Source organism: Mobula birostris, chromosome 22, assembly GCF_030028105.1.
Source record: "Mobula birostris isolate sMobBir1 chromosome 22, sMobBir1.hap1, whole genome shotgun sequence".
Classification (NCBI taxonomy): domain Eukaryota; kingdom Metazoa; phylum Chordata; class Chondrichthyes; order Myliobatiformes; family Myliobatidae; genus Mobula; species Mobula birostris.
This window is the reverse complement of record NC_092391.1, coordinates 29,097,999-29,170,087: the sequence shown is the minus strand read 5'-3', so window position 1 is coordinate 29,170,087 and position 72,089 is coordinate 29,097,999. Positions and strand designations below refer to the sequence as shown.

Here is a 72,089-nt window from a genome sequence, read left to right as displayed (position 1 = left end):
TTGTCAATTCACGTAACAATAGTTCTTGAGTCTGAGAAATGATCGATTGGTATTTTTTTGGCAAATAAGCATATTAAAATGTTAGGTCCTTTTCTTCTTGAAAAGTGGGCTTGGTAAAACAAATCATCTCTTGGCAACAATTAGAAATGGAAACAATTTTGTGATCTACATGCAAAGACTCGTAATATTTTTTTCTCTGCTTAATATGCTTCTATTAATCACTGTCATTGGGACCAGCAGACCGGAGACTACTGACAGAGGAAGCAACAACCAGTTTGCTAATATTAAAATGTGTTCTACATTTTGATTCAACTAATTACTCGAAGTGGAAATTAAATAAAACATTCAACTTAAATATGTTAACCTCAATATACCAAAATATCTATTTCAATGAAAGCATAAATTGTTACCATTTTTTGTGAATAAAGTAGAGTTTATCTCATTTCCTTAGCTCAGGTATCCAACAACAGTAATAATAGTCATATCAATACACACAAAACTCAGCATCTATGGAAATGAATAAATAATCAATGTTTCGGGCCAAGACCATTCATCAAGATTGATAATTATAATATTCATCAGTGATTCTTTAACATGATTGTGAACAAAACAATGTAAAATAGCTTTGAGTCAGGTATTTTCCACAAATGCTCAATAAAATAGGTTTTATTCAATTGTTTCTATTGTTATCAATATTGATCTTAGGGATCCTATAATTTATAATGCAGAGCCATTACCCTGAAAGGTGCATTCTGTTCCTCTCTCCACGGATGCTAACTGACACGCTGAATACTTCCAGATTATTTTCTTAAGTATTTTGATGTTATAACATCCAAAGGAATTTTGAAGTCACCAACATGGTGGTATTTGGTAAATTAAAATGTCTTAAAGTTAACACTTTCTATAGATTATTGGTAAACATCCCAAGTTTTTGAAGAGGCCATGGTAAATTTGTGGAGGATTGCTAGGATAATGAAGAAATGTTTTACAAGGATGAGAACAGACAAATGCAGGATGTACTTGGAAACAGGTCACCAAATCTAACCCAGACAAGTACAGGCTTATCAACACCATATTGGTCCTAAACAAAATCAAACAGGGCAGCACAATAGCATAGTAGTTAGCACAACGCTTTACAGTACCAGTGACTCGAGTTCAATTCCTGCCACTGTCTGTGAGCTGTAAGGAGTGTGTACGTTCACATTGTGACCGTGTGAGTTTCTTCCGGGTGCTCAAGTTTCCTCCCACAGTCCACAGACAAACTGGTTGGTAGGTTATTTTGTCATTGTAAAGTGTTCCATGGTTAGGCTAGAGTTAAATCGGGGGTTGCTAGGCGACGTGGCTCGAAGGGCTAGAGGGGCCTAATCTGTGCTGTATCTCAATAAATAAAAAGTGAGCACCTATCCAGCAAAAGCTTCACCGTGCAGAGATGTTTACAACAAATTGTTTCTGATCAACATTGATCATCTGATCAGTAGATATAATGACAGCAGCAAATCGGAGAAGGAATCAATTGCAGACAGAAACATAGAAACATAGAAAATCTACAGCATGTTACAGGCCCTCCAGCCCACAATGTTGTGCCAACTGTGTAACCTACTCTAGAAGCTGCCTAGAATTTCTCTACTGCAGAGCCCTCTGTTTTTCCAAGCTATTTAAGAGGCTCTTAAAAGACCCTATTGTATCCGCCTCTACCACCTTCACTGGCAGTGCATTGCACGCACCCACCACTCTTTGTGAGGAGTGATTGCTGTAGTGTTTTCTTTTATTACACTAAAATGGGGACTAGTCTACCAAGACAACTAGTGTAAATATAGAGAAATATGACAGCAAACCATCATGGATACTAGAAAGCCACCATTTTAAAACAAAACATAAAATACTCAACAGGCCTGGCAGTGTCTCTAGAGAAAGAGCAAATGCTGACCCCTCTAGGGACCAGGAGTGAAATTAATTTAAATTTCTTACTGTTACATCCATATTCTTAAAATAATATTTGCCACTTCCTTACCAGTTCACTGTCCCAGATCACTCCAGAATTTTTTACTCGTGACAGTGGCCTGTCATCAATATGAGATGAAATTGTAACAAGTTTCGTGCAAAAGAAGAAAAAGGGGGAAAGGAAGGAAGGAACAAAGAGATCTTGGATCAGATGGAAAACAGAAACGGTTAAGTGGTAAAAGAATGTGTATGGAAAAGATAAATTCTACTGGGACCGGAGACAAAAAGGAGGAGGTCTAAATTCGAACAGCAGAAGAATGATCTGAAATTGTTTCTTTACATCAACAACTTAGATTGAAAGAACACCTTTGTATATTAAAACATCTCAAATTACTTCAGAGGGCTGTATTCAGAGAAACAGACTCTACTTTCCATATAAATTCTACTGAGACCAGAGACAAAAAGGAGGAGGTCTAAATTCGAACAGCAGAAGGATGATCTGAAATTGTTTCTTTACATCAACAACTTAGATTGAAAGAACACCTTTGTATATTAAAAACAACTCAAATTACTTCAGAGGGCTGTATTCAGAGAAACAAACTGATGCTGAATCACCAGATTTGTTCACCAGATTGATTCCTGGGATGGCAGGACTTTCATATGAAGAAAGACTGGATGAACTGGGCTTGTACTCGTTGGAATTTAGAAGATTGAGGGGGGATCTGATTGAAACGTATAAAATCCTAAAGGGATTGGACAGGCTAGATGCAGGAAGGTTGTTCCCGATGTTGGGGAAGTCCAGAATGAGGGGCCACAGTTTGAGGATAAAGGGGAAGCCTTTTAGAACCGAGATTAGGAAAAACTTTTTCACACAGAGAGTGATGAATCTGTGGAATTCTCTGCCACAGGAAACAGTTGAGGCCAGTTCATTGGCTATATTTAAGAGGGAGTTAGATATGGCCCTTGTGGCTACAGGGATCAGGGGGTATGGAGGGAAGGCTGGGGCGGGGTTCTGAGTTGGATGATCAGCCATGATCATAATAAATGGTGGTGCAGGCTCGAAGGGCCGAATGGCCTACTCCTGCACCTATTTTCTATGTTTCTATGTTTCTATGTTAAATAAAGAGGAATTTATAGCATCAAATCATTAAAAAAAAGTGTTACTCGTTAGTAAATATTGATTTTGTTGCTGTCTATATCATCTATCCAATACATCTAATTAATATTTGGAAAAAGTTCAACCATCATTAAGAAGTTAAAAATGCATAACAGTTTTTTATTGCATACTGGTTATGAACAGCACATTATTTGGTTGAACTTAAATCAGAAATAACACCATGTAAGAAAATAATAATTGTTTTATTTCCATTTGGATATTCCACTGAAACATTAAACTAAGTGCTGAAAGTTAAGACTGACTTGTTTTATTTTCACCTTTCATCTTTAATATTATTCTAGTGTCCACATAGTAATAACAAGCATATTAATTATCCATTGGCAGCTGAGAATGGAATTGGCAGAATTCCATTCACCATTGTGTCTCCTGGAAATTTTCCCCTTTAGTGCAGTCTTTAATAGATAATTTATCCTTCTAAAATGTTGCCTTTTCTCACATCATGAAACTGTTTCAGGTTAAATCAAAGTATAATTGTATAATTCACTTAATATACTAAACCTCATCAGAGGCTTTCATTGAGGAGGAACTATTGTCTGCTTGAAGAGCATTTGCTGAAAACCTGAAATAAAGTAGAATGCTTAAGATGAAAGGTGAAAAGTTTAAGGGGAACACAAGGGAAACTTCTTCTCTCAGAGGGTCTTGAGAGTGTGGAACGAGCTGCCAGGGCAAGTGGTGCAGGCGAGCTCAGTTTCAAAGTTTAAGAGAAGTTTGGGTGGAGGTATGAAGGACTATAAGTGCAGGTCGATGGGAGTAGGCAATTTAAATGGTTCGGCACTGACCAGATGGGCCAAAGGGCCTGTCCTTGTGCTGTACTTTTCTATGACTATGTACTTAGTAGGTCAGGTAGCATTTCTGGAGAAGAAAAAAATTGATTTAATTTACAAATGGTTAACAAATGGACAAGTGGCTTGTTCTGACGCAAACAGGAAAGGCTGGTTATCTGAAATTGTTCAAATCAATTCAATGTGCCAGGATGAGAAATGAGATGCTGCTCCTAAGGTTTATCCTGGGCTTGACCAGAATGGAGTTGGAGACCAAACACAGAGATGATAGAGTGGGAATTGCTTGGAGAATTGGAGTTCAGAAGAAAGAAAATCCAGGTTAACCCTGCAACAATGGTGTTCTACAAAGAGGTCACTGCATTTGTATCTGGTTAAAGTGGCCACCTCATCTGCATGCGGCTTATCCAATGAACACACCATGAACACTGAATGCCTTCTATTAAATTGGAAGATGTGCTCATCCGTGGTAGCTTCACCTGGAAGGACAGCTTGAGCCCCTGTAACATGCAGGAAGAGAAGAGGTAGAAGGGCAGATGTTGCCTCTCCTGCAGCTGAATAGAGAAAAGGGGAGTGGTTGGTGGGAATGGAAGCAGGGATTGCAGTCCCTTCAGAATGGTAAACTTCTTTTTACCAGCTTCCCACCGTAGACTCCCTACACTTCTCATTGCCTCAGTGAAGCAGCCGAAGCAATCAAGGATTCCACCCATCCTAGATATTCTCTCTTCTCCCACCCCAGGCAGAGGACACAAAAGCCTGAAAGCACTCACTAACAGCTCAAGGACAGCTTCTATCCTACTGTTGTAAGACTATTGAACAGCCCCCTTGTAAGATAAATTGGACCCTTGACTTCATTATGGCCTTGCACCTTATTGCGTGCCTGCACTACACTTTCTCTGCAACTACGGCACTTTATTCTGCCTTGTACCACCTAATGCACTGATGTGATGAAAGGAGTTGTATTAGATGGCAAGCAAAACAAAGTTTTTCACTGTACGTGCTACTTGGGACAATAATAAAACAACTTACCAACTTTGAGAAATGATCAAGCACATAATGTGAAAGGTACCTTTCAGAAGTATTTTTAAAGGCATAATGAAAATTAACAGGTAATTGTATCATGAAAAATTAAAATAATAATACAGATAAAATAATACACAGCATGATTAAAAAATTACCATCAGGATAAAGATGAGAGAATAGGAAACACACAATAACAATTCCAAAAGCTGCTCTGAATTTTAGACGATAAGACTATAAGACATAGGAGCAGAATTAGACAATTCAGCCCAATTTAAGATGGTCTAAAAGCATCAAAAATTGACTTTCTTTTTCACTCAAATGGAAACCAGGAAACGGTTTGTTCCAACTGTTACGTTCCCATTAATATACCTTTTTTGTCATGGAACGAGAAACTGTGTTTGTTATTTTCTTTCCTATTTGCAAACCAATTCAAAAGTAACAATTTAAATCAATTGAGAAGCAAACTGCCATAGGAAATTAGTACGTATTCACTGTGCATTTAGGGTCATTGTCTTTATACGTTACTCTTTTCCACATCATTTCCTGCCTTTTCAGATACTGGAGGAAGAAAAGTATCTATCTCCAATAGCCAACACTTCCAAAAATGAAACAAGTATGAAAAAAAAATGTAGTATCATTGATATCCAGGCAGAGTCACTGCCCCGTTATGCCTGGATAGGAAAAGATTCCAGACTAGGGGAGGAGGAGACATTGTTGGGACACGCAGATGTGCAGGATGCCTCAAATGACAAGGGATTTTAACTGCGTGGTTTGCAGCAGATTTCCTATTGGAAGCCTGCCCAAGTGTCAAATAGGGAAGCTCTTCAGAAAATCAGGAACCCAAGGATCAGATGGGTAAATGATCATAGTGCGATGGGTAAAAATTGTTTTGTGAAAGATCATGGGTGATTGAGAGGGTGTGAGGCATGGGTCGAGGAGAACTGGAAGATTGAGAGGAAGGTTGGGAGGTATATTTTAGAAAAGGGATGTTGAAGATCAGGGTAAGGACAACAATGTCAAGGAAGATCACGTGGGGGTAAAGTGATTGGATTAGTCTAGAGATCAGAAGAGTTAGAGAAGATTCATGCTCTGGAGATGGGAAGGAAATATGATACTGGTGAGGGCTAGTTATAGGGTAATATTCTGCACTGAGAAGAAGTGTACCTCTTTCTCCAATTCTATGCCCACTATGAGAGAGAACTGAATGCATCCTTATTTTACTCTTTCTCTTCCTCAATTCTTCACCTTTTCACATCCTCCAAATTGATCTCTTCTTGAATAAGCCTTCAACAGCATCTCCCTGTAAGAATTTACATCATTCAGTTTTTCCTTGTGTCCACTCTATCACAAACATCTCCTTTGTTCTCTTCACTCCTCCTCATTCTCTGCAACTTAAAACATGTTAATTGGCTACTGTAAGTTGCCTTTCATGTGTAGGTGAGTGAGAGAACACAGGGGAGTTAATGGAAAAATGGAGAGAATAAGATGGGTGGCATGGAGGAAACACATCTCTGCCAAAGGAGGTGTAAGGCACTCCTTCCCTCTGCTGGACTGCACATCACCCTTGGGCAAGGTATAACACCTGCTTAGCACCCCCCCCCCCCACCGATCAGGGTCATGTGAAGCATGAGCAGCCGGAGCATATCACAAGTCCTGGTTATGCGATCACTGACACCAGGCAGACAATCTCTGAAGAGTATTGATATTGGCTGGGGTCACCCATCTTGTAAAGACACTGGCCAGAAGAAGGCAATCCACACCATATGGCACGTCACATAATGTACGAACAAACAATAAGATTAGTATAAAAATGGGTACCTAATGATTAATGAAAACCCAGAGGGCTACCTCACTATGACTGTATGATGCTTTGACCCTAATTTTAAGTTTTCTCAATTCTGATGTGATACTCCCACAATCTGCTTCAATGAAATGAATTCTAAAGGTGTACGAAAGCTATTGCACAAGTCTTTCTTTTTGCTGCTGACCTGAAAGTATTCCTAGAACGGCCCTAAATAAATAAACTAGGATTTTTTTTTTGTTGGCAAATACTTTTCCAAACAGAAATGCACTGACCAAAAGAAAATTCACAAATTGAGTTGTGTAAAATATTGGACCGACTACTCTTAGAATATTGCGTACAGATCTTGTTACCACACTGCAAGAAGGAGGTGGTAAAAATATAGAGAGTGCAGAAGAGATTCACCAGGCTGCTGCCTGGACCTGAGGGCTGTAGTCATAAGGAGAGATTATTTGGGCTAAGTTTATGCTCACCTCACTGAACAAAAGATGCTGAGGGGCGACCTTATAGAGGTTTACAAAATTATGAGAGGCATATATATAAGATAACAAGAATTTCATTTCACAGGGCAGGATTAAGGTGAGAGGGGAGGAATTTAAAGGAAATTAATGGTAATATTTTCTCACAGAGGTTGGTGACTATCTGGAACTAGTTTATAGAGAACAGAATGAAGGTATGTAATGTACAATGTTTAAAACTCATCTGGACACATACTTGAATAGGAAGGGACTACAGGAAGAGGGCCTAATGTGATCAGCAAAGATAGTCAGCATGAATGGGTTGGGCTGTGAGGACCCTTTTCAGTGTTATATGTTTTTATGATCCTACTTAAGCAATTAATCTTCAATTATTTTCTTAAAGGACAAGGAAGAAATTGACCTTTGAGTACATGTCCTAGAACAGTGCATGAGTGTCAGCCACCATTTTGAGTAATTGTCTTTCACAGAACTGAATGTACAGGGAAGAGTACAGCTGGCCGTGAACAATGTGTTTGACAACACTTCTCCCGTGATGTTAGAAGGTGTTCAGCGGTACTTTGTGGTTAGACATATAGCACAGAATATTTGTAACCAAATTCAAAATTACTGCTGTTGTACAGTTAACATGGTACATCTTATGCTGAAGATACTAGATTAGATAAATTGTGTTGTCGAACTCCCTAGCGAATGTGATAGAAAATTTCAGAGGCTGATGTGTGAACATATTAATGTGCTACCACATGCCACAAATATTTCATTACCTCACAGAAGTAGTCAGCTGTATATTTACTTAACTTGAGACAGTGACCTCGGCTGATTTAGGAGGAAGAGGTCAAATTAAACACTGCACCCAAGGCAGCTCCCAACTTCCTGTCAATATTTGCAACTCTCAGTTGGCTTTGCAATGTTCCAACTTCCAAATATGCACAGAACAACTGACCCTTTGCACACAGTGGGAATCAATCTGTTAAGTAGAGCAGTGGCTTCTCGAGATTTAATGTAATTTTAAAGTGTTACTTAGAACATTTGTCAAATGTATAATTATCTCTCAAAGAAGATATGCTGAAATCTCAGGAACGTCTGTGCAAACTGTCATGCAGTAATGCACAGTTACATATCATTCTAATGTGGAAATCAGGACATATTTAAATTATTTTGAAACAACAAGGTATTAAAAAGATGAGGGTTTTTCCATTTTGTCAGTCAGTCATCTTACTGTCCTCAGTAAAAATAGAGTTAGGCAAGTATAAGATGCCTTGTGTTTGATCATCAGATTTATTTTTTGAGATACAGAGCGGAATAGGCTCTTACAGCCTCTCAGGCCACGCCATCCAGCAATCCCTCAATTTAATCCTTGCCTAATCACAGGACAATTTACAATGCCCCATTAACCTACCAACCGGTACATCTTTGGGCTGTGGGAGGAAACCAGAGCACCCAGAGGAAACCCACACGGTCAAGGCGAATACATATTGGCAGCGGCGGGAATTGAACCTGGGTCACAGGTACTGTAAAGCGTTGTGCTAACCACTACGCTACCATGCCACCCTATTATGCTGAACTTCTTTTGGGAAAGTGATTAGACCCTGTAATATGCTTCAGAACTTTGGGACAGGCAACTCAAGTTGAACTATTCCCAGCTGGCACAGATATGACAGATGCTGGAATCTGCAGAAACTCACAACCTATCGAAGGAACCAGTGGGTCAAGCAGCATCTGTAGGACGGAATAGAAATGTTGATGGTTTGGGTCAAAAAGGTTTTGACCTGAAGCATCAACAGTCCTGATGCAGGGTTTTGATCCAAACCATCAACAATTCCTCTCCCCTCACAAACACTACTCGATCGGCTGTTGAAAGATTAGAGCGACTGGGCTTATATACTCTGGAATTTAGAAGGCTGACAGGGGATCTAATTGGAACATATAAGATTATTAAGGGATTGGACATGCCGGAGGCAGGAAGCATGTTCCCGCTGATGGGTGAGTCCAGAACCAGAGGCCACAGTTTAAGAATAAGGGGTAGGCCATTTAGAACAGAGTTGAAGAAAAACTTTTTCACCCAGAGAGTGGTGGATATATGGAATGCTCTGCCCCAGAAGGCTGTGGAGGCCAAGTCTCTGGATGCTTTCAAGAAAGAGATGGATAGAGCTCTTAAAGATAGTGGAATCTAAGGTTATGGGGATAAGGCAGGAACTGGATACTGATTGTGGATGATCAGCCATGATCACAGTGAATGGTGGTGCTGGCTCGAAGGGCCGAATGGCCTACTCCTGTCCTATTGTCTATTGTCTATTGGCTGAGTTCCTCCAGCAGATTGTTTGTTGACAGGTTCCCACAGGGGTATCGATTAGAATCACATTGTACCCAGATTATCCCATTGGTTGGAAGTTTACTGTTGTTCTCCATGTTGGTTAAAGCATGAAACATGACTCCTTTGCCTATAAAGGAAATTGACTGATTGCCTGACAGCAATAAGCCATCCAACAAAATGTGGGACATTCTAATCACCAGAGATTCTGCAGATGCTGGAAATCCAAAGCAACACACACAAAGTGCTGGAACACAGGCAGTATCTATGGAGAGGAATAAAGAGTTTCCTGATGAAGGGACTCAGCACGAGCCGCTGATTCTTTATTCCCCTCCATAGACGCTGCTTCATCTGCTGAGCTCCTCCAGCATTTTGTGTATGTGAGATTCTAAATTAGTACATATTGCATGTGTTATTCAATTCCAACTGTTCCAAAAATCTATGCCATTAAACCCCATTAAGTTTAATAAGATCAGTGTAAACTTAGATGTCAGTTGCAGCCTGAGACTGTGAATTGAGCTGTTCCTGGAGGTATCAGTTGAGTCCCAGTTTAACTGAGTATCCCACTTATGGCTGCCACCCTCTGCAAACTAAAGTAGGGCATTACAGAGGGTGGCAGCCATAAGTGGGATACTGTGACTTTCCTGATGGTCACAATTGATAAGGTTTCCACAGTATTATCTTTCATTACCTCTTTGAAATTACCCTAATAACTGTGTTGTCTTTTTCAGTTTTATCGCAGGGTCACCGTTGGACAAATACTAAGTCGTAATCCCAAACCACACAATGAGTCCTGATGAAGGGTCTCCATCTGAAACGTCAAATGTTCCTCCAGCATTTTGTGTGAGCTGCTTTGGATTCCCAGCGTCTGCAGATTCGCTCGTGTTTGTGACAATGACATAATGGCACGAACAGGACGAAAATCTGCCGATGCTGGAAGTCCAAAGCAACACACATAAAATGCTGGAGGAACTCAGCAGGTAAGGCAGCATCCATGAAAACAAGTAAACAGTTGACATTTCAGGCTGAGACCCTTCTTCAGGACCTGATGAAGATTCTTGGCCCAAAACAACAAACGTTTATTCCTTTCCATAGATACTGCCTGACCTGTTGAGTTTCTCCAGCATTTTGTGTGTACTACCTTGGATTTCTAGCATCAGCAGATTTTCTCATGTTTGTGAATTTCTGTGGCCTTTTCGGTTCCTGGGCATTGGTCTTTCTATAACTGGATGCCATGATGCATCCAGTTAGGATACTCACCACTGTGCATCTTTAGAAGTTTATCAAAGATGCTGGTGAATGCCATTCTATGCAAACTTCTAAGAAAGTAAAGGCATCGCTGTGCCCTTTTTGTGATGACACTTAAATGCTGGCCCCAGGAAAGATCTGATATATTGATGTCAAAGAATTTAAAGCTATAGACCCTTCCACTTCCATTCCACTGATGAGGTCTTGCTCACGGATCTCCAGCTTCTTCCTCCTGTCATCAATAATCAGCTCTTTGGTATTGCAAATGATGAGTGACAGGTTGTTGTTGTAGCACTATTTTTCCACAACTCCACTATGTTTCCCTGCTCACACACTTACCCAATTCTCTGCTGAAAGTCATGATGAAATCCTTTTCCACCATTCTTTTGGGAAATGAACGTCAGACCATGGCAACTTAGTTTATTAAAGAAACTCGTCATCTCGATTCTGATTACTTCCTACCAGTTAGCTTAACTCTGTGTTCTCTGCCTAGTGACTCCAGATGTGTCTACTTGCCTGTTATGATTTGTAACTTCAAAACATTAAACTAATTCAAAGGAAGGCACAAGAGTCCAAAGTAGTCTGACTTTGTGTTTTAAGTGAGCTGTACACGTATCACGTGGTAGCGTGATGATGAATGCAATTCACATATTTATACCTATAACTCGTAATGAATTATTTAAACAAACAAGAATGCTTAATCAACCAATATATATACACAAGATTACTCAAATAGTACGGAAATATTAAATACGCAACATTGCCCTTACTAAAAGCTCCATGACTTTTAATGATACCATTAAATACCCTTTAACCCTTTTGTTCTGAACGCCAGTCTCTGTTCATGCAGCTCTCAACCCTGGTATTATCGATCCTTTGTAAGGTTCAATGTCATTCTCAAAATGTGGTGTCAGAATTTATCGCCACCAGTGATATATATAGTCATAGCTTTTTGTACTTACCTTTAGCTTGAAAGTTAAAGAGTACTTTTGTTAATAACCATCTCAGTTTGACTTGGCATTTTATGTGCTGTGTGTGGAAACCTATGGGACTGTCTGTACCTGCATCCTCATTAAAATCAAATCCTTATTGTTTCTCCTTATTCTTCCTTTTACTTCACTTAATACCTGACTCACTTCAATCTGTTTCCTCATTTAGTAAATGTTGAATTGGATTAAATTGACTTTATTTCTTACATCCTTCATACACATATCAATGCATCCGTGCCTTCTTTATAATTGCATCAATATGTTGAGTCCAGGGTATATCTTAGAGAGACACTGACACCCAGGAACTTGAAACTGCTCACCCTTTCCACTGCTGATTCCTCGATGAGGACTGGTGCATGTTCCAAACTACCATTGGTTAAGTGTTTCACACTTGCGTGGCCCGCCACTGTGTCCGAAGGTTGTTACTGAGGTTTCCTGAACATTGGATATGAATTTCAACAATAGACTGTAGACTTTTTCCAATCTTATAGTTTATCATATTCTGCATTTTTCACCCATTCTTTCTCTTTTTTTGAGCATGGGAGGGGGATTTCGGGTTTGCTGTTCCTGTGGTGTTGTGTGCAGGGGGAAAAGGGGGGTCGATGTTCTTGTTGCATTTTATTGTTAGTTTCTTTGTACAGGGAGAGGGAGATTTGGAGGCCAGCGTCCTTTTTACATTTCATGCAGGGGGAGGGAGTTTGAGGGTTGATATTGCTTTTTTGTCAATATTTTTATGTGGGGAGAGGTATCTGGGGCTGATGTTCTTGTTGCGTTTCGTGTGGGCGAGAGGGGTGTGGAAGTTGATGATCATGTTGCCATTCTTTTTTTCTTAGTTTTGTGGCTATCCCGAGAAGAAAAATCTCGGAGTTGTATATTTTGATAACAAATGAACCTTTGAATCCTTTCAAAGGGGCTCTTTAGATGTAGGAAGAATCTTTTGTTATTTCTGCCAAGCTACCACTTTGAGTGTTTTGATTCCAATTTGCAGAGAAATGAGAAGGGAGGGAGAATGAAAAGGAAGGTCTCTGATTGGATGGAAGGTAGGAACGATTATAAAACAAAAAGGAGTCAAGTTACCGAAATCCGGTTAAAGATGAAAGTGTAGATTGGTTTTATGAAATTACCAAGGGAGTTTTGAAAAACTGTGTGAAATCTGGAATTAAATTTGTGGAAATGCTCATTATTTGACGTTGTTGAAAACATTGTTTTGAGTCAGGAAAGCCCACAACATGCCTGGTCAGAAGGTGAAGTTATGGTTTTTGTACTTAAATTGAACCATTAGAATAGTGTGGAAAGTATGGTTACTCCCTATTGACTACTTTGATCAGGCAATGTGAGGACACAAGAGATCTGAAACATATGGTCTATTCTAGGTTCTACTATAGTATGAGATTACCAGGTGAACAGAAGAAAGGAATTCAAGATGTGTTGTAATCTTCCTTGAAGAATAACATCCCTACAGACTACTGGAAATGTTCAGCACCTGACCAGTCAAACTGCGGAAGAAACAATCGAGACAGTATTGACAGTATTGCAATTAATCAGAAGCACTATATAAGGAGTGGAATGGGTGCTCTATCTCACAAACTATCCACTTGCTCATCCTGTCAACATCCTCCTGCCCTTCTTTGGAAAAGTATACATTTCCCACATTTGCCTACAAAAGCAAAATGGAAGCACGTCACAGTCAACCTCAGGAAACTGCCTTGAGAGGAACAGGAAGCTGAGGACAGATTGAGTGTGAGACAGAAATTTAAATTCAGACAACTGAAACTCAAGATCACCTTGCAATTCATGATGGACTGACACATTCTGCAAAGCAGTCACAAAATCTTCACATAGTCTCAATCTAATGAAACCAACTCATTAGCAAACAATGGAATCAATTAAAATTTAAGTACAAATAAGTCATTGCTTCACATGGGATAAAGGCTCTTAAACAGCCCCTTGGGGCCATGTTCTCTAGATCCATAGAGAGATAGAGCATAGAAGCCAGCCCTCTGGCCCACTAAGTCCACACTGACAATCCGCCAACAGTTAACACTAATCCTAATTAATACTATTTTCCATTCTCGCAACATTGCAACTCCCAGATTCTACCACTTGTTGACACGTTTCACAGTGGTCAATCAACATACAAACCCAACCATTTTTGGAGAGCAGGAGGAAACCAAAGCATCCAGCATAAACCCATGTGGTCATGGGGAGAATATCTGCGCAGATTCTACACAGACGGCATTTGAGATCAGGATCGATCCAGGGTCAGTGACTCTACTATTTGTGCCACTGTGCCACACACATAGTGACAAATTGGCATGTAGGAGGGAGATTAAAAATCTGGTTGAATGGTGCCTCAACTACAACCTTTCACTCAATGTCGGCAAAACCAAAGAGTTGATTGTCATTGACAGGAGGAAGAAGCTAGAGGTCCATGAGATAGTTGTCATTAAGGAATCAGAGGTGAAAAGAGCCAGTAACTTTAAATTCCTTAACAGAGGATCTGTCCGAGGACCGCATGTAAATGCCATCACAAAGATTGCACAACAGTGCCTCTACTTTCTTAGATGTCTAGATATTCCATGTCGTCTAAAACTTCGACAAAGTTCTAAAGATACAGTGGAGAGTATCCTGATTGGTGGCGTCACGGCCCGTAATGAAAACACTAATGCCCAAGAGCAGAAACGTCAACAGTATGTGGTGGATACTTCCCAGCCCATCACAGGCAAAGCCCTCCCCACCATTGAACACATTTACAAGGGATGCCGCCACAAGAAAGCAGCATCCATCATCAAAGACCCCAACAGTCCAGGCCATGCTCTCTTCCCGCAACTACCATCGGGCAGAAAGTACAGAAGCCTTACCATCAGTTTCAGTTAATTACCCTATAACCATCAGGCTCCTGAACTAGTCTGGATAGCTTCACTAACCTCAACTCTGAACTGATTCCATGACTTACAGAACCTCTTTCAAGGACTCTACAACTTGTGTTTTCAGCATTATTTTTTATAATTTTCACAATTTGTCTTCTTTCGCACATTGATTGTGTGTCAGTCTATATTAATGTATAGTTTTTCATAAATTCTATTTTACTTCTTTTCTGTAAATGCCTGCAAAAAAATGGGTCTCAAGGTAGTATATAGTGACATATATGTACTGGATAATAAATTTACTTCAACTTTGACAAGTTCTCAGGTCCAATGCATCAACGAGTCAGTCATTGACAACGCCAGCTCTTGCCCTGAACTAGAAAATCTTATCACTTTTGCTGCCAATTTTCACCCTGCTCTTACTTTCACCTGGTAATTTTATTAAATAAGGTATGGAGCAATAACTAGGTTATGGGAAAGATGACTAACAGAACATTAATAACCTGACAGGTTTTTTTTTGGAATATATGCTGTGAGATACTTTAAAAGACAAAGATTATAAATGACTTTAACATGTTCTATTTATCTATGCTTGCTGAAAGGAGTCAGTAATATTTAAAAAATATAAGTTTTGATATGCCCTGTGGACTAACATGATGTGATAATATTCTGTAATGCATAATTTGACCATTGTAGGGCACTGTTGGATTACAGTGATGTCATGATGTGTGGTACTCTTGCTGGGAAGAAGGCATGTGTTTGACAACGCCTCTCCCGTGATGTTAGTAGGTGTTCAGCAGTACTTTGTGATTAGACGTATAGCACAGGATATTTGTAAGCAAGTTCAAAATTAATGTTGGCCACATTTACTGCTGTTGTACAGCTAATGTGGTACATCTTGTGCTGTAGGTACTAGATTAGATAAATTGTGTTGTCAAACTCCCTAGCGAATGTGATAGAAAATTTCAGTTATCCATTCTGGTTCAGGGTAATAACTGTTCCTGAACCTGGTGATGTGAGACCCAAGGCTCTTGTACCTCCTTCCTGATGGCAGCAGTGAGAAGAGACCGTGGCCTGGATGGTGGGGGTCTCTAATGATGGATGCTGCGTTCCTGTGACAGCGCTCCTTGTAGATGTTCTCAGTGGAGACTTTCCTTCAATCCTTCTACTAATTGTCTAAAACCTGTTAACACTTATTGATCTCTCTACTCAGAGAAATAATCCTTTCCTTATCACTTTGGCTAGATCTGCTAAAAGTTTATGTACCTTGATTTAAAGTTCCCTCCACAATTTTTGTTCCAAAGAAAGAAACCTAGCCACAGCTCTCATAATAATATTTCTCCAGCCCTGACAGCACAGAGGCTTTTTACCATCTAGTCAAGTCACAAGTGTGATGGAATATGCCCTGTATGCCTGGGTGACCACTGTTTCAACACAATTCCAGGTGGTGACACTATCCAAGCATCACCATAAGCATCCATGCCTCCACCACTGGTGCACCAACGCTTCTAGCTGTAACCATTGAGAAATGAGCAACAAATCGCATCATTAATGAGGCATGTATGGTTTAAATATTGGGCGTCAATGAATGTTAGTAGGTAGGGTGATGTGGAACAAGCTATGGACTAATGGCCTTTTGATTGTACATTCAGTCCTGTTTTAGACCATTAATTTAGATGTTCACTCTAAGATATTGTACATATTTATATTCCTTCTTCTTTTAACTTGGAAAATACCTCCAGATAATTTAGTCTTTGTTAAAAACTCGATGTAAAGGCAGGTTGTTATAGAGATATTTTAAATCCAGCTTCTTGAACATACAAAGTTGCTTTGGAAAATAGGAAGTATTTGGAAGAGAATTTAAAACACCGGGACAAAAGATCAGGGAGCAGCAATGGAGTTACTTAATATTGATCTGCATCATCACACCCCTCAAATACCTACCATTCATCCATTCTCCAAACACACACCTCACAGCTTCCACTGCCAGTTATCCAACCATGGCAGGCACATTACCCAGAGGAAACAGGAGACTATTAGCAATATTGCACACACCAGGGGAACTGCATAGGAACAGTAAGAGAGAAGATAGCACTAAGGTTATAAGCTAATTATTTCCTTTGCCTATATAGTTTGGTTTGGCCTTGTATTTGACAATTCTAATCATACAAATACCAAACTGATGAACAGTGAAACAAATAAACCTCCAAGTTTCTGGTTTCATTGCCCATTACAAAGATGTGCAGGTCAGAAGGATAATTAATTGTATTATTATTTATATGGAGATAAAATGCAGAACGGGTCCTTCCAACCCAACGAGCCACACCACCCAGCAACCCACCGATTTAACCCTCACCTAATCACAGGACAATTTACAAGGACCAATTAACCTACTAACCAGTACATCTTTGAAATGGGGGAAGAAACCCATGCATTCACAGGGAGGACTTCTTACAGATGGCACCGGAATTGAACTCCGAACTAGAACATTAGAACGTTTTTGACAAGAACATGCCTTTTGGCCCAACAAGACTTGCCAAATCCCTACTCACATAGTGTGTTGAAATAGATTTGAAAGTCTCTGAGGTACTACTCTCAACTAGACAACTAGTTATTGCTATTACATGCACTTGCGTATAATTCCAGCTCATTTATTTCATTCTTAATACTTCTTGCATGTATACAGGCCATCCTTAGTCTATTACTGATGTTCTTCATCCTATTCCAACCCATTTTTGTATTTTTGAAGCCTATAATCAGTTTATGTCTGAATATGTCACTCTCCATTAATGTGCTTAAACAGCTGAGCCTGGCCTGTTCTAAGTTCCCTTCACCCCCATCCCGAGCTTAAACAGTCCTCAACTAACTGAATCACATGCCTGACCCGTACATTAGTGCCCCTCCAGTTCAGCTTGCAACCCATCCTATCTGCCCTAAAAGCTGCCCCAATGTCCCATACACCTATGTCCCTCTAACGTACACCATGGTTTGAGCCACACATTAAATCTTCTAATCTCTTCCATCTTACCTGAACTGATATGTGGCATAGGCAGAAATTGCAAGACCACCTTGTCAGCTCGGTCCCTCAGTTTCCCACCTAACTCTTTAAATTTGTCTTGCAGAGCTGACAGTCTGCCCTGACTTATGTCATTCCTTCCGATGTGGAAAATGACTACTGGATCCACCCCAGCTCCATTGCCCCGAGCTGTAATAGCGCCGTGCTAACTGCAATGTTACCGTGATGCCCAGATTGGTCAGTGAGTAGGAGGGGCTGTAGCATCAGGGGAGAGTTGATAGAATGTAGTGAGAAATGGGTTAATATATGATGAGTGTAAATAGGCGTGAATGGCATGAATTTGACGGGCTGAAGGGCCTGTTTCCATGTTGTACAGTCCTGTGCAAAAGTCTTAGAGACATTTATATGTACAGCTAGGGTGCCCAAGACTTTTGCACGGCACAGCATCTCTCCATGAGAATTTGGACAGACTGCTGCCAAGGTGATCTGCATTTTCAAGGGTGATGTTGTCAACTTAAATGGCTAGTTGGGTGGTGGCTGATTTAGGACTTGTGTCTTTTTTTACATTCAAAACAAGACCCAGGGATCTATACGCCATGGCAAAGTCATTCAGGATACACTGTATCCTGACCTCCTATGTATCCATCTGTCCTATATCACTCACAGGGGACCTCTGTCGATCTGTGACAACTCTAGGGTATCAAAGTCCAGTATTTGACACACCTTATGAGAGGGTTGGCTTAAGGAAAGGCTTTGTCACTGCAAATCGCACAATTCTGTAGACGTACCATGAAGTGTATTGCATCACCATTTGATATGGAGGCTCCAATGCACAGGATCAGAAAAAAAACTGCAGAGGATTGAAACCTCACTCAACTCCATCGTGAGCAATAGCCCCCCCACCATTGAGGACATCTACAATAGGCAATGCCTCAAGAAGGCAGCATTCATTATTAAGGACCCTCATCATCCAGAACACGTCCTCTTCTCATTGCTACCATAAGGGAGGAAGTACAAAAGCCAGAAGACACACATGCAATGTCTTAGGAACAGTTTCTACACTTCCACCATCAGATTTCTGAATGGACCATGAACCCATGAACACTACCTCACTTTTGCTCTGTTTCTCTCTCTATTATACATATAAAATATATGTTTTATGTATTGCACTGAACTGCTGTCACAAAACAACAAATTTCATGACATGTCAGTGATAATAAACTTGATTCTGATTCTGATCTGATTCATAATATGTTGAAGACATCTCTGTTGGAGGGATCTCCTTGGATGAAGCATAACAACCTAGTTATGCTTCATCTGAGTCCTGATGAAAGGTCTTGGCCCAAAACATCAACTGTTTATTTCTCTCCATAGATGCTGCCTGACCTGCTGAGTTCCTACACGTACTTTGTGTGTGTTCCTGGTTAATAAATATTCCATTCTGCTGTTACAATTCCAACATGAGCCAAAATATGCTGAATGTTTAAAACACCTTAAGAGTGCCGAAAACTAAAACAAAAAGATAAAGTAAACCAAAGAAAAATAAGCAAATTGCTTAACTTGGTACGTAGAGTCAATGCCCCTTCAATCACTGGAGCTGTCTCAGTTATGCCAACCATTTCCTTACGTAAAAAGGGGTTTTGAGCCCCTCAGCTCATTTTTTACTAAATGGAGAATCCGCCATGGAGTGGAAAGTTTGATGCACCAACATCCAAGCTCCAGTTTATCTCTCACTACTGTATTATAATGCATAGGCACAGAAGTTACCAATGAGGAAGATAACCAACAGCTCTCCAAATAAACAGTCACCAGATGGAAGTATGCTTCAGCCCAAAGATAATTATTTTGGATGTTTTTAGAATTTATCGGCCTCATGGATAAATACTATAGTTAAAATATCCTCAGAAAATCCTGTTTTTTAACTTGGTTTAATAAGGAACTCATTTCATTGCCTTATCCGTTGACGGGGAAAACTACATTTTATATTCAGTTGGAGCAATTGAAATACTGGTCATAATGTTGCATATTTTTGAGCATAAGAATGTAAGAGATTGGAGATGGAGTAGACCATTCAGCCTCTCAAAGCTGTACCATCATAACTGATCTAATTATACAAACTACTTTCCTATTGGTTTCTGAAATCCCTGACCATTCCTAGCCCCACCAGCCAATAATCAAAGTTCAAAAGTTCAAAGCAAAATTTATTATCTGGTTACAGACAGGCCACTATATACAACCCTGAGATTCTTTTCCTGAAGGCATCCTCAGCAAATCTCTAGAATAGTAATTACAAACAGAATCAATGAAAGGGCAAGTAGAGCATAGAAAACAACAAACTGTAACTGCATATATAAGTAAATAGCAATAAATAACGAGAGCATGAAATAACAAGATCAAGAAACCTTAAAGTGAGAACATCAGTTTTGGGAACATCTCAATAGCTGAGAGTAATAATCCTCTTTTGTTCAAGAGCCTGATGGTTAAGGGGTAGTAACTGCTCTTGAACCTGGTGGTGCAAATCCTGAGGCACATCTGCCTTCTGCCTGATGGTAGCAGCGAGAAAAGAGCTTGGCCTGGGTGGTGAGGATCTTTCACTATAAATGCTGCTTTCCTACAACAGTGTTTCATGTAGATGTGCTCAATGGTTGCGAGGGCTTTACATTTATGTACCGGGCAGAATCCACTACCTTTTATAGGACTTCCCATTCAAAGGCATTGGCGTTCCCATACCAGAGTGTAATGCAGCCAGTCAGTATACTTTCCACCACACATTTATAGAAGTTTGTCAGGATTTTTGATGTCATGTTGAATCACTGCAGACATTTGAGGAAGTGGAGGCGCTGTTGTGCTTTCTTTGCAATGACACTTACATGATGGGTCCAGGACCGGTCCTCTGAGATAGTGACACCCTGAAATTTAAAGTGACTGACCCTCTTCACCACTGATCCCCTGATAGGGAATGGCTCAAGGACCTCTGGTTTCCCTCTCCTGAAGTCTACAATTAGTTCCTTGGACCTGCTGACACTGAGTGGGAGGTTGTTGTTATGACACCACTAAGCCAAATCTGCCCATATGGCCAATAACTCAGCCTTTAAAACTTTAAGACAAAGAATTGTCTTAAAAAGTGCTGAGGAGATTATCAAGGAGGTTGCCTGGATTGGAGAGAATGCCTTATGAGGATAGGTTGAGTGAACTTGGCCTTTTCTCCTTGGAGGGACAGAAGATGAGAGGTGACCTGATAGAAGTGTATAAGATGATGAGAGGCATTGGTCGTGTGGATAGTCAGAGAATTTTCCCAGGGCTGAAATGGCTAACACCAGGGGCATAGTTTTAAGGTGCTTGGAAGTAGGTACAAGGGGGATGTCAGAGTTAAGTTTTTCACACTGGGAATACACTGCCAGCCACAGTGGTGGAGGCAGATACAACAGGATCTTTTAAGAGACTCTTAGATAGGTACATGGAGCTTAGAAAAATAGAGGACTATGCGGCAGGGAATTTCTAGGCAGCTTCTAGAGTAGGTTACATGGTCAGCACAATATTGTGAGCCGAAGGGCCTGTAATGTGCTTAGATTTTCTATGTTTCAAATTCCAAACACCAAAAGAAACAATTCCTTCCCATTTCTGAAACTATGACCTCTCCTGCAAAATTTTCCCACATGGAAAAAATATTTTCACAACACCTACACGGTCAAACCCCTCAGACTCTCAAGTATCTCAATAAAATTACCCTTTCTTCTACTAGACTCTTTCATTATAGGACTAACTGCTTGACTTCACTTCAAACAAGAATCATCCCAGTGACTTTTTTTATAATGCCTTCAAATACAACTGTACCTTCCTTATAAAAGGATATCATGTAATTACAGCTTTCTTAAAGTGAGCACCAAATCAAGCAGTTGAAAATAGGTCTCTATATTTGTTTTTCTCCCTTACTCATTAAGAGATTCTGGAAGCCACAAACTTTTCATATGCAGCTCTTCTGTCAGTTGGGGGTAAGGGAATATGACCAATTTTATTCATAGTTCAGAGCTTAGGGCTATTTCAGAACTAGAGTCTTTGAGCAAGTACTAGAAGTGTCCAAGAAGCCCTTTGGTGGCTGGCATTTGACCACAGGATAGAGAAGAAAGTACTAAGAGTTCACTAGACTGACATAGAATAGTACAGCACAGTACAGGCCCTTGGCCCACAATGTTGTGCCGACCCTCAAACCCTGCCTCCCATATAAGCCCCCACCTTAGATTCCTCCATATACCTGTCTAGTAGTCTCTTAAACTTCACTAGTGTATCTGCCTCCACCACTGACTCAGGCAGTGCATTCTACGCACCAACCATTCTCTGAGTAAAAAACCTTCCTCTAATATCCCCCTTGAACTTCCCACCCCTTACCTTAAAGCCATGTCCTCTTATGTTGAGCAGTGGTGCCCTGGGGAAGAGGCGCTGGCTATCCACTATATCTATTCCTCTTATTTATCTTGTACACCTCTATCATGTCTCCTCTCATCCTCCTTCTCTCCAAAGAGTAAAGCCCTAGCTCCCTTAATATCTGATCATAATGCATACTTTCAAAACCAGGCAGCATCCTGGTAAATCTCCTCTGTACCCTTTCCAATGCTTCCACATCCTTCCTATAGTGAGGTGACCAGAACTGGACACAGTACTCCAAGTCAGCCCTTCTACCTTACTGTCTTTACACCGTTTATTCTGCTTTTCTTTCCTCAAAGCCTCTCTATATGTTAGATCTGGCTTTACTCCATGCACTTCTTTCACTGCTCTATCGTTCTGGGTCCCATCCCCCTCGCAAATTAGTTTTAACCCTCCCAAACCATGCTAGCAAACCTACCTGCAAGGATATTGCTCCCCCTCGAGTTCAGGTGCAACCCATCCAACCTGTACAGATCCCACCTTCCCCAGAAGAGATCCCAATGATCTAAAAATCTAAAACCCTGTTCCCTGCACCAACTCCTCAGCCACGCATTCAACTGCCATCTCCTCTAATTCTTACCATCTCTGTCACGTAGCACTGGCAGCAATCCTGAGAACGTCACCCTTGAGGTCCTGTTCTTCAGCCTTCTGCCTAATTCCCGAAACTCACACTTCAGGACCTCATCCCTCTTCCTGCCTATGTCGTTGGTCCCAACATGTATCACGACTTCTGGTTGCTTTCCCTCTCGTACCAGGATGTCGTGCACCCGGTCAGAGACATCCCGGACCCTGGCACCCGGGAGGCAACAAACCATGCGGGTGTCCTTCTCACGTCCACAAAATCTCCTGTCTGCTCCCCTGACTATAGAGTCTCCAATGACGACAGCTCTTCTCTTCTCCGTCCCACCCTTCTGCACTGCAGGGTCAGACTCAGTGCCAGATAATAGATTAATCAAGCCTCCCACATTTACTGAGATGCTAACTAATGCAACGTCAACAAGCAAGAAGGGTCAGGGTCATTGTTGTGTTTAAATGGAGCATCAGTCAATGTGGCGTGCAAACTCAGCTTTATAGACATTTTTCTTTGTTCTAAACAGAATAGAGTTAAGTCTTACAATGAGATGAACCACTGCTCTTACTCCAATCCTGCTCTTCACATGAAGAGAAGTGGTTTACAATCAATCTTTAAACAGATTCATTTCTTCACACATTGAATCTGAGTTTTGCAGATTGCTTCTCTCTGTGTTCCAAGAGCTTTTAAAAAAGATAAAGTACTCCATATCAGAATTACTTTGAACTAAACGATCTTGCAAAGAGAGAAAACATTCCACCAACTCCAGTATTACTCTTCACGTGAAGAATATTCTCCAATTCATCATAAAACACATTGATTCAATTAACTCAAAATATGTCACAAGAGTTAGGCCACACTTGGAGTACTATGTCCAGTTCTGGTCACCTCACTATAGGAAGGATGTGGAAGCATTGGAAAGGGTACAGAGGAGATTTACCAGGATGCTGCCTGGTTTAGAAAGTATGCATTATGATCAGAGATTAAGGGAGCCAGGGCTTTACTCTTTGGAGAGAAGGAGGAGGAGAGGAGACATGATAGAGGTGTACAAGATAATGAGGAATAGATAGAGTGGATAGCCAGCGCCTCTTCCCCAGGGCACCGCTGCTCAATACAAGAGGACATGGCTTTAAGGTAAAGGGTGGGAAATTCAAGGGGGATATTAGAGGAAGGTGTTTTACTCAGAGAGTGGTTCGTGCGTGGAATGCACTGCCTGAGTCAGTGGTGGAGGCAGATACACTAGTGAAATTTAAGAGACTACTATACAGGTATATGGAGGAATTTAAGGTGGGGGCTTATATGGGAGGCAAGGTTTGAGGGTTGGCACAACATTGTGGGCCGAAGGGCCTGTACTGTGCTGTACTATTCTATGTTCTATATACAATTCAATTGAGCTTTTCGGATAATAGCACACCCATTGTTACATGCCTCTGCATTAGAGAGAGTACTTCAGACTTGCACTGCTATAGATCATTGAATTGAATATCACAAAAACATAAGCTATTACTTCTCCAGTTCTGATACTCAGATAAAGAGTAGCTTGCAACAGTCATACAACTATTGAATTCTTAATTCACACATTGCAAATGGGCTTTGCAGACATACAAGACTTTGCCATGAGCTATCTTAAATAAGATAGCGTACATTGCACTTTGATGTCTATTAATTACAAAGCCTTACAATGAGATAAACAATTACCACTGCTCTAGTATTGTTCTTTCACTAAAGAGAAGTAGTTTACAATCTGTCATATAGCAGATAGATCATTTGATGTAAGTTACCCATACATTGGAATGTGCTTTACAGACATTGAATTCTCTGTTAAATGTCTATGGGTGATAGAGCACTTTATAACAATAACTTTTAACCAAATAGCCTCAGAGAGAACCAACAACGGCCTTTGAACTTATTTAACTCAAGAGCTCAAGTTGCTGTACATCTATGCCCTCGGTCTTATACACTAATCCTGTACCTAATAAAGTGCCCATTGAGTGTACCTTCAAGGTCTTCTGCTGCTATAACCTATCCACTTCAAGGCTGGATGTGCTGTGCTTTCAAAGATGCTGAGAGGTTACATCTCAGGTGACCTTCTGTTGAAATGTTTCATCCCGGCCAACATGCAGCCATTGCTGTGATTCTATTGGAGTGATGGGGAGTGTGAGTTTGATCACATTGGAGATGTTAATGTTACTTAGATTAGAGTTAGGGTAATTGGGACCAGTGTGACAAAAGTGGGGTTGATATTATTTGATGAGCATTGGCACATTGCTGTAGATATGCAAACACGAGGAATTCTGCAGATGCTGGAAATTCAAGCTACACACATCAAAGTTGCTGGTGAACGCAGCAGGCCAGGCAGCATCTCTAGGAAGAGGTACAGTCGACGTTTCGGGCCGAGACCCTTCGTCAGGTCTAACCAAACGAAGAGCTAGTAAGAGATTTGAAATATTATACCTGTCCATGTGATTCCTGTTAGTATCAATGGCAGTAGTTTCTGTATCTCAAATTGGTTTGATTGCAGTCGGTATGCTTTCTGTTGCTGACGTGATTTATATTAGTAAGATTGCTGCTGGTGAAATAGCTGTTGGTGTACATACTGCTGAAGTAATTGTTGTTGATTTGACTCTATGTTGGAAGGATTCCATTAAGGGTATTATAGTCTCTGACATTTTGGTGACATTTCTATTGATGTGATTTATTTGGTATGGTCAATGTTGGTACCATTCCTGTGGGCCTGACTGGAATCAAGCCATAAACATTCTCACAAAGATGAAGAGCTCAAAGGCACACCTTATAACACAAACTCATATTAATAACACCTACTGTGATCACAATAACAACTATTTAACCAACCAGGCTTGTGTTAATGATATTTATATGAACAGGAATCGCGTCATTGCTGTTCACAATTACAAAAATACTCTGGGAATTTAATCAACATGAACCTGTACAATATCAATTAATTAAATCAATGGAAATCACATCAATAGGATTGACACCAACAACACTACACTTATACCAAAAGGAGTCCAGCCTCACAAATACCAAAAAGAAACATCTTACTGATGCATCAACAAATTTGTGTCAGAACCAACCATATTACTTCAAACAAAAAAAACCAAAGCAAACAAAATGACATTGCAAGAATAGCCAACAGGAATTACATCAATTGTATTCATGGCTAAAAGTACTGGAATCCTGGCCTCAATACTAGTAACGATCACACCAAAAGAAACAGAAGCAATGAGACTGACATCAATTTCACTGATATCAATCCCACCTCATATGAACAGAAGAAATTCGAGCAAGGGAAGACAAATGCTCAGTCATTAAGAAAAACCATGACTCGTCTAACCTTGGTTTTATTTCAAAACTTTCCCCATATCAGCACTGACCCAGCTCTCGGGGGGCAGAGAATTCCAAAGAACCTTTCTTAAACTGGCAATTGCTTGTTCTGAAATGAAATCTTAAATTTTAAATACCCCCACATGGGGATACATTCTCTCCTTTTACCCCCTCAAAATCTTCATTAAGATCTCCTCTTGTTCTTCTAAATTTCAATGTATGTTGTCCAAACTGCTCTAGCTTTCTTCATCGGACACACTTTCATCTAAGAGATCAATGAGGTAATCTGTTCTGAACTGCAACTTATGCAAGTTTATCTCTCCTGAAACTCAAGGCGAGATATGTTAAGTGCGGTTTTGCCAACAACCGCAGCACACCTGTGCATTCCAACATGATCTTCTACCTAGTCCAATTTACCTTCACACTCCTGTTAATTGTTACAGTTGAACTATGTAAATCTTACCGTGGTTTGTCCTCCCAAACTGCAACACCTCACACTTGTCTACATTAAATTCCACCATGCTTCGGCCCATTTTCACTGCTAGTCCAGATCCCGCTATAAGCTTTGATAGCCTTCCTTGCTGTTCAATATGCCCCCAATCTTGGAGTCATCTGCAAATTTGCTGATCCATTCTACCATATTATCATCTAAATTATTAATATAGACGATAAACAACAACAGATCCAGCACCGACCCTGGCTTTATTTCCTATTATCTTCAATGCCTTTAACTAACTCATCCAGTAAGTAGTCTTTTACTGAATATTTTCCAGAAATTCAAATATTTCACCTGTGTGGATTTCCATCCTTACTACATCCTCAAAAACTCTGATAATCATCAAAAATTATTTGTCTTTCATTAGACTATGTTTATTCTGCTTTACTGTGCTAAAATTACCCTTAGGATTAGACTCCAGCATTTTCCCAATGATAGATTTAAAATTAACTAGCTCAAGGCTACCTGCTCTCTGGTTCGCTTCTTCTTTCAGTGAGTGTGCTACATCTACAGCTTTCCAATGTGGTTGAACTTTTCCAGCTTTTAGGGAATATTGAACATTTATAACTCTACAGACACTCTTTAGGATGCAAGGACACAGACCAAGTGTCATCAGTCCAATAATTTCTCTAGTATATTTTTCACAATAATAATTACTGCTTAAAATTACTCCCTCCATTTTGCCCCCTGATTTCCCACTATCCTTGGGGCTCTGTTAGTATCTTCAAACAAAATACAAAATGGGTCACTCTTTGCGATTTCCTTATCTTGCACTGTTCATTCCCCAGACTCAAGCTATAATGAATCAATGTTTACGTTGTCCATCCTCCTTTACATATTGGCAGATGCTCTCATTGTCCGTTTTTTTTTACATCTTACTAGCTTGAAACTCTTAACTTTTCTCCTTTATTGTAAGTCTTTTTATTTTACATTCCTCTGGTATACAACTAATATTTGAAACATTCTACACTGTCAGTTGAGTAAATAGGAATGTCATGAACAGTACCAACATCTATTATAATATTAGGAATTATAGGATCAAAGTCACCAGTAGAAAGCGCACACACCCACAGCAGGCACATCATTTCCTCCATGTGGAATGGTAGCAAGGTGTAAAATGCTGTGGCTCCTTGAGCTACCTCCTCACCACCCTAGCAGTGTTGATCCACACTGATCTTGAATGTTGTGGAGACTTTGTATGTTCTCTCTCTGTCTGTGTGAGTTTCCTTTGGGTGCACTGGTTTCTTCTCACATTCCAAAGAGGCGCAGGTTGGTAGTTTTGGCAAATACCTTCAGTGTTTGGTAAGTAGTAGAATCTGCTGAGGATAAGTGATATTGATGTAAGATTAATGCAAGGGCATGTTTGACCATTGGCTCAAACTCAGTGTACAGAAGGGTCCATTTCTATGCTATATTTCTCTCTACGGCTTAAAAGAATCATGTCAGTAGGAATCCCTACAACGGGTGACAGGATTAAAGCAAATGTTGCTCTTGTAATTTCTGATTTCATTGCTGCCTTTTTCATTCCCATTGTTTGGTAATATTTCCATTCGTATGATGATGGTGCAATTCCTGTTCCAGTTTAATTATTGCTACTTCGGTGGACATTGCTGATTCTCTATTCGTGTCACTGCCATTAACCTACCAATGGAATCTCCACTGGTGTAAGATTTGTCTGTGTGACAGATGGTGTGGTTCCAATGCTTGTACTTTTATTGATGTAATCCTGTAGACAGAATCCCCAATGGATTCCTGCTGGGGAGATTTCTGTTGATGGCATTCCTGTCAGTGACATTCCTTTTGAGGAGATTTCTATTGATGGGATTCTTGCCAATAAGATTCCTGTTATTAGGATCTATGTTGATTGGATTCCTGTTGAGGGGTCCTTGTCTATGAGATTTCCATTGATAATATTCTTATTCATGAAATTACATTCGAGATTCATGTTAGGGACATTTGTGTTAGGAAGATTGCTAATGATGAGATACCTTTTGAGAGATTCCTATTGATCTGATTACTATTGGTGATATTAACAAAGAACATAGAACAGTACAGCACAGAAACAGGCCCTTCAGCTCAAGGTTCCTGCTGATGGGATTCCTATTAATGACATTTCTGTTGATGTGATTCCGGTTATGGAGATTAATGCTGATGGGAATCCTACTGATAAGATTCCTGCTGTGGAGTTTCTTGCTGATAAGATTCCTGTTACCGTGATTGCTATTGACAAGAACCCTATTGATGGGATTCCTGTTGGAGTTATTCCTGTTGATGGGATTCCTGCTGGGAATATTTCTGATGACGGGGTTCATGCTAATATAATTCCTGTTGATGGAATTCCGTTCAATAAGACTCTTGTTGCTGGGATTGCGATTAAATGAATTGAAATGGATGGGATTGTTGTTTAAGAAAATTTCTAAAAATGGGTTCCTGTTGAGGAGAATTTCTGCCAGTGGAATTCTTCTTTAGAGATTTCTTTGCTGCTGTTTTCCACGGCGAGTTCGCTTCGGATGTGCTTACATTTCCTTCGTGTGGATTCCTTCGGGTTCTGCTCCATCCGACCCGACTCCGATGGTTGGCATCCTACTGCTCCCGTTCCCGTGGGTCGGGTCCCTGGCGGGACTCGCACCTCCTCCCCGTCCTCCTGCGGATTGGCAGGCGTGGGACGCGCTCCCACCCCTCCTCCCCCTCCTCCTCCTCCTCCTCCTCCCCCGTTTGGATGCCCGGCGCATGCCCATCCGATCCTGCTCGCCGCAGCCGAGGACTTTACCGAACCCGGAGTGGCCGCACAAGCGGCGCCGAGCGGAGCGAAGCCGCGGCTCCTGCTCTCTGCTGATGGGGCTCGGCGCTGCGATAGCTGCCCGAGGGTAGGCGTTAATGCCTGCCTAGGTCCCGGGCTGCAGCGAGGGGCGTCGGTTCCTTCGCCCAGCTCCCGTTACGAGGAAGAGGGAGAGTGGGGGTCGTGCCGTGCCGGGTTGTGCGGGCAGCGAGGCCGGTCCGAGGATGAGACGCGCCCGGAGGTTGGTCCATCTGGTCGTCTTCTGCCCGTTCTCTAGGGCTCTGCAGGTACTCGGGGGTCCGAGCTTTTAATGTGGGGGGAGGGAAGGCAAGGGGAGGGGAACCGGGGAACCGGGAAATCGCCGACACCCCCCAGCCCCAAATCCAGCGTCGATAGCGTTACCGTCTGGGAGACCCCAAGCAATCCAGCAACTACAAATCGCGTTTATGCAACCCCATTTAATATAGTAGAGCTTCATCCAGCGAAAATTGTCACGCAGCCAAATAAAGAGATATCAGGGCAGGTGACCATAAGCGGTGCAAAAGGGGTCGGCTTTAAAACTAGTCACAAAGGATAAGAGGGTTTTAAAAAAAAAGGGATTTCCAGAGCTTTTGTGTCGAGTAGCTGAGGCCATTCGTGCCGGTACTGAAGAGGTATAGTTTGGTGATGGTCAGAGATCTCTGGAGGTGCCACGGGCTGGGAGGGCTGAGAGGGCTGAGATCCTGAGCAGATTAGTAAACAAGTGTTTAAAGCCCGCTTCACTGAGATGGGATAGGGGCTGAAACTGCCCCAAGCCATCCTTTTTCCCTGACCTCACACCTCTTCCTCAGCTTGCCATCTTGATTGGAATAATAAAATAATGCACCATGGAACCAGTCCCTTCCGGCCAACACATCCATGCTGACCAGCAAACTAGTGCCCACGTTTGGTCTGTATCCCTTTAAACATCGCTCATCAAAATACCCTTTAAATGTTGCTCTTTTATTTCCTGGTTCCTCTTCCTCAATAACTTGCTTGTAATGTCGAGTATTTTTTATACTTTAGATGGAATACTGGGAACTTTAGCGAAATACATCCTCACTTTCTCGCAGATTTCTGTGAAAGTTAGACCAGTGAATCTGTATTTTTGTGTGGCATACAGTGTGTCACTATTCCCAGTGGCTCCAGTCTGTACCCATTGTTTGTCCCTTTGGGTAGGATCATTCAAGGATAATGGAGGGAACATGTGCTTGGAGACAGACAATGTGCGCGAAGTTGAAATAAGTACTTTCCATGTATTTACCAAATATTTATCAGTATTTACCAAGAAGGATGTGGAGGACGGAGAGGTCAGTGTGAATCCTGCTAATTTACCAGGGCATTTTGAGATAGAGGAGGAGGTAGTGTGGGGTCTCTTAAAGAACATCAAGGTTGATAAGTCCCAAGACCGTTATTGAGAGAGTTAAGAGATGAGATTGGTGGGGCCTTGACCAGTATCTTCTCTAGCCATATTATTCAAGAAGGAAAACAGGAATAATCCTGGAAACTATAGATTTGCAAGTCTCATGTGGTAGGGAAGTTACTAGAGAAGATTCTTAGGTATAGGATTTGTGAGTAATTGGAAAATCATGGCTTAATTAAGGATAGTCAACACATATTTGTGTGGTGCAAATTGATTGGGTTTTTGAGGGGGTGATAAAGGTGATTGATGAAGATAGAGCTGTGGAAGTTGTCTACATAGATTTTAGTAAAATGTTATTCAAGGTCCCTCATAGGAAGCTCATCCAGAAGATTAATATCCATTGTGAATTAGCCATTTGAATTCAGAAGACAGAGTGTATTTGTCGATGGGACTTATTCTGGTTGGAGGTCCATGAATAGTGGTGTTCCGCAGGGATCTGTACTGGGACTTCTTATGATCTATAAAAATTACGTGGATAAAAATGTAGATGTGTGAGTAAGTTTACAGAAGATACAAAGATTGGTGGTGGTGTGAATAGTGTAGTAGTCTGGCAAAGGATACAGTGAGATATACAGTAGCTCAGTTGCAGCTGGAGTTTAACCTGGACAAATGCAAAGTGTACTTTGGTTGATTAAACGTAAAGAGACAGTACACTGTTAAGAGCGAGACTCTTAACAATGTTGATGAGCAAAGCGATCTTGGTGCCCAAGTTAGTAGCTTCCTGAAGATGACTACACAGGTTGATAGGGTGTTAAAGAAGGCATGTGGTTTGCTTGCCTGTATTAGTTGAGTAATTGCATTCATGAGATAGGATGTTACGTTACTATTTTATACAAGTCCAGTTAAGCAGCATGTGAAGAATTTCATTCAGTTCTGGTCACCCCATTGTGGAAAAGATTCAAGGCTTTGGAGAGGGTGCACAGGATTACCCTCATTAAGATGAGGGTGCCTAGATCAGAGGGCATGGGTTATAAGGAGAGGCTGGACAAACCTGGGTTGTTTTCCATAGAGCAGCAGAGACTGAGGGGAGATCTGATGGAGGTTTATAAGATTATGAAGGGTTGAAATATCTAATACCTGAGGACATACATTTAAAGTGGGTGGGGGTAGGTTCAAAGGAGATGTGTGGACCATGTTTTTTAAGAGAATGTCAAGTGCATGCAATGCACTGCCTGGGTGGTACTTGAGACAAATAATGGTAGGGCCATGCAAGGGGCTCTTGGATAGGCATGTGAATGGGCAGGAAATGGAAGGATATGGGCATTGTGTAGGCAGAAGGGATTAGTGTAGTTGAGCATTTGGTTACTAATGTAATCAGTTCAGCACAACATTGCAGGTCAAAGGACATGTTCCCTTTCTGTACTGGTCTGTGTTTTTGTCCTACATCACTCAACCGGTTTCCTCTGGTTTATTTCCATTGTAGTCTGTACTAATCCCGATAATCAAAAGCTCTCCTCTGAGCAAGAAGGATGAGGGTTCAAATATTTGTTAGTGGTGTGACCTCATTTGCCTTCATGCTGGGCAGCAATGATTCTTTGGTTTCAAATGATTTGATATTATCATGCCCCTGGGGTGTGGGATTGCAGAGCACAGCTAATAATGCATTTACTAATGCAAAACAGAATTATTTTGTCCATTAAATACTGCTGTCATGTTTGAAGAGGCACTTGATATGCAACCTTTAGAATAATAAACCCTTAATATAGGTTAACACTCTGCAGTGCTGTAAAGTGCTACACCATAGGCAGCACTGCACTGTCAGACAGAAAGGAATGAGGGATGACAGACTGTTGAAACATTAGAACTAAAGGAATGTTGTGCTGTAACAGGGAACACTTCACTAAAGGATGTGCCATAGTAAGTGAATGTTAAAGGTACCCATATTATAAATGTTAATCTATTTGCTACAGTACTACTCAATGAAGAACTAATAGCTTACCTGAATGTCCAAACATGTATTTTTTCCTCTTAAACAACATCTAAACCTGATGTTGGCAGTTACCTAATTCTTCCGTTGGATCCATTGTGTGCAAACTGGCTTGTGCATTTTCCAACACTTCTACTGTAACTAGAGCTTCAAAAGTATTTAGCTCACAGTGAAGCACGTGGGCACCTGTGGCATTGCAGGAAAGGTGTCAGACATTGTGCTGTTTATAAGGACAAGATCACAAAACATAACAGAATTGTTGGTGACACAAGCAGAAGTTATATGAAAAAATGCTGCCACACAATGAGCGGCGATTTGCTTGAAATGCAGATTCAATAGTAAGGTATGAAAGAGAACTAGATATATAGTTGAAAGAAAATTCAATGGATTATCATCAGAATCAGGGTGGTTATACTGACATTACAGTATGTTGTAAAATTTGCTGTTTTACAGTGGCAGAACAGTACAGTAAATTAAAAAATCTATAAGTTATATCAGAAATACTTAAAAAGTGAAAAAAAATCAAGTGAAAAGGATCGACCTTTAATTCTGTGATTCTAAATCGGATCATTCTATGCAATAAGTTTCAAACCCAAACATGATTCACACTCAGCACTGAGGAAAATATGGTAATTAAGTCAAATACAGAAGCCTCTTTCAACGAAGTCAAGCCTATCAACAGCAGTGGATATTTTAATGATATTTGTTTAAAGTTATGCCTTGTCAAGAATACTGGGAGAAGTGGAATGTTCTATCTGAAAGGATTTCAGAAATTAATTTATTAGTAATTTCAAAAAGGCATGTTGACAAAGGGAACTATTTGCAGGGCTTTGAATGATCCAGGGAATGGATAGCTCTTTACAGTACCAAATTCCTCCCCTTGTGCTGTGCGATTTTATGAGTTCTCCTGTTCTGGAAATAGTATCATTGGACCTTTTATGTCTAATGGAAACTACGGATGGATCTCAAAGTCACAGCCTGAACCATTTGTTCAATTTTCTGAAGCAGTTTGAAGTCAATACCAGTACAGGATGAATTCAGATTTAGTTCTGAGAGTGAGGGAGGTCTCTGCACACTCAAAGATTCCTGTAAAGTTCAGGTGATTGTTTTGGTGGGACATGGAATTGAATATCTTTTTTCCTCTCTAAACCAAAATGTATCATCAAATTTAATTAACTTTCAGATTTTACCTGTTCAATTACGGTCTGACACAGAGTGCATGGGCCAACCCCAGTTCAATACAAGATTCAAGGCCACATCAGTGACTCCAGTCTGTATATTCTTCTCTCACCATTGATTCCAGTCCCCAATTCTGCATTTTACAATCTACTATTCTCTTCTATCTTGTCAGATCAAACTGGCTTTTACCTCCTCTCCCAATCTGCTGTATGTAGAGACAAGTGCTTTCTTTCTGATCCGATTATCTGAGTGCTTCTCTGCTGGATGAAGACAACTCCCTCCCATGGATTCAGCTTGTATCCTCCTCCAATGGATGCATGTAAACCACTTCAACCACAGCAAATGAACACACACGAGTGGCCGCATGCAACATCCCCTTCACTTCCATTAGCTACATACAATAAATCCAATCACCGGATGAATGTAACTGCCACTGATTCTCCTTAACACAGATAGAAGGGACATAGCCATTAACTGGGTTATACACATTCCCAATTGTCCACCTTCCTTGGAAATTTATGGCAGCCAAAAGATCTTCGTGTTTTCCAAATGCAATCTTAAAACTGACAATGTTGTCATTTTCCATCGAGTCACAGGATGGTGATCCCACATATTCATTATCCTCCTTTGGTAATTCATACAACCTGTGGCAGTGAAGCTGTTGATGAGCTGTAATAGATCCTATTCGGGACTTTCACTATTTCTTTTTTTTTGGTAGAAGCGCCTCCCTGGTGTCAAAGTGAAGTACCTGTTCTTGATGTGGTTAGGAATCCTACTTGGCAGCTGGGTGCTTTATATGCACTACTCCTCCTATTCAGAATTGTGCCGAGGTCATATCTGCCAAATGATCATTGTAAGTATTACAGCTCCGGACAAATTAGCCTTTTTCAATCAATGCATGTAATATGACTGAAGAATTAGCTCAATAATTGATGCTGAGTTATTAAAAATAGCACTTAATTTATAGAAAAATCAATAAGAAAGTAAAACATCAGAAGGAGAATAAGCAAACTGGTTTAAAAGTGGTCAAATTTGCAGATCAATGTTTTCCAGTATCATCTTGTAAGGTGTGATATGTCAATGCCATAGCCTGCATCAGGATCTATGATGTGTGTAACTGCACAAAATCACATGTACATTACCAGAGGTGAGGATGGGAGTGCAAAGGAGAATGGGGATCAAAATCTTTTTCCCCCCACAGAATAGTATACCTGGAATGCACTGCAAAGGGTAGTTAGTAGTTAAGCAGAGGTGATAGGAGATATTAAGAGGATCATAGCTAGCCACTTGAACATGCAGAGAATGGACCCTGTGTCGGAGCTGGGATTAGTTTAATTAGGAATCATTAGCTTCATTGGTTCAGCACAATAGGGTGGCTGAGGGCCTAGTCCTGTGCTGTGCAGTTCTATAATGAGAAAAATGGTATTTATTGAATCCTCTAATTTCATACAGTTTCTTCTAGATCTGAGCTTCTATCTCAGATCTCCAAACTCAAAAGCAAGATCACTGAGTATCTAGGACAATGAATGATAAGAGGCAAGATGGAATTGTTAACAATATCAGAAGAGAAAGTGGCCAAGTTTTAAGCCCTGAGCTTAAAGTCCATTTTCACTGAACTATGAATGGGATGTTTCATATATCTGGAAATTGGTATCTCCTTGTTGTCATTAATGATTATTAAAAGCACTCTGACCTACAATATGATTCCTTCTCAGTGTGATCGTTATAAGAAAGGAATTATTTCTGGATCTGCATGCAAGGATCTGTGTGAAGAAAACAAGTTGCTGTTTCAACAATGCCTGTCATCAAACCCCGTGAATCAGGTATTTGATTTATTGATTACGCTAGTATCAGTGTTTATACAAATGTTCGCACATAATGGTTGACAGCTGGGCTCAACAGGCACTGGGAGGCATGTTTACGCAAAGGAACATTAAATAGCCAGGACAACATGGCCCAGCTCCTCTATAATATAAAAGGCAAATTTAAACAATTCCGTTCCCTTTTCTACAACTCAGAACAAGATCTAAGGCTGCCCTGTCCCCAAACTGCTATGGAGTAAAAATGGGCACCTGAAATTTGGGGCCATGGACTCAAATTGGGTTTTAAAAAAAATAAACATTTAAGATGTATTTTTTTCAATCAGAGGTCGATGAGCACATGACTCACTGGTATCAAGAGTGCAAAGGGAATTCTACATGTAAATGGGAGGTTAGAAACATAAACATAGAAAACCCACAGCACAATACAGGCCCTTCGGCCCACAAAGCTGTGCCAAACACACCCTCACCTGAGATATTACCTAGGGTTACCCATAGCTCTCTATTTTTCTGAGCTCCATGTACTTGTCCAGGATTCTCTTAAAAGACCCTATCGTATCCAGCTCCACCACCGTCGCCGGCAGTCCATTCCATGCACTCACCACTCTCTGCGTAAAAAAACTTACCTCTGACATCTCCTCTGTACCTGCTTCCAAGCACCTTAAAACTCTGCCCTCTCATGCTAGCCATTTCAGCCCTGGGAAGAAGCCTCTGATTATCCACACAATCAATACCTTTCATCATCTTATACACCTCTATCAGGTCATCTCTCATCCTCCATCGCTCCAAGGAAAAAAGGCTGAGTTCACTCAACCTATTTTCATAAGGCTTGCTCCCCAAGCCAGGCAACATCCTCTGCACCCTTTCTGTGGTTTCCACATCCTTCCTATAGTGAGGCGACCAGAACTGAGCACAGTACTCCAAGTGGGGTCTGACCAGGGTCCTATAGAGCTGCAACATTACCTCTCGGCTCCTAAACTCAATCCCACGATTGATGAAGGCCAATGCACCGTATGCTTTCTTAACCACAGAGTCAACCTGCACAGCAGGTTATTGCATTGTCCCAAATGAGATTTTGGAGGGTGTTCCAATGAAATCAATTGAGAACAATTGTCATCTTTATTGCTAATCTTGTACTGCCTAAGAGCTAGAGTTAGTAATCATAAGAAAGGCACAGGAAATAGTTTGTGTATTACTCATTGAGGAACTGTCATGCATTCTCATCACGTTCCAGTTCCAGGTTTAATCCACCTCATTTCCTCCTTCAAAGGTAACATGAATTTCTTAGAAACAATCAAATAAAACTCCAAGCTAAGCTAGTATCAAATTACAATAAGTATTTTTGGAGGTGGATCTGGAATATGGTTTATATGATCATTTGTGATCCTGTGTTTCTCAAGATATTAGGCTAAGCCTAACAGAAGTTAAATGAATCCAGATGTTATCATTTGTGAACATGGCATTCTTGAGAGGTGGAGGGGTGTGTATAAAGACTGTAGAAAGCGCATAAATATAACTTATTAAAATATGTTTTTAACAGTCAAAGCATTTCTCAGAAGCATTAACATACAAGAATATGGCTCCAGGTCACCAACAGTGACATCATACTCTGGGGAAATTTGAACACTAATTGTGGCATCACTAGAATGACAACTAATAGCGGTGAATGGAACTGAATGAACCTAATTAAGTAGCATTTAACTTTATAAGCCTTCCAGGACAGTATGCGATAGTTGATACTACTCACTTACTTACTGCCCGTTATGCCGCTGGCGTTTAGGGCAGCAATGAAGGTCCTCCATCTCTGGCGGTGTTCAGGGCTTCCTTCATCATGTTGGTAGCTTCCTCTCAGTTTTCACTATTGTTGGCCATGCAAGTCCTGAGCAGAGACTCAGGAATGCCGTCGCACACAGATGGAGAATTCTTCATTGGTGTTTCCATAACAATTTTGTTTTACTAGTGAAGGAGAGGTCTTAGCCCTGAGTTGAACCACCGAATGTGGAGGGCCAGTGGACCACTCTTAGTCTGTTCTCTATCCTGAAACATAAAGCTCAGACTCCAGCCAACATAGCTCTCTGTGTCTTTGAGACATGCAAGCCTCCAAACTACAACAAGGTTGTGGCCTTCTAGGAGTAGCAGTTGAGACTAGATGAAAGATTAATATGTAAGAACTTGCACCACCACACCACCTTCCATCCTCAATACCCATCAAGAGACTTCATAATCAATGAATTATTTTGATGTAGAAACAATGTGGCTTTATTAACAAACAAAGCAGCCAGATTGTGCAAAGAAAGATCTAATAAGCAGCTAACTAAGATGAATCATGTGTGTTTAAAGGAAATTTCTGGTTAAAAGACTTAAATGTCCAGTCACTTATGGTCACCACACCATAGAAAAGGTGTGATAGTGCTGGAAAGATTCATCAGGGTATTTCTAGGGATTATAGGTTTAAATTATGAGGACAAACTGGAGAGACAAGGTCTGTTTTCCTGAAGCAGAGGACATTAAAGTGGTGCATGATTGAGGTATATAAAATTATGAGAGATAATGATAGGGCAGACTGCAGGAAATGTTTCCTCATATTAGAGGTAATAAAATTGGAGGACATAGGTTTAGAGTAAGGGTGAACAGATACAGAGGGGATGTGAAGGTGATCATTTTCACCCAGTAAGTGGTGAGTACCTGGAATGTACTGCCTAAGAGTGTTGGAAACAGAGTGAGTGCCAGTATTTGTCTAGATGAGCATTTGAATCACCTCAGTGAAGAAGATTATTGTTATGTTTTGTAACTCTAAAATTAATTAAAAGCAAAAAACACAGAGTTGGAATGTGAGACTAACTTTTTTTTTACTTTAAGCAGGGTGCGCAGAAATCACATGGTAGCATGATGACGTATGCCATTTACATACCCTTGCCATTTATGTGTAAACACGTAACTGGCAATGTATTATGTAAACAAAATGCTAAATCAATATATTTACAATATTACTCAGATATTATTAATATATTAAATACACAACATTCCTCCCTGCTTAGCTATAAACTCCAACTCAATATAGAATGCATCTCAACTGTATACACAGTATACTATATAATACAACTACTATTCATTCACAGCATAGTAAATTTTAAATTGTACCATTCAGGCCCAAAGATTTAATCACTGTGCCAGGTGAGACTTGTGGCCGTGAAAACAATTTCAGATTCCGGGGTGGGGCCTCCTCTATAATGGTTATAGGAGTTGACTCTGGGACTGCAGGAAATGGTTCTGACAGTTCTGACAATTGACTCTGTTTTCAACTGATGGATGTGTCATCTCCAGATGATATCCAGCACAATCTCTACTATGTAGAAGAGTGGTTCGAATTCCATCCTTAATCTTTCCAAGTACCCATTTTTTGATGACCTCTGTAGTTCCTTCTCCAGGACTGCTTGTCCAGGAGTGAAATATCGAACCTCCTAGTTTAAGGAGCCCTCAATTTGTCTCAGCTCTTGTCCTGCGTACTCCTTCTGAGATTGGGTCTGAGGAGATCCAAGTGTGAATGCAAGCGACAACCCAGGAACAGCGTAGCTGGTGAGTTGTTGGTTGTGTAGTGTGCTGCATTGTGATATGCAAGGAGGAAATTGTGAACCTCTGATTGAGTGTCAGTGTACTGTGTTCTGCTGACGTTGCTCACAGTGCGTGTTTTAGACTCTGGACAAACCTTTCCACCAAGCCATTTGTGGCTAGATGGTATAGTGCAGATGTAATATGTCTGATTCCATTCATTTTCAGGAATGACTTGAAACTGTTCCACAACAAACTGTGGTCCATTTTCACTAAGTGTTCTGGAACATCTGTCCTTGAGAAGAGGCTTCTCAACACATCAGTGTGCAAGACTGTAGCAGAGGCTATTGGGAAAACTTCTGGCCACTTTGTACCTCCACCTACTACGATCAAGAAATTTGTGCCCATAAATGGTCTGGCAAAATCTACATGAATCCTTAGCCAGGACAATGCAGGTGATTTGCAGGGATGGAGAGGTGCTGCTCTTGGCATTTTCTGGGCATGATGGCATCCTGAACAGTGCATGGCAAGCTGCTAAATCTGCTGATCTATCCCAGGCCACCAGATAAAGCTTCAAGCCAACCCTTTCATTTTAACTACACTTAGATGACCAGCATGTAGCTCCTCCAACACTTTTTAGCTCTCAGTTTGTATGGTACAACTCTCAGCCCCCACACAAGGCAACCTCTGTTAGGGGCAAGTTCATCCCGCCACTGGTCAAAGTAGGGAAACTGAGTTTCTGCTGCATATTCCCACCATTTTGGGTGGCCATGTAGACCTGAGACAGTGTGGGGTCTGTTCTGGTTTCCCTTTGGATCATCTCTGCTATAATAGGCATACCTTCATTTGCATTAGGGAGAATACAAAAGAGTAAAATTTTTTGAGGTATTTCCTTTTCCAAGGATAAATGGAACAAGCTTTCAGCATTTCCATGCTTAGTTGTCCTCTTGAATTCAATCTTGTAATTGTGTCCCTCAAGAAACAGAGGCCATCTCTGTATTCATGCTACTGCCGTTAGTGAAACACCTTTCTGTGGACAGAAAATTGACACTAATGGTTGATGATCAGTAACACCTCTTTGGGGTGTAAAACATTTTAACCAGTACTTGTCAGTAAACTGTCTCCTATACAAGTACTGATTAAAATGTTTTACACCCCAAAGAGGCTCAAAGCCTCTCTCTCAATCTATGCATAATTTTTCTCTGTAGAGGTAAGGGAATGTGATGCAAAGGCCTTTACTTCTGTCACTCACAACATGGGGATGACTGCATCTATATCATACAGTGAGGCATTACAGGGAAGCTTCACTGGACAGTGTGAATCATAATCTGGGAGTACAGTGTCTGACATCACTATTTCCTTTACCTTTTTGTAAGCCACCTCACACTGCTTCGTCCACTGCCATTTCTTCCTGATCTGTAGTAATTAACAAATCCTAAACAGGACTGCATCTATGACACATCATTTGGTCTTGAAGCATCCACTGCTGCTTGAATTTTCTCAGCACACATGTGTAATTCTTGTGCGTCAATAGTATGACCACAGTAAGTGATGCTTGGTTTAAAGAATTCATACTTGTTGCGTCATGCTCTGAACCCATAATATTCCACAGCCTTGAGATTTTGGAGATGTTCCTTATCATCTTTACCGGTAACAATGAAGTTATCCAGCTAACACTAAGTGTCCGGGTGGCCTTGCAGCACTTGTCCCTAGCTTTTTGTCAGAGTGCGGGTGCAGATGCTACTCCAAAAATAAGCCTAGCGAGACAAAGTCCTTTATGAGTGCTTATGGTGAGAAACACCTTGGACTCTTCTTCTTTCTCTGTCTGTAGGTAGGCCTCACTTTGCTTAAGTGTTTTCCTCCAGAAAGATTTGCAAAGATATCCTCTGTCCTGGGCAAAGGGCAAAGATCTACTGTCCATTGATTAGTACGGTCCATTGATTGGGTGGGCTGAATAACTTGTGTTCATTTTGTATGACTATATGACTAAGTTACTGTACTCATCCATAGTCAGTGTTATGGGACCATATGCATCCACCAGAACAGAATGACAAACAAAGGAGATTTTATCATTACATTACACGTCTCTTTTTGCAAATGCAGGTTAGATTCGGAGCCCACTTTCTTCAATGAAGTGTGACTCAGAGACAAGAATGCTACCAGCTGTACGGTGTTAGAAAGAGTACTTCTATGAGATTGTGTTGTTTAATGTGTTAGTTGAGCATAAAAGAATCTAATGAACATTTTTGAGAGGTATATATGTAGGCCATAGCTTGAATACACATTTTGGAAAATTACATTTTAAGATACAGCATACAATTAATTTAAGAGAGGATACTGCTACCTTGGAGGCATTGGTGACTTTGGACCAATGATTTTCAAACTTCTTGATTTGCCCTTTATCTGGACCTGTTTGAATTTGCTAGATTGATTACCATGTTTAGTCAACTCCATTATCGTCACATTGGTAGGTCAATTTGAATGAATCTTCAGTTCCCTCCCTCCCTCTCCATACAAGAGCTTCTCTGATCACATAAACTGCCATTGAAAATCACAGTAATCCACATGGCACATCACTGATACATTCAGTAAAATACAGCTGGTCTTGAGAAATGCAAGAGGTACAATGAGCAGGTGTGGTGAAGGTGGGTTGTGATGCCGAGGGCAGTAATACCATCTTCATCCTGTAATGTTTGAACCTCTCCTAGGTTTATAGTGGTATATGGAGAGGGAAGGAAGTCATTATTAAGTGTGGGATAGAAGATGCCTTCAGAGCGGACCTAAACCCAGAGACTCTGCCTCGGAGAGATGTTGTGCTGTTCGACAAACCGACTAGGGGTACCTCAATGGAGGAGTTCAAGGAGATGCTGCTAACATTCCTAAAGGTTGGTTTAATAGGATTTTCTATCAAGCATCTCTGATTCTGAAATTCTAATTGATAGATTGAATCAGATTCTGGATCTGTCATGAGTTAAATTGCTTCGGGCAAATCAAAATTTAAGCTCAAAATCTACGTGATGAAAGTAGATGCATGGTAGAATCCTTCCTAGTCATATTGAACTCCTCAGAAGTGAATATCACCTCGTTTACATAGAGAAGGATCGTTAGCTATTCTATCGGATCCAGACAAATAATGGGGATAAAGAGGGGGCATTAAGAACACTCACTTGCCTCTGTGCAAAATCCTAGAAACACTTCCTGGTGTTCGGTAAACTTGTACAGCACTGATGATCCTGTACCAATCCTTTTATAGCAGAAAGGTGCCTTGTTTCTTTTACTTGATGCCCAGCCTTAAATAGTAGAACCATAATTTTAAAATAATATATTCAAATATTCCTAAAAGGCTTCTAACACATATTCACATCTGACCTCCAACAACACTATTCACACCAGGATTCGTCCATCAACATTAAACCTACCAGCTCTAAACCACAGACAGCTTATGAACCTCTTCCCCCAAAACTCCTTATCGAGTCACTGTTTGGTTTAGTTTTCAGCTTTCTCCTCCTCTACACTGTATCTCCATCTCACTGAACTCCAACTGACAAATAGCCTATAAGATTCATACTTAGTTTTCTTGTTTTTACTTTGAAACTGTATTTAGTATTCCTGCAATGCTGTCAATCACAATGCTTTCACTTTATTTCAGGCTAGTCTTGGAGATCAACAATCACTTGGAAACCTTGTTACCAGAATAATCAGCATGGCTGATATTAACCAGGACAAGAAGGTGTCATTAGCAGAAGCAAAGTCTATCTGGGCTTTGCTTCAGCTCAATGAGTTTTTATTGATAGTTTCTCTGCATGAGAAAGAACACACAGCACAGTTGCTGGGCTTCTGTGGAGATTTGTACATCACTGAGAAGATCCCCTACCACTCCCTCTACAGCATCAAGGTGCCACATTTCCTTGAAGCAGTTTTACCCTCAGTGTTGCAGAAGAGCCTGAACCAATGGTTTGCTCCTGCATGGCCCAGGCGAGCAGAAATCACCATTGGACTCCTAGAATTTGTGGAGGAGATTTTTCACGGCACTTACGGTAGTTTTTATATCTGCGACACTGACCCAGGTAACATCGGCTACAATGAGAAATATGATTTTAAAATGGTTAACCTCAGGAAGGTGGTAACAGAGATGACTCTTAAAGATTTCTATAAAGGGCGTCATTGTGAACACAACACAGACTGCACACATGGAAAGGACTGCATAGCAACTTGTGACAAACTCTTGAAGCAATGCAATACTGAACTGATACAGCCAAATCTGGCCAAAATTTGTGGTTTACTTCAGGAATATCTGCTATATGGGGCACCCACTGATTTCAGGGATGAACTACAAAAACATTTACAAACCTGCATGACTCTGAATGGCCTAGCAAGCCAGATGGAGGTACATCATTCACTGCTGTTGAACAACATCAAAACACTACTGTGGAAAAAGATCTCTAACACCAAATATTCTTAAAGGGTCAGAGATTAAGCATTGTATTTGGGGTCTGTAACATCATTTATAAATTAGTATTATCTGTGTCAACAACTTCGTAAAATTCTAGGCAAGTAGCTGTAGATCCTAATAAGACAATTTAAAATAACCTTTACATTGTCAGACTTTAAATCTGTTGTAGTGTGAGGGATGAAAATGATATTAAAGATGAAATATAGCGGTTGGATAACAAGAAACATTCATTTATTTGTGGGTTTTTGCTAATTGTTAGGGAATTGTTCCACTGGTTACAGTCTCAATCTTGTGAGTATAACTTTTATCAACAGAATGAGATCTATTAGTAGTAACCTTCAACCTGCCATCTCCTTTAACCCATGATGAATGTCACAAATTGAGTATGTCAGTATGCTAATGACTCCCCCGAAAAGTTGCAATTCAAATATTTACCTTCTACAGATACAAGAGACTACTGCTGTTAGGCTCTGAAGCAACAATCTGCTGCAGCAATTCAGTATGTCAAGCAACATCAGTGTAGGGAGAGGAATTGATGCAGGGTTTCAAGCCAAAACACCAACAAATCCATTCACCTTTCTGCACAATGACACTAATATCTCCAAACCTTTTTAGTACTCAACTTCGCTTCTGATCTTGCTATCACCAGAGCCTTCATAACTCCCTCACTAGCCCTAAGCAACATCTTCTACACACCACACCCAACTTTTCTTCATAGAAGCTTCATTCATTCTCCCAATCTCCCCTGTACCATATGGTCTTGTATTTAGGTAGTGAGGAAGAGGTGCTACTTTGAACTCCCTAGTTAGTCTGTTCCAAACCTTTGCCACCAATTGAAATGGGTGCATTGAAACTCTCAACTTCATTGTTTAATGTTTGATCCAAGTCCATATACTGTAGGGTGTGATGTTGAATAATACACCTTCAAAATCTTATATAGATGGTTTGGAGGGAAATATGAACATGTAGACACAGTTCCCATTTTATCCATCAATCCCCCTTTACTTGTGAATGATTCCAGCAGATCATGCAAGCTTTTCTCAGAATTCCTTAAGAGGATTTTGTCTGCGTATTCTAGTAACTTTCTCCCAACTCTATATTTCCATTACCATGACTTAACTCTAGAGCGTCAAGAGAAACAGTTTCTGCACACCACTGTTGGATACTCAGTAGTGGATCATGTGCTGTTGGTGAGCTACTGCTAATCCATCTAAGCTTCACTCATCCCTACTCCCATCAATTGATAACTTCAAGCTTTACTTTAACATCCTTCATCCCAGGTGATCCTGAAGACATGCACATTCCTCTGCCAGGATGTATCTGGTGATGGTATAACAGATCAATGTCAGGAGTGCACGCTTCACCAAACTGCAGAACTTTATATCACAACCTACAGCAAATATTCTTTAGATATTTTAGTATTTAGTTTCACATTTGAGGGGGGGGGGGATTATTCAAATTCCTGTTTTGACCTCTTCAAGAAAAAGACCAAGAAAACCCCAAATCTTTTCAGGCCAAAAGGAGACATTATTAGGCAAGGCTGACAGGGAGTTGCGCCCATTCCATCTCTATCACTCTTCTAAAGATCCATGCAGCCTGTATAAAAACCATTGATTAGTGTAAACTTATATTTAGCAATACCATAAGCTTTTCTAGCTTCTACAAGGCACATGTCAGAGTATGATGGAATACCATCCACTTGCTTGGATGATTGAAGTATCAAGAAATTTATCCAGGACGAAGTTGCCACTTGACTGACATACCATATTTCATCTTCAAAATTCAGTCTCTCCACCAGAGCATATGTACATTGCAGTGTGTACCGGCCACAAAGTATACTGCTGTAGTTCACAACTTCAACATTTTCCCCAAAAATACTTACACCACCTGCAAGGACAATTTGCACATGGGAATGCCACTACCTGCAAGTTCTTATTCAAATGACCCATTATTTTGCCAGAAATATGTCGTCGTTACTTCAGCATGATTGAGTCTACATTCTACAATTCCCTACCTAATGACATTAGGAGTACCGTCACCAGGTGGTCTATAACTGTTCAAAGTGATTCACCAGCACCTTCTCAGAGATAATCAATGATGGGGAAAAAACAACTGCTATGCCAAGAATGCCTTGTAAATAAATAAATACCAAACGAAAATAGGTGGATCTTTGTGTTAATGTATGTTTACTGTTTTCTCAGTTTGATGGTGTCATTTTAATATGCTTCATCACTAAACTGCCCTCCTCCCTATTTATCACAATGTTTCAGAGACCAGCCCTTAAAGTAAACTCAAGACAGTGTCCCAGTTGTCCTCAGATATAAAAGTTGTATTCCCTGTCATGGTGTTTGGGTGGGGGAATCTGCCATAACAAGTCAAATGTCTCATTACCTAGAAAGTGAGCATTCCAAACCAAAATGTTTTGTTGCATTTTAGTCCTATTTAGGTCAAACAAAGTTTAAAGCAGCAAAATGAATCACGCAAGGCTCAAAGAGCTACATAGTTTAATTATTATTCCTTTACTTCCTATGGGACCCAAATCATTTCCCCATTTCTTCGTACACAAGATGGTGGGATTTAAGACTTAGAGCAAAAGCTCTTGGACACTGGCTTTGAGCAAAACTAAAAAAGTTGCAAACTATGTGAAACCAGGTACCCACAATGAAATCTGTTGATCAAGCATGTCTGGGGAATCCTTGTGGACGTGGGAAACAGAACCCACACCCCAACTCAACATCTTTTAAGAAACTGCTGCCCTTGGAAGGTAGCTAGAAGAACCACTGCCTCACAGCACCGGAGATGCACATTCAATCATGATCTCTGCCAATTGCACACGGATAGTACATACTCCGTTTGACCACGAGCTCCCTTTGGATGCCCCAGATTCTAATCATATCTCAAAAATGTGCAAGTTAGTAGAGTAAATGTTCACTTTAAATTGTCTCCAAAGCACAAAACACTATGCAAAAGTTTTAGAGACCCTAGATTGTTTTATATGGTTTTAGATAGTATGGCTTCAACAACCCCGATCTCAGCCTCATCAAGGCTGGTTGGAATTACTTGGAGAGATCGATGGAAGTGTACAGGAATTGGGATGTTATGTTGAAGTTGTACAAGATATTGGTGAGGCGAATTTGAAGTATTTTGTGCAGTTTTGATCATCCATTAAAGGTTGAAAGAGTACAAGGAAAATTTACAAGGATGTTGCCAGGACAGAAGGACTTGAATTATAAGGAAAGATTGAAAAGGTTAGGACTTCACTCCTTGGAACATTGTGAGGAGAGATTTGATAGAGGTATACAAAATTATAAGGGGTACAGGTAGGGTAAATGCTAGCAGGCTTTTTTTCACTGACATTGAGTGGGACTACAACTAGAAGTTATGGGCTACAGATGGAAGGTGAAAAGTTTAAGGGGAACACGAGGGAAACTTCTTCACTCAGAGGGTCAGAAGAGTGTGGAATGAGCTGCCAGTGCAAGTGGTGCATGCGAGCTCAATTTCAATGTTTAAGAGAAGTTTGGGTAGGTACATGGATGGTTCTGTGCTGTACTTTTCTATGACTCTAATACATTGGAAGTAAATGACCAAAGCTGGGATCACATCAGATGCATCTATATTTTGCTTTACAAAAACAGATCCAGCAGCAAATGGATCTGTCTTCAATTACTGGCTTGGTCTCTCTCTAACAGTGGTCCACTCCTTCAATATTGCCATCTGATAATGGAGTGCTCCTTAGGCATTGCCCTCTCGATGGTGCAGCACCTCTTCAGAGGGGGGTGTTGTCTTTCCTCTCTTGCCTCCCCAGTGTGGCACTGCATTTTCCAGACAGAACTGTTTTAATATTGAATCATCAGTGACAATGGTGGCTAAATCATTGGTGTACAATGTGTAAAAAAATTACTGATTTACCACTGCCCAGAATAACAATGCCTTTGCATCAGAAGCTGCTATTTTTAGTTTTCCATTATTATTAAAATTGGAATAGAACTAAAGGCAAGTGGCATTTGAATTTGTATAGGAATCATTTGAAAAATCAAGCAAAGGCAATTACATCACATGTAAGACTTCTTTAGCAACATCAATATGTTTATCACAGATTATAAAAATAACCATATGAATGACACTTGGATGAGCTTTTCTGGGGAAATTAACCCACCCCTCTACCAGCAACCAAGCATTTAAATCTAATGTTAGTCAAAATCAAGATATCTTGAGTATAAAGTGTCTATTGAGAATTTTGTAAAGCCTGTATTGACCACACAGAACCAATTTTGCAATGGTACTTTATTAACCACAGATCATAGCACTCCCCATGCTTCAAGTCAGATTTATCAGTATTACAGCGGAGTAAAGGGGATTACAGAGGCATGAGAGAAGAGTTGGCCAAAGTTGATTTGAAGGGGGTGCCAGTAGGGATGACAGAACAGCAATGGCTGGAGTTTTGGGGGGAATCCAGAAGGTGCAGGATAGATAAATCCTAAGAAGAAACGTTTAAAGAGAGGATAAGGTAACTGTGGCTGACAAGGGAAGTCAAAGCCAGCCTAAAAGCAAAAGAAATCACATAAAATATAGCAAAGTTTAGTGGGAAGTTAGAGAATTGGGAAGCTTTTAAAAACCAACAGAAGGCAAATACAAAAAACATAAGAGAAAAGATGAAATATGAAAATAAACTGGTCAAAAATATCAAAGTTTACTTTCAGATATATAAAGAGTAACAGATAAAGAGTAAAAGACAGGTGAGAGTGGATAACAAAACCGGAAAATTATGCTGGAGAGCAAAGAATGAGGGACAAAGAAATGGCAAAGGAACTTAATAAGCATTTTGCATCAGCCTTCACTGTGGAAGACACTAGCAGTATGCCAGAAATTAGAGTGTGTCACGGGGCAGAAGTAAGTGTAGTTGCTGTTACTAAGGAGAAGATGCTTGTGAAGCTGGAAGATCCTAAGGTAGAAAAGTCACCTGGTGCAGATGAACTACACCCCAGGGTTCAGAAATAGGTGGGTGAAGATATTGTGGGGGCATTAGTAATGATCTTTCAAGAATCACTAGATTCTGGAATACCTCCAGAGGACTGGGAAATTGCAAATTTCAATCCACTCTTTAAGAATGGAAGCAGGCAGAAGAACAGTAATTATAGGTCAGTTAGCCTGATTTCAGTGGTTGGGAAGATGTTGGATTCCATTATTAAGGATGAGATTTTGGGGTGCTTGAAGACACATGATAAAGTAGTGCAAAAACAGCATGGCTTCCTTAAAGAGAAATCTTGCCTGACGAATCTGTTGGACGTCTTGGAGGAAAACAACAGACAGGATAGACAAAGGAGAATCAGAGGATGTTGTATCCTTGGATTTTCAGTAGGCCTCCGACAAGGTGCTGCACATGAAGCTGCTAACAAGTTAAAAGCCCATGATTTTAAAGGAAAGATACTAGAATGGATACAAGGTTGGCTGACTGACAGGAAACAAAGATCCAGCAAAAAGGGGGTCTGTTCTAGTTGGTGCCAGTGACTAGTGGTGTTCCACAGGGGTCTGTACTGGGACCGTTTCTTTTCACGTTATAATTCAATGATTTGGATGAAAGAATTTATGGCTTTGTGGCCTAGATTGGAGATGATACAAAGATAGGTAGAGAGAAAAGTAGTGTTGAGGAAGCTGGGTATCTGTAGGACTTGGGCAGATTGAAAGAACAGGCAGAGTAAGTTCATGCACTTTGGTAGAAGGAATAAAGGCATAGACTATTTTCTGAATGGGGAGAAAATTCGAATTTGGAGTTTCAAAGGGACTTGGGAGTCCTTGTGCAGCATCACCTAAAGGTTAACTTGTAGATTGAGTTGGTGGTAAGGAAGGTAAATGCAATGTTAGCATTCATTTTGAAAGGACTAGAAAATAAGAGCAAGGCTGAGATGCTGAAGCTTTATAATGTATTGGTCAGATCACACTTGGAATATTGTGAGCAGTTTTGGACCTCTTATCCAAGAGAAAATGTGCTGGCATTGGAGAGGGTCTAGAGGAGGTTCACAAGAATGATTCTGAGAATGAAAGGATTAACATATGAGGAGTGTTTGATGGCACTAGGTATGTACTTGCTGGGTTTTAGAAGAATGGGGGGGGGGGGGGGGAGTCTCACTGAAACTTATCAAATATTGAACAGCCTAGACAATGGATGCAGATAGGATGTTTCCTATAATGGGCGAGTTAAATACCAAAGAGCACATTCTCAGAATGGAGTGATGTTGATTTAGAATAGAGATGCAAATGAACTCCTTTAGCCAAAGGATGGTAAATCTGTGGAATTTATTGCCATATTTGGCTGTAGAGGCCAAGTCATTTGAGTATATTCAAAGCAGAGGTTAATAGATTCTTGGTTAGTCAAGGCATCGAAGGTTACGGGGAGAAGGCAGGAAAATGGGGTTGAGAGGGATAATAAATCAGCCATGATGGAATGGTGGAGCAGACTAAATGGGCTAAATGGCCTAATTCAGTTCCAATTTCTTATGGTCTTAATACTGAAAAGTAGCACCGAGGCAACCGATTGACCATGAATTGGGGAGAATATGCAAGGAGCCAAATACCCAAACCTTGATCCTTATCTCTGATGTCCAAATGTCTAGATGCAACTAGTATTGTGTTGAAAGGTGAAAGTTAGGTCAAAGTTCCTCAGCTGAGTTTTAATGAGTACTGATCTACCAATGGTATGACTGTTTATCTAGCCATACAATTTGGTCTCCTGGATATTTCCAACATTCTAGTTTTGTTCCAAGGTCCCCCAACACCTGCCATCAGATTTTTATCTTTAGAATTATACTGAACTCATGTAGGGTCATAGCAATAGCCAGCAGAAATCATTAAGCAAACACTCTAGAATTAGCTGATGATTTCTTTCAATGGAACTAATGAAATGAGTTTGGGAGGTTCTCCCTGCTGGTGAATGTACGTTTTTTCTGGAGCCAGTAGTGCCCAGCTTATCATTTTGAACTTCCCAGATGTTAAGACATTTTTTCATATCTACCTCAAATAACTATTTCAAACCTTTCCCATTGCCTTCCACTCTTCCATTAACCTTTTCCCTTCTGCCTTTGTCCCAAAGTGAGAAGGAACATTCAAGAAGATTGTGCACTAACTGCAGACTAATTTAATATATTGTGTTAATTTTTTTTATTACAATGGAGACTTCCTCCTGTTTTTACAGATTCCTTGGCCTGATGGCAGCTCTGTCTCAGAATATTAATCACTTTACTTCGTTCATTCTTTCTGGAGTCCATGGAGAAGGTCCATTTGACGTCTTTTGTCCTTTGCCCGGAGAATGGTCATTTTAAAAAGTTTACAGTAAAGTTTAACAGCCGAAGGAGAGTCATCATTCCCTGGGATGGGATAAGCAATGAGACTTGGATTACAGTTACTGTCCACTATTCCTACTGTTGGAATGTTCATTTTGGCAGCATCTCGCACGGCAACATGCTGTTCAAATACATTGTTTAGGGTGTTGATAAAGATGATGAGATCAGGCAGGCGAACACCTAGGCCATACTGGACATGCGCATTGGTCAAGAGCCCACCTTGCCAATATCTGGTGTGTGCGTACTCTCCACTCTCCTGCGCTGTTTTCTCTATCAGATGAGAAAACTGACGGGCTCGACTTATGAACAGGATGATCCCTTTCCGATATGCACAATGAGCAGTGAAGTTCAGAGCCTGCTGAAGGTGAAGAACCGTCTGATCCAAGTCTATAATGTCTTGTTCCAATCGGCACCCGAATAGATATGGTTCCATCAGCCTAAAGAGAGGCAAAGCGTTTCCATGATTCCTACTCTTTTCACAGACAAACCTCACCAAGCAGCCACCCTCCAAGGCACAGCTGGTAAGTAATGCTAGCTCTATCATCCAGAAACCAAACACTCCCAATTAAAAAGCTTAGACTTAACAACCTCCCCCTCTGAGGCTATATCATATCGATGCCCTAGTGGACAAAATCACTTACCTTAGCAATTAAGGACAGACTATCTGCATCCATGCCCACTCCTGCATTTCCACATTAGCTATCGATTTCAGAGTGCCAATTAGACAATCTGAATATCCAAAGTATATTAGAGGCAGTCTGTAAAAGTGCAGTATCCCATGGGTTCCCTAATAAGTTCTGGGGGCAAAGTCACATATGGTTGAAATTTCCACCCTCTCTGGACATGCTCCAACATCACTCCACACTGAGAGCTATAGTTCAAAAGCTGGAATCCCAAACCCAAAACTTTCCATATTCATGCCTCGCCTTGAAATCTTTGCTTAAAATTAAGTTATTTAATAACACATTTCAGTACAATCCACACACTATCTCTGAAGTGGCACTACCTAGATAAGTTACAAATTCTCTCAACTGGTTAGTTTTCTATGTTAAAGTTTCACCTCAAACAGAATGGAAGATAAAAGGGATTTTTTTTCAGTTACATCACAGACTCCCTTCAGAGTATTTCCTACCGCCAATCATCATTTATGATTTACCAGCCTCTGTGGTTTATCCAGTCCAAGTCCCTGAAGAGCAAACACCTACCTGTTCCGACAGCCTCTTTTGTGACCATAGTGCACCCTGGCGTCGAAGAGGTCTTTGACAGTGAAGAGCTCACTGACGTGGAAGAAATCAGGATGTTTCAGGGGGTCGTTCAAAACTTTGTCATCCTCTGGAATAGTTGAACAGCAGAGGGTTAACGGTCGCAATTCTGCTCACCCACAGTTCAGACGTCTCACTGAGCTGACACCACAAATCCACTGTACAAATTCTGACCTCTATCCTTCAACACCTGTCGTCCCTTCTGCAAGGTGGTGAGCGATTTCGGTGATAGGCAGGAACGTGGAGTTGAACCTATTATCGACCGTGACCTTATTGAAAAGTCCAGTCATCTCAAGGATCTCAGTGCTAACCTGCCTGCATTTCAAACAACTGCTTTCACTTCCCGATAGATCACTCATGTCAGATAAAGTCCTTGATCTCTATAATCTACCTACTTTAACCAGAACTGGACTGATGAGCAATGACACAACTGAAGTCTCCCACCTGGTTAGACTATCCTATCTCAACCTACCTCATCAACAACTTAGAACACAGAACGATGCAGCACAGTAAAGGCCCTTTGGCCCACAATAATGTGCCAACCTTCTAACCCACTCCAAGATCAATTAATCCTTCCCTCCCACATAGCCCTTCATTTTTCTTTCATCCATGTGCCCACCTAAGAGTGTCTTAAACCTCGCTGATGCATCTGCCTCTCCAATGCCCCCAACAATGCGCTCTATATAATTACCACTCTGCATTAAAAAAACCACTACCTCTGAAACAAAAACAATTACCTCCCCAGCCCTCAGGCTGATCAACATGTCCACCCATGAAACCCACCTCACCACCACCACTAATTTTCATATTTCCTCTCAGAGTCACCTTCTGTACAGGTACTCCTGTATCTAGCGCCACTTTGTGTACTAAAATCAGTTAATGTATACAAGCTAATTTTATGTATTTATATTTATTGTGCTTTTTACTGTGCTCTTTTATGCTCATTGCATGTTTTTTAATACTGCAATGGATCTACAGTAACAATCATTTTGTTCTCCTTTACACTCATGTACTGACAAACAATAAACAATCTTGATTCCTTCCCCCTAAGCTTTCCACCAATCACCCTAACATTATGTCCTCACATATTAGCTACTGGCGACTTAGGGAAAAGGCCACTGGCTGTCCACTCTGTCCATGCCTCTTATCATCTTATACACTGCTATCAATGCACCTCTTATCTTCCTTCACTCCAAAGAGAAAAATCCAAGCTTGCTCAACCGTTCAATTTAGATTAACACAATAATTATAATACAGTAACAACATTGAACAAGAGCATTATCCAATAAATTTCATAGTGAGCCACATAAGGAGTTATAAAGGCCAATAATCAAAAAACTGGTCGAGGCAATAGATTTTATGAACTTTAAAGGATGATCTTTAGGGAGGAAATTTCTGAACTGAGCACCATGACAGCTGAAGGCACGGCTAACAGTGGTGGAGTACCTGAAATCAGAACAGCTCAATGGGACAGAATTGGGCACAACAATCTGGCAAGACCTGGCAGATTATTTTCCTTGACAAGGATGCTTGTTTTATAAATAATCCAGTACAGGTTGACATCCACTAATCCGACTAACTGTAATCCGGTTCCTTCGATAATCCGCACTGATTTCAAATTTTCCACACAACTGTAATTTCAAATTTTCCAGGCCACCGTACCAATCTGCTGCACATTGTTTTGGTTGTGCTAGATCTGTTCAGGTGTTGGCGTGCTCTTGTAAGCAAGGCGATTCCTGCTTGTTTTCCTGCATTTATTAATATCATTTGCATGAGGTGTGGCCGCCCGGTACCCGCCTGTCTCACCCGCCAGTGGCGAGGGAGCTGGTGCACACTGGGTCGGTTCGCCTTCTCGCCCGCCTGCCGGCAGTCACACACTGCCCTCTGGCGTTGCCCAGCTGGCACTCCGTTCTCTTCTGCCTACGACCTCAGATCAGACGTGGTGACCCGTGGAATTTAAGCACATTACTAAGCGGAGGAAAAGGAACTAACAAGGATTCCCTCAGTAACTGCGAGTGCAATGTAGTCTTTGGGGTAACTGCAAGTCTGTGTCTTTGCTATCGTTTAGCTCACGCTTGAGTGCTGGCAGTGGGTGCGCTTTATTTTTTGCCGGTGGGGAGGGGGGATTGTTGCTTGCTGCCGCTTACGCGTGGGGAGGGGAGAACTTAGGGGTTCTAACATTTAACTATCATTCATTCTTTGGGGCACTCCTCTGTTTTCCTGGATGGTAGTGAAGAAAAAGCATTTCAGGATGTATATTGTATACATTTCTCTAACGTTAAATGAACCTTTGAATCCTTTGATATTTTAAAGGTATGATGAAGCGGTTAGCTATTGCTTAGTGTGATCCTTCTGTAATACGGCATTTTCACTAATCCGGCACTCCTCAGGTCCCAATGGTGCCGGATTAATGAAAGTCGACCAGTACTTCACAGTTATCACTACAGATGCTTTTCGTTCCTTTAAGGAACCTAGACTTGTTTAATTTGATTAATTTAAAGCCCTGAGCTGCATTGACAGAATTTAAATTGAAGGCCAAAATCTGAGTCCAGTAACTTCACACTTTGCCACCAGATTACAGACAATAGAGTTAGAAAATGGAGCTGAGCAATCGATTCAAATACTGGGTATTACTTAACCAGAAACCAACATAGGGAACATTAGCTTTGAGTAAAAAAAAATACTTAATGCAAGTTAGGAGGCAGAGATTCACGAAGTCTGCAGAGGGATGGATGTCTGAAGTGGCCAGGAGTGAATTTGAAATAACAAATTTGAAGATGAAGTCATGGATGAAGATTTTAACAGCATGAAGGGAGTACCAGAAAAGACAATGTTATTGAGTAGAAATTGACAGTTTTAGTGAAGAACTGAATGGGCAATTGAATTCTGGGGGTTAAGGTTACAAACAGTTGGCTTCACTCTGAGCTCAATGCAGGAACAGCGACAGATTCACTGATTTGGGAATATAGCTTGTGAGAGAGTCAACAATATTGATTCCTTCAGTCTTCACAATATTAAGCTACAATGAATTTCCACCCATTCACTAATGTACGTCAAAAAAGCAGGAAGATAATTTAGTGAGAGTAGAAAGGATCAAGAGAGATCGCAGTGAAGTACAGATGACTGTAATTAGCATATATGTGGAAAGCAACACTGCTTTTCAGACTGATTTTACCAATGGCAATTAGAAATATAAATCGGATGAGGGCACTGGGAGTGCGACACCCCTTTTCACTCTAGTCCAGGGGTTCCCAATCTTACTTAATGGGGTCCACGGCAAAAAAAAGGTATGGGAACCCTGCTCTAATCTATCCCCACTTACTTATTAAATGCCTCACTGTCTAATCAAAATCCAGAAATGAACACATTAAGCTACAAGCAGGGCATACCCTTCCTCCCACCATCTCCCCTTATCCGTTGCACCAAACAGCTTGCAATTTTCAGTGACTTAAGCAGCTCCCTTTCTCACTGCCTCCATGCCCAGCTGGATGGTAATCCTCAAGATTGCTCTCCTCTGCACTAACGGCAGAAAGGACATCATTTGTGCACGCCAGCCTTTAACCACATTTCCTTTTCTCTTCTCAACCCCGCTTCTCTCCTAGTAGGAAAGAATAAAAACACTCCCAAGCCACACATAACTGCACTTTCAAATTCAAAACTACAAGTCGACCCCAATTAAATTTATGCAAAGACCTACCTGCTCAGCCACACCATTAATGCCTCCCTCCCCAGAAAATAACAATATTAATCCCCCCCTATTGCAAATGCTTTCAGTGGTACCTCAGTCATCTCCACTACCAAATGCCCATATGAGAGAGATTTGAATATACCTGACAGAAACGTGGTTTGGCCACATTTCGTCAGAGAAATGTATAATCAATAACAGATACAAGTACAATTTATTTTAAGTCATTGTTGTTGGTGCAAAAAGCTATTTTTCATGGCATTTATACATTTGAACTTGCCATTCAAGAGGAACCACATCAAACTTATCAGGTTTATCTGATCTCCAGTCAAACAACTGCAAGATCATACTGGATATCAAAAATAACTGCCAACTTTCTTCATCTACTAAAACCCTCTCACTTTGCCCCTCATCAGACATAAGCTGCTTACACAATAAGTGACAAAGATGGTAACTACCTGTTGGCAGCTTCTCCTATCTCCTAGTTTGCCAAACTGAATTACTTCTAAAACTTCCCCCGATCAAGAAAGACTTGCAATGTTTTCACATTCCAGTCTGCTCTCCCCTCTTCAAGGTCACCTTGTCCACAAGACCCGCCTCCCAATTTCTTCAAGATTGTATAGTGAAGCAAGTTCCAATACCCAACTTCATAAGCTCATCACTGACCTGTTTGTGGAGGCACCTGTATAGCTGGGAGAGGCCCTGCGACGTGCCCATACGTTTGGCCTTTCAGGTGTTGGTTGGAAGAAAGCACAGATTGGGTTATGAAGCCCAATCGCGGCAGTACTAAGAGAGGCAAAGAGGCAATATATCAGATTACAAGGTGAAACAAAGACCTTCGGCCAAAATCAGGAGAGGGCGAGGCAAAACGCAAAATGTTAACGCGGTAGCATGGAAATTGAAAAGGAAAAGCTGAAATACACATCAAGTTAGAGAGAAACAGAATTCATGTTTCGGGTCGATGATTCTTCATGGGCATCGCAGTGACTCCGGAGGAAAATGGAAATGGCCAAAGGCTGAAGATGCTGGAATCTGGACATCAAGCAATCTGCTGGAGGAACTGGATCTGATGTAGTGTCTCGTCTCGATTTGCCCACCCCGCAAAGCCCCACTGCTACAGACGCTGGTCGCCCTCGAGTTCCACCAGCAGATTGTTTGGGAACAGCCAGTGACGGCGCGGATAAGTGGGAGTTTCGGAGTTTCCGAATCCAGATGTGGCCGGGTGATAGGTAGAGAGACGAAGCCGACAGAGGGATATCCCAGGAGTAGGTTTGGCCCTCCTAATGCTTCGCTGAAAGAACCTTTGCCCAACAAGACCAGTACATGAAGCCCCTTTACAACAGATCCCCGGCTGAGGTCACTCACCGCCCGGTAGAAACCGCATTGCCATGAAGCGCCTTATTTCAACAAACTTTATGAACAACAACGGAAAAGCAATCCCCAGAACTTCCGTCGACGTCATTGTCGAGCCACCTCCCCAGTCCTCACCATCATGGCGCCATTATTCGCGCCTTCACATGCTGACTTTACACCTCATCAGCATGGCGCCGCAGTCACCGCCTGCGCATGCGCGGTTGGCCATCCTCTACAGGTCAGGCTCTGAGCGGCGGGAGGAACTGGAAAGGTTTCGGAGTATTAAATGGTGACTGCACCTCTTGGGCAAGGTAGCCGACTCCCCAGTACTTTCCGTTGCTGTTTCAATGTCCCCACCTTTTAGTTTTATTTCCAGTGATTGTCCGGCTGCCGCCTTTCCGGGCGGTCCCGAGTCCCGGACGCAGCCGGTCGGGACCATGAGCGCCGGGTTCCCGCTGCCCCCAGCCCGGCTCTGCTCCGAGACGGATGCATTGGTGGCTGCGCCATCCGACTGGCATCGGGTTGGATGGAGTCAGTGAGCTGAAGCCGAGCCCGATCTCCTGGGATGCAGTCCGCCTCTTGATCCCTCCCTCCCGGAAACCGGACTGACCGGTTTGGCTCCAGCGATGGAGGAGAAGGGAGGAGAGTCCCAGAGCTTGGTCCCGGGCCAAGATTCCAAGTCCCGGACCACAGAGTCTGGGGGCACCAGCGAGCGAATGGCAGGATCCGGAACCCTGTCAAATCCACCTGGTCACAGCCCAGTGACGCCAGCTCCGTCCCGTAACCTAGGTGAGTAGAGAGAAGGCAGGGAGAGTTGGCCGGAGTAAGGGTCACTGCTCCGATGGAGTGTCCTCGAGAGGAGTGTCCCATGGACTGGGAAGCAGGTGGATACACAACTTGACAAAAATCTACCAGGAATCAGATTGAACGGAAGGGAAGGGATTATCCCAGCATTTTCACTCTTGAAACTTTAGGGCTCTACAGTCGTACTTTTGTTTTCACCTTTCGCAAAGTCGAATGTAACAATTCCATAATGTTGGGACACAAGGTATTGCGGATGCTGAAAATCTGAAGCAAAGGTGTTTACTGGAAGAACTCTGCAGGTCAAGCAACTTGTGTGAAGGCAAATGAATTTATGTATAATTTATGTTCTGTGTGTTGTCTGAATCTGCATACCTATAATGCCATTGCAAGCAACAGGAATTCTGCAGATGCTGGAAATTCAAGCAACACACATCAAAGTTGCTGGTGAACGCAGCAGGCCAGGCAGCATCTGTAGGAAGAGGTACAGTTGACGTTTCAGGCCGAGACCCTTAACAAAGTCCTGACGAAGGGTCTCGGCCTGAAACGTCAACTGTACCTCTTCCTACAGATGCTGCCTGGCCTGCTGCGTTCACCAGCAACTTTGATGTGTGATGCCATTGCAAGGAAGTTTTTTAAATTGTACTTGTACCTCGATTCTGCCAGAACAATCGACTCCACTTCTCTGCATTGAGTTGCTCACAGCCGGCGCTTCTGAGCAATGACCTAGATCCCCCACCTCCATTATAATCCCAGAAAATACTGAGATAGCTTGTTTTCTCCCTCCACAAATGTTGTTTGCTCTGAGAATTCTCAGAGTTTCTGATCGTTGGTTCAGATTTCCGGAACTTATCGAAGTTTGTAAACCTCTGTCGCAGTCACCAAAGTTCAGAATTACACATTCAAAAGAAAAAAAAAGAATAGCTCTTTAAATTCCTGCTGCCATTTAGTCTACACATTCAGAGTGTGGTTAGTTCCACACCTTAGTAACGTTTGCACCTTTTGTCTTCAGAGCAACATTCCTGAGGTAATACAAACCTTGGTTGTTTGAGGAGATTCCTCACCTGATGCAGCACCTCAGTGTCCAGGAGCTGAAGAACTTATGTTGCTATCCTTTTCTGATAGTTGACCCAGATCCAGCAGTTGGCCAATGGCTGGTCAACTAGATCCACTGGTCTGTGTAAAACTGTGGCGGTGTCGCCTTTGGAGCAGTCAGGTTAAGCCCAGCCTGAAGGTTGTATGGTCATAGAGAATGGGCTGGTGTCAGAGCTGCTGACTGGGTTTGCTGCCCAACCAAACCTCTGCATTAGTGTCAATTTTTCTTTGTTCTCCCAACATTCTCATCAACTCCATACTCACCTACACATTTGGGAGCAATTTACAGTGGTTAGTTAACCTACCAGCCCTCATGTATTTGGGATGTGGGAGGAAGCTGCAGCACCTAACGGAAACCCCACCGTCAGCACCTGAGGTCAGGATCAAAGCCAGGTCACTGGAGCTACCAGGCAGTGGCTCTGTCAGCTGTATTAATGTATTGCCATTTCGCAGTACAGCTGGGGGATTGTGATCTTTAAGCATGTGTTGGTGTTCCTGATGTAAGCTTCCTTGCTGTCCCATCAAAGATATTGTAGGGCTATCTATCAGTTAATAAGTTTCTAATGAAGCTTGCCATGTAAACTGCCAAACACTCTGAACACTTGTCGGAGAAAGGATCCTGTTTATCCATCCATATTTTTGTTTGCTCTGTTTGTCAGCATGTCTGTCCTGCATATTGTTGAATCTCTGTTATTTTTTCTGATCCTTGGGGTTCTTCTGGGGGTCAAGAATGGTGAGGAATAGTGAACATTTATTTTAAGGTTTAAATGAAGATACAGTTGAAACTAAGTGAAGGCCTGAGAGGCAAAAGCAGAGATTCAATGAAAAGCAACAATGAAGATTGCACCTCTAGAAAAGTCCGTCACCTTTATAATCTGATAACAGAAATTCCTTAGATAAGAATAAACCAATCAACAGTTGTACAATTATGTTATGAGGGTACTGTGCTAACACTTAGCCAGTGAAAAATGAGAAAGGTTATGATACTGCTGTTCCACTTTCTGTGAAAATACATACTGTGAAAATGACATGTTTGTTTTTAGAAAGTACAAATTATGATTAAACTATGACTTTAGTGTTACATTAATTCATCTAATATCTTATAAAAAGTATTTTAAAAAGTGGATTCCAACAATATCATTAATCAAACATGATACTGTTCATCTATAATTTCTGCTCCACGTATCAGTGATTAATATGTCACCACATTTATGTATATTACAGAATCTGCCCCCTGTCTCTGTTATTAAACTGTTCTGTGAATCTGAGTTGCATATGTTACAGCATCTGCCCACTGTATTTCGAACTAAACTCTTCCCTGTGGATCTGTCACTTCACTTGAATTTCAGTATTTATTTTATGTTGAGTGCTTTGAGATGTTTTTTGGGAGAAAAAGTACTAAATAAGTATGACATGCTTTTTTAAATGTTTGTCACAGATGAGAGCGCAATCAGGGATATGTCCAATGAACAGATGGCAAATACTGATACAGCTCAGTGGTACGGTTTTCCTGGAGCTGATCACAATTCCTGTGGGTACGAAGTGGAACCAAGAGAGCAGGCGACTTCAATCTCTCCAGAGTCGGACTTTTTTGTTTCGTTAAAACTTGCTGCAGTTCTAACTTCCATTTTTGTTGTCGTCACAATCTTGTTAGTTTGCTCCAAACACGATGACCCTCTTCTCCTCCACCTTGACTCACCAAAGTTCAGTCATCAACACTCACTGAATCAAAAGCTTCGTAAACTAAGGGTCTTGTTCCCAAGGCAGTCAGATGGTTTCTGGGCAGCACTGGAAAATGTTTTCAATCAGCTTCCCACTGACCCTGCTGAAATCCTCCAAGCTCAGTTAATTGGAATTGGTTATGGTGTTTCATGGAATACAATGCTTTGCCTCTCCAAGACTATTGCCAGTTTATTGCTAGTCTGTGATGGGGATTTGGGTACAGATGGAATGAGTAAAGTGCAAGATTACAGTCAAGTTCTTTGGTTGCAAACTGGTTCCTCTCCCAGAGCAGGTTCTAATATTATAATTGCAGAAATAGTGAAAAATCTCTCCTGTACTGTTACCCTCAGCCTGCAGCCAGCCACTGAACTAACAGCTGTGCCAATGTCCCTCGTCTCAATGTGGTTCATTAATGCGGAACCTAAGCAAGAGATCTCCCCTTCTAATTTCACGCTGAGAATGATGGCCAATATTTTACATCATCTCAACCAAACAGTACCCACTAATACAGATATCCCCATCACCCCTGTTGTAACAGTGAATCCTGAGGATCACTTGGAAAACGGCTTTCTGTGCTGAGTCCACTCACCTTGCTGTCGGATTTCACTTTTGTTTTATTTGGTAATTAAACACGGGAAAGGAAATTGCAATGAAGGCAGTGGCAAAAGTCAAAATTGTGAACGGATATCAGCCGATAAGCAAATGTGTGAAGGTTAGCACTGTGAACAGGAAGGATCTCTAAGTGAGTAGCATCTGGTGGAGCAGCACTTGTATTCATGTTGGATTGTATCCTTGCCATTTCTTGCAGTTTGACTAATCTACCATTCTCACTGACCTTGAAAATCTCTGAATTTGCAGATATTTATGCTACCTGGAGTTCATATTAAGATTTGTGTTGTATTCCTTTGACAAATTTGCATTGAATCTCAGTGAATACAGGAAGGATAGTAAAAACACATTTAAAGATAAGGAACTAAATGACACACAGTTAACTTTATGATATCCAATGGTGCCATATTGCACAACCCTCCTTCACACCACTCTATCCGTGCCCACTTCTTGCGGTTGTATTCAACATCTGTTAAGGTGAAAATTTCCCATCAACTTTGCATCAGGAAATAAGATGTCAATCCTAAGAAAAAATGTATATTTTCTGTAAACAGTCATTTTTATATAAATTTTATATTTCGATATGTATAGATGTATTTTTGAGATTCATATCAATATTAAATTGTAGTAAACATTTGTAGAAAAGTTTTTGTTCTGACGTCAGCAAAACACTTATCAACCTTTCACAGCTGCTCAACTAATTGACTTCTGCTCCCAGATCACCTGGTCACAACCCGTTGTTCATGGTCTCAGCCTCCGTGAGCAGACGGGAGAATCTCATCTCCATTACTAAAGCTGCCTGAAGAATAACAATTTCCTTTCTGCTGCTGGTTGTTTTGCATCTAACTATTATGTCCAAAAATTTTCCAAAGCACAAGGTATATTTCTAAGAATGATCACGGTCTGAAATGGGGTGTTGAACTTATCAAAGATATTAAGCAAATAAATACCACAATTCCATCTTGAGTTCAATACCTCACCCTCTAGGACAAATAAAAAATCTTCATGGGCTATCTTCTCTGACCTTCAATATCTGACTCAGAACCTTGTTCCCCATGTCCTTCCCCAAGCTTTCCACACATCTCTCATCTTGATAATTTTATTTGATGGCTGATGAGTCTCCAGCATAGAAACCTGACAGCACAATACAGGCCCTTTGGCCCACAAAGCTGTGCCAAACATGTCCTTAACTTAGAAATTACCTAGGTTACCCATAGCCCTCTATTTTTCTGAGCTCCATGTACCTGTCCAGGAGTCTCTTAAAAGACCCTATCATATCCACGTCCACCACCGTCACTGGCAGCCCATTCCACGCACTCACCACTCTGCATAAAAAACTTACCCCTGACATTTCCTCTGAACCTACTTCCAAGCACCTTAAAACTGTGCCCTCTCATGCTAGCCATTTCAGCCCTGGGAAAAAAATCCTCTGACTCTCCACACCAATGCCTCTCATCATCTTATACACCTCTATCAGGTCACCTCTCATCTTGTGTCGCTCCAAGGAAAAAAGGCCGAGTTCACTCAACCTATTCTCATAAGGCATGCTCCCCAAACCAGGCAACCTTTCTATGCTTTCCACATCCTTCCTATAGTGAGGCGACCAAAACTAAGCACAGTATTCCAAGTGGGGTCTGACCAGGGTCCTATATAGCGGCAACATTACCTCTCGGCTCCTAAACTCAATCCCATGATTGATTAGGACAATGCACCATATGCTTTCTTAACCACAGAGTCAACCTGCAATACTATATTCTGTCATCATATTTGACCTACGGAAATGAACCACCTCACTCTTAATCTGGGTTGAACCCCATCTGCCACTTCTCAGCCCAGTTTTGCATTGTATCAATGTCCCAATGTAACCTCTGACAGCCCTCCACACTATCCACAACACCCCCAACCTTTGTGTCATCAGCAAATTTACTAACCCATCCCTCCACTTCCTCATCCAGGTCATTTATAAAAATCACGAAGAGTAGGGGTCCCAGAACAGATCCCTGAGGCACACCACTGGTGACTGACCTCCATGCAGAATATGACCTGTCTACAACCACTCAACCTTCTGTGGGCAAGCCAGTTCTGGATCCACAAAGCAATGTCCCCTTGGATCCCATGCCTCCTTCTTACGTTCTCAATAAGCCTTGCACGGGGTACCTTGTCAAATGTCTTGCTGAATTCCATATACACTACATTTACTGTTCTACCATCATCAATGTGTTTAGTCACATCCTCAAAAAATTCAGGCTTGTAATGCACGACCAAGTTTGGCAAAGCCATGCTGACTATTCCTAATCATATTATGCATCTCCAAATGTTCCTAAATCCTGCCTCTCAGGATCTTGTCCATCAACTTACCAACCACTGAAGTAAGACTCACTGGTCTATAATTTCCTGGGCTATCTCTACTCCCTTTCTTGAATAATGGAACAACATTTGCAACCCTCCAATCCTCTGGAACCTCTCCCATTCCCATTGATGATGTAAAGATCATCACCAGAGGCTCAGCAATCTCCTCCCTCACCCCCACAGTAGCTTGGGGTACATCTTGTCCGGTCCCGGTGACTTATCCAATTTGATGCTTTCCAAAAGCTCCAGCACATCCTCTTTCTTAATATCTACATGCTCAAGCTTTTCAGTCCGCTGTAAGTCATCCCTACAATCGCCAAGATCCTTTTCAGTAGTGAATACTGAAGCAAAGTACTCATTAAGTACCTCTGCTATCTCCTCTGGTTCCGTACACACTTTTCCACTGTCACACTTGATTGGTCCTATTTTATTAGTCTTATCCTCTTGCTCTTCATATACTTGGAGAATGTCTTGGGGTTTTCTTTAATCCTGCCCGCCAAGGCCTTCTCATGGCCCCTTCTGGCTCTCCCAATTTCTTTCTTAAGCTCCTTCCTGCTAGCCTTATAATCTTCTAGATCTCTATCATTACCTAGTTTTTGAACCTTTCGTAAGCTCTTCTTTTCTTCTTGACTAGATTTACAACAGACTTTGTACACCACATTTCCTCTACCCTACCATCCTTTCCATGTCTCATTGGAATGTACCTATACAGAATTCTACACAGATACTCCCTGAACATTTGCCACACTTCTTCTATACATTTCCCTGAGAACACCTGTTCCCAATTTACGCTTCCAAGTTCTTACCTGATAGCCTCATATTTCCCCTTACTCCAATTAAACGCTTTCCTAACTTGTCTGTCCCTATCCCTCTCCAATGCTATGGTAAAGGAGATAGAATTGTGATCACCATCTCCAAAATGCTCTCCCACTGAGAGATCTGACACCTGACCAGGTTCATTTCCCAATACCAGATCAAGTACAGCCTCTCCTCTTGTAGGCTTATCTACATATTATGTCAAGAAACCTTCTTGAACACACCTAACAAACTCCACCCCATCTAAACCCCTCGGTCTAGGGACATGCCAATCAATATTTGGGAAATTAAAATTTCTCACCACAATAACCCTGTTATTATTATTCCTTTCCAGAATCTGTCTCCCTATCTGCTCCTCGATGTCCCTGTTACTATTGGGCGGTCTATAAAAAAAACAGTAGAGTCATTGACCCCTTCCTGTTCCTAACTTCCACCCAAAGAGACTCTGTCGACAATCCCTCCATGTCTTCCTCCTTTTCTGTGACACTATCTCTAATCAACAGTGCCATGCTCCCAGCTCTTTTGCCTCCTCCCTGTCCTTTCTGAAACATCTAAAGCCTGGCACTCGAAGTAACCATTCCTGCCCCTGAGCTATCCAAGTCCCTGTAATGGCCACAACATCATAGCTCCAAGTACTGAACCACACTCTAAGCCCATCCGCTATGTCATTGGTACCAATATGTACCATGACCTCTGGCTGTTCTCCGTCCCACTTCAGGATATCATGGATGCAATCAGAAACATCCTGGACCCTGGCACCTGGGAAGTAAACTACCATCCGTGCTTCTTTCCTGTATCCACAGAATCAACTGTCTTTGATCCCCTAACTGTAGGGTCCCCTATCACTGCTGCCATCCTCTTTCTTTCCCTACCCTTCTGGGCCAATGGGCCAGACTCTGTGCCAGAGGCACGGCCACTGTTGCTTCCCCCAGGTAGGCTGTCCCCCAACAGTACTCAAGCAGGAGTACTTATTGTCAAGGGGTACAGCCACAGGGGTGCTTTCTAGCATCTGACTCCTGCCCTTCCCTCTCCTGACTGTTACTCACTTATCTGTCTCCCCAGGGCCCGGTGTGACTACCTGCCTATAGCTCCTCTCTATCACCTCCTCACTTCCCCTGACCAGACGAAAGTCATCGAGCTGCATCTCCAGTTCCCTAACACAATCCCTAAGGAGCTGCAGCTTGACGCACCCGGTGCAAAGTGGCCGTCCGGAAGACTGAGAATCTCCAGGACTTCCCACATCTGACACCAAGCACAGAACACCAGCCTGACACATATTCTTCCTGTCTGTATTTCACACAGGCAACCTACCTCACCTCGACCCGTTATCACCAAAGTCCCATTGAGCCAAAGCCTTTCTACTCTGATGCCTGCTCTATAAGGTGTCTCCTCTTAAACTCTTCTCGCTGTTCTCACTAGCTGACGTCCACGCGCTTGCGCAGTTGTGCCCCGATCAAACCACTGAAGAAATAACTGTCCCCCTTTAAACTCTTCTTGCTGTTCTCACTGGCTGACGTGCATGTGCTTGAGCAGTTGTGTCCCGATCAAACCGCTGAAGAAATAATACATTTTTTCCAACCCTTCAAGCTGCTTTCCCTCACTTTCAATTTCTTTCAATTCTTGCTTCATTCCACTCATCCTCCTACCCTTCAGCCTCAGCACAATGGTCAGCTTCAGTGTTGTGTTTGACCATGAATTGTAGGCCACAGGTTCCATCCATTGCCAATTTATATAGCCATATCACCTCATCTCTCCCACACACCTACAATACAGTAATTCATCATTGGCTATATTTAAGAGGGAGTTAGATATGGCCCTTGTGGCTACGGGGATCAGGGGGTATGGAGGGAAGGCTGGTGCAGGGTTCTGAGTTGGATGATCAGCCATGATCATAATAAATGGCGGTGCAGGCTCGAAGGGCCGAATGGCCTACTCCTGCACCTATTTTCTATGTTTCTATATCCTTGCTACTTTAGCTACCATCACAATCTGTGCCTTGCACAAACTCCACCCAGTAGTGCTACAAGCCTTATTTAATCCCAACCTCCTCTCATACAGCATTAAAAGCAATAAATTAATTTTTGAATCTGCAATCAGTTACGATTCTGATTGGTTGCATCACAATCCTGTATGGAGCCTCCAATGTATAGGATCACAAGAGACTGTAGACGATTGTAAATTCAGTCAGCTTCATCACGTCCCCAACATCAAGAACATCTCCCAAGGAGGTGGCATCCATTATTAAATACCCTCACCATCCAAGACATTCCAAATTCTTATTACTGCCATGTGAGAGGAGGTACAGGAGCATGAAGACCCACACTCAAGGTTTTAGGAACAAATTCTTAACCTCCACCATCAGATTTCTGAATAGTCCATGAACTCATTAACATTACCTCATCATTCCATTTTAAGCACTATTTATTTATATTTGTAATTTATGATAATTGTATATCTTTGCACTGTATTGCTACTTCAAATCAACAAATTTCACATATAAGTCTGCGATAATAAATATGATTCTGATACAGATCTCTATTTCCATACCACATCTAGTTCTCCAATCAACCCCCTTCTATCCCCTTCTCCCTCATATTCCCTTTCACCCTCCAATTCTACTAGCCATCAGTGCAAGGGGTAATTTTAGAGTAACCAATGAATCTACCAGCGCATCTTTTTTTGTGGATGTGAGAGGAAGCTAGAGAACTTAGAGAACACCCTTCACAGACCAGTTGCTATCCCTGGAAACAACCTGATAAAGCTTTGTAGTGTTCCCTCCATCACAAGTGAATCCTTCCTTGCATAGACTAAATCTGTATACAGGTAGTTTCCAGGTTATGCAAGGGTTCCATCCCTGAGAACATCACCATCATCTAAAGACTATCTTTTTATTTGTCACATGTACATCAAAACATACATAGTAGGGGAATTAAGGGTTATGGGGAAAAGGCAGGTAGGTGGAGATGAGTCCATGGCCAGATCAGCCATGGTCTTACTGAATGGCAGAGCAGGTTCGATGGGCCATATGGCCTACTCTTGCTCCTATTTCTTATCTTTTTATGTACATACATTGAAATGCACCATTTTGAGTCGATGACCAACACAGTCAAGGATTGTGCTGGAGACAGCCTGCAAGTGTAGTCATGCTTCCAGCACCAACTCACTAACCTTAGCCCAATACTAGAAAGTGATTGACAAATTGCCCTCTGCTGTTTAAAGAAAGCTTCTGCTTGTTGAGTAAATCCAGCTAACATAACTGGATTGGCAAGAGATATATCTTGATGATTATACTTTTTTTTGCAAATCTCAATGCCATTCATGGCAAAAAATGAACAGGACCTATCAGGAAATAAGAGAGAGAATGAAATTAGGAATAATACAGCAGAAGGGAAAATATCAAAATATATCAATAAATATTTTTGTCTTTACTAAAGAGAACTATATGAGAAGAATCCTTAAGTGGATAAGAATGAGGTGAATAGTATTAAAGGGGTTAACACATTGGATTGGTTCATCAAGTTAAAGGAAATAGAAAGATCGAGATACTTTCCAGGATCCTTAGAAAAGAACTCACTGTGGCAAGAGAAGAGTATTAATATGGAGAGGCCAGGCAGCATCTCTAGGAAGAGGTACAGTCGACGTTTCAGGCCAAGACCCTTCATCAGGACTAACTGAAGGAAGAGCTACTAAGAGATTTGAAAGTGGGAGGGCGAGGGGGAGATCCAAAATGATAGGAGAAGACAGGAGGGGGAGGGATGGAGCCAAGAGCTGGACAGGTGATTGGCAAAAGGGATATGAGAGGATCATGGGACAGGAAGCCCAGGGAGAAGGAAAAGGGGGAGTTGGGGGGGAACCCAGAGGATAGGCAAAGGGTATAGTCAGAGGGACAGAGGGAGAAAAAGGAGAGTGAGAGAAAGAATGTGTGTATATAAATAAATAACGGATGGGGTATGAGGGGGAGGTGGGGCATTAGCAGAAGTTAGAGAAGTCAATGTTCATGCCATCAGGTTGGAGGCTACCCAGATGGAATATAAGGTGTTGTTCCTCCAACCTGAGTGTGACTTCATCTTTACAGTAGAGGAGGCCGTGAATAGACATGTCAGAATGGGAATGGGATGTGGAATTAAAATGTGTGGCCACTGGGAGATCCTGCTATCTCTGGCAGACAGAGCGTAGGTGTTCAGCAAAACAGTCTCCCGGTCTGCGTCGGGTCTCGCCAATATATAGAAGGCCACATCGGGAGCACCGGACGCAGTATATCACCCCAGCCAACTCACAGGTGAAGTGTCGCCTCACCTGGAAGGACTGTCTGGGGCCCTAAATGGTGGTAAGGGAGGAAGTGTAAGGGCATGTGTAGCACTTGTTCCGCTTACAAGGATAAGTGCCAGGAGGGAGATCAGTGGGGAGGGATGGGGGGGACAAATGGACAAGGGAGTCGCATAGGGAGTGATCCCTGTGGAAAGCAGAGAGAGGCGGGGAGGGAAAGATGTGCTTAGTGGTGGGATCCCATTGGAGGTGGCGGAAGTTACGGAGAATAATATGTTGGACCCGGAGGCTGGTGGGGTGGTAGGTGAGGACCAGGGGAACCCTATTCCTAGTGGGGTGGCGGGAGGATGGAGTGAGAGCAGATGTGCGTGAAATGGGGGAGATGCGTTTGAGAGCAGAGTTGATGGTGGAGGAAGGGAAGCCCTTTTCTTTAAAAAAAGAGGACATCTCCCTTGTCCTGGAATGAAAAGCCTCATCCTGAGAGCAGATGCGGCGGAGACGGAGGAATTGCAAGAAGGGGATGGCATTTTTGCAGGAGACGCAGTGAGAAGAGGAATAGTCCAGATAGCTGTGAGAGTCAGTAGGCTTATAGTAGACATCAGTAGATAAGCTGTCTCCAGAGATAGAGACAGAAAGATCTAGAAAGGGGAGGGAGGTGTCGGAAGTGGACCAGGTAAACTTGAGGGCAGGGTGAAAGTTGGAGGCAAAGTTAATAAAGTCAACGAGCTCAGCATGCGTGCAGGAAGTAACGCCAATGCAGTCGTTAACGTAGTGAAGGAAAAGTGGGGGACAGATACCAGAATGGGTTCGGAACATAGATTGTTCCACAAAGCCAACAAAAAGGCAGGCATAGCTAGGACCCATACGGGTGCCCATAGCTACACCTTTAGGTTGGAGGAAGTGGGAGGAGCCAAAGGAGAAATTATTAAGAGTAAGGACTAATTCCGCTAAACAGAGCAGAGTGGTGGTAGAGGGGAACTGATTAGGTCTGGAATCCAAAAAGAAGCGTAGAGCTTTGAGACCTTCCTGATGGGGGATGGAAGTATATAGGGACTGGGCATCCATGGTGAAAATAAAGTGGTGGGGGCCAGGGAACTTAAAATCATCAATAAGTTTAAGAGTGTGAGAAGTGTCACAAACATAGGTAGGAAGGGATTGAACAATGGGGGATAAGACCGTGTCGAGGTATGCAGAAATGAGTTCGGTGGGGCAGGAGCAAGCTGAGACAATAGGTCTGCCAGCCACACTCAGGTTGGAGGAACAACACCTTATATTCCGTCAGCCACACTCAGGTTGGAGGAACAACACCTTATATTCCGTCAGCCACACTCAGGTTGGAGGAACAACACCTTATATTCCATCTGGGTAGCCTCCAACCTGATGGCATGAACACTGACTTCTCTAACTTCCGCTAATGCCCCACCTCCCCCTCGCATCCCATCCGTTATTTATTTATATACACACATTCTTTCTCTCACTCTCCTTTTTCTCCCTCTGTCCCTCTGACTATACCCCTTGCCCATCCTCTGGGTTCCCCCCCAACTCCCCCTTTTCCTTTTCCCTGGGCCTCCTGTCCCATGATCCTCTCATATCCCTTTTGCCAATCACCTGTCCAGCTCTTGGCTCCATCCCTCCCCCTCCTGTCTTCTCCTATCATTTTGGATCTCCCCCTCCCCCTCCCACTTTCAAATCTCTTACTAACTCTTCCTTCAGTTAGTCCTGACGAAGGGTCTCGGCCTGAAACGTCGACTGTACCTCTTCCTAGAGATGCTGCCTGGCCTGCTGCATTCACCAGCAACTTTGATGTGTGTTGCTTGAATTTCCAGCATCTGCAGAATTCCTCGTGTTTGTGTTAATATGGAGAGCTTTTTTTTAGGAGTAGTAAAACATGGGAACTGAAGAACCTTAACTTATTGCATTGCTGATTTCATCCTTAATCCTAACAGATGGCATTACTATCATATTGATCATAACTCAGCTGTATACCAAACTCAAAGCCACATCGCCAGGCACAAATGCAGGTGGACTAGCAAGTTGTGAAAGTCAAAGTAAATTTATTTATTTATTATCTAAGTAGGTACATGCTACCATGTGCTATCTTGAAATTCATTTTCTTGCAGGCATTTACAGAAAAATAAACAATACAATAGACCTTATGAAAAACTATATCTAAACGAAGACTAACAAATAACTAATGTGTAAAAGGAGACAAATTTTGTAAATAAAAATATAAATAATACTGATAATGAGTTGCAGAGTCCTTGAAAGTGAGTCTGTAGGTTATGTAATCAGTTCAAAGTTGTGGTGAGTGAACTTATCCATGCCAGTTCAGGAGCCTGATGCTTGTAGGGTAATAACTGTTCCTGAAAATAATGATGCAGAACCTAATGCTCCTGTACCTCCTACCTGATGGTAGTAGTGAGAAGAGAACATGGCCTAGATGATGGTGGTCTCTGATGCTACTTTCTTGTGATAGCACTCTGATTGTAAACTTCAGGAGAGGGTACCAGAGGTCAATGAGCCAGTACTCAATAGAGGATCAGAAGTGAAGGTGGTCAGTAACTTTAATTTCCTGGGTGTTACTATCTCGGAGAATCTGTCCTGGACCCATCATATAAATATAATTGCAAAGAAATCACGACAGCACCTCTACTTCCTCAGGAGTCTGCGGAGATTCAGCATGTCATCAAAAACCGTGGCAAACTTCTATAGATGTGTGGTGGAAAGTGTGCAGATTGGCTGCATTATGGCCTGGTATGGGAATACCAATGCCTCTGAGCATAAAATCCTACAAAAGGTAGTGGATCTGGCCCAGTACATCACAGGTAAAACCCTCCCAATCATAAGAGCACATCTACAGGAAATGTTGCCATAGAAAAGCAGCATTCATCATCAAAGATCGTCATCACCCAGGCCATGCCCTTTTCTCCATGCTGCCATCAAGCAGAAGGTACAAGTGCCTTAGGACACACACCAATAGGTTCAAGAATAGTTACTACTCCTCAACCATTAGGCTCTTGAACTAAAGGGATAACTACAATCAATCTTCTTCTGGTGTTCCCACAACTGACGGTCTCACCTTAAAGACTCTTTATTTTGTTTCTTTATACTCATTATTTATTGCTATATATTTATATTTGCACTTGCACAGTTTGTTGTTCATTGATGCTGTTTGCAGTTACTG

The 72,089-nt window shown here is 41.6% G+C and overlaps 3 protein-coding genes across 5 annotated transcripts; 2 read left to right on the top strand and 1 right to left on the bottom strand.

Moving 5' to 3' along the window:
* Window positions 1-29,207: 29,207 nt before the first annotated feature.
* On the top strand, window positions 29,208-45,759 carry dipk1b (divergent protein kinase domain 1B). Of its 2 annotated transcripts, none has more exons than XM_072240501.1 (5): window positions 29,208-29,528; window positions 34,510-34,641; window positions 35,504-35,611; window positions 41,866-42,042; window positions 42,807-45,759. In XM_072240501.1, the coding sequence occupies exons 1-5, from the start codon at window positions 29,466-29,468 to the stop codon at window positions 43,617-43,619; spliced, it is 1,293 nt and encodes a 430-aa protein (XP_072096602.1). In that variant the 5' UTR covers window positions 29,208-29,465; the 3' UTR covers window positions 43,620-45,759. The 2 variants fall into 2 exon arrangements, with proteins under 2 accessions (XP_072096602.1, XP_072096601.1); XM_072240500.1 differs by having other exon boundaries at window positions 34,507-34,641.
* A 4,989-nt stretch (window positions 45,760-50,748) lies between these two features.
* mrps2 (mitochondrial ribosomal protein S2) lies at window positions 50,749-57,371 on the bottom strand. The gene is made up of 4 exons (XM_072240503.1): window positions 57,260-57,371; window positions 56,561-56,680; window positions 52,153-52,279; window positions 50,749-51,384 (listed from the first exon to the last, which is right to left on the bottom strand). Exons 1-4 carry the CDS (start codon window positions 57,354-57,356, stop codon window positions 50,853-50,855), a joined length of 876 nt encoding a protein of 291 aa, XP_072096604.1. The 5' UTR covers window positions 57,357-57,371; the 3' UTR covers window positions 50,749-50,852.
* A 68-nt stretch (window positions 57,372-57,439) lies between these two features.
* LOC140186346 (uncharacterized) lies at window positions 57,440-62,062 on the top strand. 2 transcript variants are annotated; one of them, XR_011882843.1, is made up of 2 exons: window positions 57,440-57,558; window positions 60,582-62,062. XR_011882843.1 is itself a non-coding variant. In XM_072240502.1 (2 exons), the coding sequence occupies exons 1-2, from the start codon at window positions 57,874-57,876 to the stop codon at window positions 61,442-61,444; spliced, it is 1,026 nt and encodes a 341-aa protein (XP_072096603.1). In that variant the 5' UTR covers window positions 57,450-57,873; the 3' UTR covers window positions 61,445-62,062. The 2 variants fall into 2 exon arrangements, 1 of the variants encoding a protein (XP_072096603.1); XM_072240502.1 differs by having other exon boundaries at window positions 57,450-58,036.
* Window positions 62,063-72,089: the final 10,027 nt, after the last annotated feature.

Excerpts from the sequence above, each read along its gene's own strand:
- dipk1b (XM_072240500.1), top strand. The coding sequence starts at position 29,466 with ATGAGACGCGCCCGGAGGTTGGTCCATCTGGTCGTCTTCTGCCCGTTC. Across the intron at positions 35,612-41,865 it reads CATCAAACCCCGTGAATCAG|GTTTATAGTGGTATATGGAG; the intron begins GTATTTGATTTA and ends AACCTCTCCTAG. Across the intron at positions 42,043-42,806 it reads TGCTGCTAACATTCCTAAAG|GCTAGTCTTGGAGATCAACA; the intron begins GTTGGTTTAATA and ends ACTTTATTTCAG.
- mrps2 (XM_072240503.1), bottom strand. The coding sequence starts at position 57,356 with ATGACGTCGACGGAAGTTCTGGGGATTGCTTTTCCGTTGTTGTTCATA. Across the intron at positions 56,681-57,259 it reads AATGCGGTTTCTACCGGGCG|TACTGCCGCGATTGGGCTTC; the intron begins GTGAGTGACCTC and ends TGCCTCTCTTAG. Across the intron at positions 51,385-52,152 it reads AAAAGAGGCTGTCGGAACAG|GCTGATGGAACCATATCTAT; the intron begins GTAGGTGTTTGC and ends GCCTCTCTTTAG.
- LOC140186346 (XM_072240502.1), top strand. The coding sequence starts at position 57,874 with ATGGAGGAGAAGGGAGGAGAGTCCCAGAGCTTGGTCCCGGGCCAAGAT. Across the intron at positions 58,037-60,581 it reads AGCTCCGTCCCGTAACCTAG|ATGAGAGCGCAATCAGGGAT; the intron begins GTGAGTAGAGAG and ends TGTTTGTCACAG.